This window comes from Impatiens glandulifera, chromosome 4, assembly GCF_907164915.1.
Source record: "Impatiens glandulifera chromosome 4, dImpGla2.1, whole genome shotgun sequence".
NCBI lineage: Eukaryota > Viridiplantae > Streptophyta > Magnoliopsida > Ericales > Balsaminaceae > Impatiens > Impatiens glandulifera.
Genome location: NC_061865.1, coordinates 2,514,802 through 2,586,890, shown reverse-complemented (window position 1 = coordinate 2,586,890; position 72,089 = coordinate 2,514,802). Strand labels below are relative to the sequence as shown.

The window sequence follows — 72,089 nt, the reverse complement described above, 5'->3', positions numbered from 1 at the left end:
ATTTTACTCAGTAATTACATAAAAATACTAACAAAAACAATTACAAAATACTAATAAACACAATTACTAAATTATTCTTTTCCATGAGTCGGTATAAAAGAAGACAAATTTATTCTACGAGATTCCATTTATTGAAAATATTGCAATATTGACTCATTTTCAATTGTTGAGAAAATATCTTTCTCAACATATACAACTAAACTATCATTCATCCATTCATCTCTAATTCGATTACGCAAATCAGTCTTCACGATTTTCATTGCAAAAAAAACTCTTTCAACGGATGCAGTTGCAACTGATAAAACTAAAGTAAACTCTATCAATCGATAAACCAATAGAAAGACTATATGTTTTTATATTGCAATCAATTTCTGAGCAAGAATTCTCAAGTCTTCAATTGAAGAAAATTGAGGATCATCCCGCAAATTAAATACGTAAGCTCGAAATTGTTGTTCCAAAAATAAATAATCATTGCTTGTGAAATCTTCGGGATAAAGTTTAGCAAGACGAATGAGTTTAAGAATATCAAATTGGGAGAATGATTTTCTGGGATGAAGACATGATATACAGCCAAGTAATTATGTATTAACTTCTGAAAAACGATTATTGATTTTTGCATAATTAAGTCAACAACTTAGCATTAAATAATAAATAATAACTATTAATAAATAAGAAATAATAACTATTAATAGATAAGAAATAATTTTTATTATACTTGACAAAAGATTTCCACACGATAATGATGAAGATTAGTGATGAGTTCCCCTTTTCCTCTCCGCCTATCATTGCTATCGATTATCATATGCTCATTCATATCAAGTATCGAGATCGAGTGTAATTGACAAAAACTGTTATCTTGGTCCAAAATATTATGCCATCCATCTTCTCTAAATTTTTGTAATTGATTTTTCGAACTCGCAATCAATGACATGGCTTGAACTATATTTTGATCTCCTCTTTGTAGGCAAAATGACAACTCACTTGTAATTCCCAATAAATTTTTCATCAAATACAACACAAAAACAAATTCATAAAACACTAACTATATAAAAAAATATATGAAAATCTAATTTAATAGATTTCAACTTAGTTTAATGAGAATATAAAATATATATATATATATATAAAATATATATATATATATATATATATAAATAAGAACAAAAATACAAAAACGTGATAAACACATATTATCAAGTGAATAAACACTCGAGATACCGAACCAAACCAATGTAACTATTTTAACTTGTTTATTAATGTTAATTTATATTTTCTTATACAATTTTGAAATAGTTTAAAATTAAGAAATATAAAATACTATTATTATTTTAATTTTTATATTTTACCCTTACAAGTAATTTGTATTATTAATTATATTGAAATAAATAAAAAATAATGTATAATTATTATATAATTTTAAAATAAATAATATTAATATATGATTTATATTATTTTATATATAATTTTTTTATACTTTATTTATATAAATAAATCTTATTTATATATTAATTAAAATTTATGTATTATTATAAATATTTGTATATTAGAAAATATTGCTAGTATAAAATAAAATATTAATAATAATTATTTTAATAAAATTATATTTAAAATTAAAATAATATAATTATTAATTAGTTTATAGATAAATTATATAGATATAAATTATATTAGTTTTTATTATATTTTAAAATATAATAAATAAAAATTGAAGGTGAGGCGTTAGGTTACCAAGCCAACTGGACTAAGAGTTACATATCAAATATATATATATAATGTTTTATTTTAAGGTTGGGGGAGGTCCAGACCCCGGGCGCCATTGTTTTTAGAGATAAAATTGCATGTTCTCCCAAAGTAGTTTTTGCTCATGAAAAGGTGGCGTTCACTACATGGGAAAGCATCAGTAACCAGGAGGTTATATTTCCTAAATCCGTCCATTAACCTTTTCAAATTACACCCATTATTTTTCATTAACTTCATCTATTTAATTAAAATAAAATATATTACACTTAACAATAAAACCCCAAAAGAGAAAAAAATGAATTTCAATAAACAAAGATAGACAGACCTAACTTTGTTGAAAATATCAAATGAGTTTCAAACAAGAAATTACAAAACTAATAGAACAACAAATAATTAAATTACAAACAAGTCATCAAACAAGAACTATTTGAACATTTATTTCCTTGTAATGATTTTATAGGAGATATTTCATTTTTGACTGAGCTTTCAATTGTCTTCATTAATCGGAATCCCCTCCATGTATGTTTGAGAGCGTTGCCATCAGAAAAAATATCATCCCAAACTTTTCCTTCTGTTCTCTTATTCGTGCTATTAATTCTTATATTTTTTTCTCTAAGTATTGTACACCAGGGCTCTAAAAAAGCATTTGAAAATATTTGCATAAAAAATATCACTCTTAGCCACTTATAATTGTTAAAATAATTTTATAATTTTATATATGTATATATATATTTTGTAAGTTACATTTTAAATAACTATATATATTATATAAATTTTTCATAATCCTACAAAACAAAATTTAATAAAAATAATTATATATTTATCATACTATTAAATAAAAATATTTCATTAATAACGATATATAACATTATATATAATAAAAATAAATTATCCTAATATTAAATAAAAATATTTCGTTAATAATGATATAGACCCAAATATCCAATTACTCTCACATATATATATTTAAATTAACCACAACTCTCGACCCGACAAATTTAAATTAAGTATTATTATTATTATTATTATTATTATTATTATTATTATTATTATATATATATATATATATATATATATATATATATTGTCGTGAATTTATCAAATTTTGTGTAGTATTTAAAATATAAAATCGTATTAGATTAGTTGGTTAAAGAATTTTACTTGTTTTTGTTAGGTTGAAAGTTTAAAACTTACCTATAACATTTATAATTTTATTTTTTAACCGTTTCGAGTTTATGGGCGGATCAACCCACAATCTGACCTAAGTATCCATTTACTCTCACATATATATCCAAATAAACCACAGTTCTTGGCTCGAAAAATTCAAATAGAACATTATATATATATATATTGTTATGAATGTTGCGCGTTCATCAAATTTTGTATAGAATTTAAAATATAAAGTCTTATTAGCTTAGTTGGTTAAAGGGTTTTACTTGTTTTTGTTAAGTTACAAGTTCTAAACATATATATAGCATTTTTATTTTATTTTTAACTGTTTCAAATTTATGGGTGGGTCAACCCACAATCCGAGTCAAGTATCTATTTTACTTTCACATATATATCCAAATTAATCACAGCTTTCGACCTGACAAATTCAAATTAAGCATTATATATATATAATATATGTAGATTAATAGTAGAATTTAAAATATAAAATCGTATTAAATTAATTGGTTAAAGGGTTTTACTTTGATCGATATATTATTTTGAGGAAGTGGAAGTTTATTTTGGGTGTCCTCAATTTTCAATAAATATCTGATTTTGATAAAGTAGACGATAAAAGTTCGTCTTGGATCTATTCGGTATTTTGATTTCAGTCGATTGTTGGACTTGAAAAATAAGACACTCGGTTTGTGGCAAACAAAGGTAATGATTATTTTGACATAATAAAGAATTGTTAATTCTAATTCCCGCATATGTCAACGGGTATGAACAAAGATTGAGAAAAGTTGTTGAATATCTCTCGTCGTTGAAATAACGTATTTACCCAAATTTATTTGATGTTATAAACTCTATGATTTTATCTTCTAAGGGCTTTTGAGCGGAAGTAGAGGTATAATGATTTATCTTGTTAATGGCTCGAGCAGTGAAGATTGATGTGTGTCTCATAATATTTTGATGGCATGATATACGTGATGGTGGATATTGTTATTCTTATAAGGGCTCTTGAGTGGAAATTGAGGTACGAAAAGTTATCTCATGAATGGCTTGAGCAAGGGTGAAGATTGAAGTGTAGACCCACTTATTTCTTGATGGCTTGACTTTTGTCAAGGTGGAGATTGATGGGTACGGCTCGTGTGTTTCCTAAGGGACGTGAAATTCGTCAAGGTGGAGATTCTTGAATTTGTAATTTATTCATTACATCTCAATAAGCGCGGTATTCACCCAAGGTGGAGATTGTTGGGTTTTTGACTCATTTTTAATTAGAGTTTATATATTATAATTGGGTCTTAAGCCTTTATTGGGCTTAGGAGCAATAGTTTAGTCTTTTGGCTTTTGATGTACTTATATAAATAGAGACATTGTAACATAGGGTTACTTGGACCATTATTCCATGGAATATCAATAGAATGGACGACTTTCCGAGGATGTAGACATTGTTGGTTGAACCTCGTTATATCTTGTGTTCTTTATTATTATTACCAATTTATCTTTATATCTTCTTTTATCGTGTGTTTAGATTAGATCTTTTCTCAACACACCTGTTGGTCTCCACTCATAAGTGATTCTCATGATAGTAGATTTTTCTTTCATGTCAACCATTATAATATTATTTGGCAATGTGCTACAATGATTCGCCTCTATGCTAATTCTAGCAAAGGATATATGCTCTTCTCTTTTTTATTGGGTCCATGTATAATAGTTTTCCAATAACCCTGCAAAATGACTAATGGTTTATTCTTTGTACACGTCTGTAGGGATATTCCAAAGCTTGAACCATATTTGTGTTGTCTCCTTAGGTTTACTTAACATGTTCAAATCTTCGAATCATATTTCCAACTTCATTCAGTTGGATCCAATATATATGTATGCCCATTTTTCAGAATTTCATCAAGATTCGACTCTTTCTTTAATTGCAAAAAGTAGAGATCATGAATATTTGCAGAGATTTTCTTCAGCCCATTTTCCTTCCACTGTGTCATTAAAACTTCTTTGATGATTGCGAATGATACTCGATTTTTCCCAATATAATTCTCTACCACCACATTTTCTCTTTCGTTTATGCAATTTTCTTCTACTCCATTGGGCAGTTTAAATTTAAAAGAAGAAATAAGTACATCCACTTTTGTTTTAACATCCCAAAAAAAGATTTTCCCTTTGTAGGCGTGGTCTTCAACTTTCTTTCTTGCATTTTTATTCCATACATAATTTACTTTCCAAGTAGAGTTGCTCCTGATAGTATATGTCTTCGATTTAGGGTCTCATTATAACCATTGATCAATTACTATCTCTACATATTCTTCTTTTTTAGTAAATTCCAGTACTGAAGATAATGAATATTGAGTTGAGTTTTTATATGCTGGACTTTCTTCTTATTAATAACAATTTCTCCTTTTTTAGAATGGATCAGAAGTTTGGTGATTTCGTTTTTTTTGAGGCCAAACAGTTTAACCATTTCATTGTAACCAACATTCCAGATTCCTTTCTTCTTTCATTGATTTCCTGCATTATTTTTTTAGAAACCTTCTTCGTCTACTTTCCTGCATTACTTTTTTCAGAATTTTTCACAATATTTGATTTTTCTTTAATTTTGTCCTATTTTTCTTGAATAACTTTTTCAACAATCATTTCGATATTTTTAGCAATAGCAATCTCCTTGAGACTTTCCATAACAAATTCCTTGACTTTCTTGGCTTTATTACATTTTTCTTTTTCTCCATTGTTGAAGAGCATATCACACTAATAAAACAGAGAAAATGCAGAAATATGGCAATTCAGAAACCCTGAAGATTCAGTGACTAAATCGCTTCGAAAGTCAACTTTCCAAAAACACCCAAGATTAGAGAACTAACAAATGCTCGCGACCAGGAAATTAGCATCCAGAAAAGACTAACGCAATTCTGAGAGATTTAAGGTTAGCGACACTTACTTTGCGAATCTTGTCGTTCGTGCCGATCATGTCGTTCTTGTCGTTCTTGTCGTTGATTGTGTTGTGTCGACCGTATCGATCGTGTTTGAATCGACGAATGAAATTTCTTGCTTTTAAATTTTGTTAATTTCTCTTCAAAACATTTTAAATGAATTAGTTAAAATTATATATTTAAATCAAATTTCACTCTTTAATTAATGTTTGAATTTATATAAAATTTATTTGATTTATTACCCACGTCCTAATTTCATTATAATTCAATAAACTTGTTAGTAAATTAATATTGATAAATTTGTGAGGATTTGATAAACAAATGAAAAAAAAAATCAAATGGGGGCTAAGGTTAAGATGTACGTTGGTAAGTTTTTTTGGTTTGGTTGACTTTTACCGTTGACCAGTCTGGTTCAACTCTAAACCGCGTTCACCCAACTAGTTAAGGGCTAAGGCATTGTTTGTAAGTGTATTTTGACATTTAATTATTTAAGCCATTTTTTATCTAATAAATTTTTAAAAATTAAAAAATAATAATAAGAATAAGAATAGAAAATGACTCAGAATAATTTTTTTATATTTCTGACCCGAATCGTTTATTAATTTTCCGTCCATATTTGTTACCTACGTTGTAGATAATTCAATTATATTTAAATGAAATTTTATCTACTGAAAGAGCGTATCACTTTCAAATCTTAGACTAGTCTAAGTAAAATCTTTTAAAGAAAAACGAGATTAAATTCTGAAATTTAAATTTAAAAAGAACTTTGTAATATGTCGTGATAAAATTAAAAAGGCCTAATTTGTTTCAAAATAGTGACCCTTCATTTGGTTGGACGAGTGGGACATAGCATCAAAACCTTTTTCCACGCCAAAAAAAAATGTAATTTTTTCCCTTAATTTCTCGATAATTAACTATGTAACGACTCTTAAAAAGAACCAAAAGTATGTCTAACATCTCGATTTCTCATTTCAACTTCAGATGAAAAGACTCTTGATAGAGTTATTTTCTCATTTTGTTTTACGAGATTCGAGAATATGGTAAACCACGGGACATAGCAAAATAATTGACGAAAACATTTTTTTACAAATACTCGAGTCGAGCCTACATTTAAAATCTCTCAAGTCTTATCGTAAAACGAGACAGAACAAAAGAATAAGACGTACAAGACTCAAATATAAATATGGTAAATGAAAACAAATTTGACCCAAATATTTTGTTAACATAAATGAATTTAACAAATAAGTGTACATTATTTTTATTAATAATAATAATAATATTATGCAGCATCCGCAAATCCAACTCTCGAATCAACTCTCGAATTGACATAGTCAAATACTGTGTGATAACGGCCCATGAATAGATGCCCCAAAACCCTTCATAGATCACATTAATCATAATAAGATTCATTAATACATAATTTGTCTAAACTAGTTTGACATATTATGAAAAAACTTATGATGTATATTTTCTAGCTTTTAAAACAAAAAATTATAATTTGATTATGAAATCAAATCTTTCAAATTCAATTTTTAACTTTTAAAAATAAAAATTAATCTTAAGACACTAATCTAATTTAAATTAAAAGAGTATTTGAATGAGTGATTAAAGATCTTATGATTAAGAATCCTTAAAAGTAGGAATGCCACTCCCTATAAGATTCATTCTACTTCATAAATTCATCAATAATTTTTTTTCATTTTTGCAAGTATAGAGAATATATAAAGATTATGTCAAACCAGAGAGGTCCGCGAGGAGAAAGAAGATCTCTGGCAATAAAGCCACTTGTGCAATTAGTCGCAGTCTTCAATATATACTGATTCATGACAAATTAAATATTTTATCAACCAAATCAATAAGAAAACAAAATATGTAACAATTAATGTAAAATAAGATAAGCAATTATTCACCTCTTTAGGCGAGAGGGTAAAATTTCTAGAACCAATTAAAAACGAAAATACAGGCATAGAGGAAATTCGCCGACAATCCACTCTTGATTCCAGATTTGGTGTTGGAAACGAATCACATAGCTGATATAAACATTATTTTTTATCATTTATTTGATTCATATGTTAATATTAATTATTTTAAGTGAGATAATAAATATTTACCTTATCAACATAATTTAAAATAGCATATTCTCTCTGATTCCTCTTATGTTGACTCTCCATCCACACAACTATCATTTCACACTTATTGCACGTATCGACATCATCGATAAAATTTGATGTTCTATTATTACTTCCATAAACTGGGCATAATTCAATTAGAGAACAAATTTTCTCAGGTGACTCCTATTAAAAGTTAGGACAACATTATAATTAGTGTATTTTAAGGAAAAATAGATTTCAACCAAAATAACAAACCTTTACTACTAGGAGCTTGTTGAGAATTTTGTGTCCATTCTGTCTAACGATTGACTTGCATCTATAGTTAACTACTCCTCTGATTCCAATTTCATGGTTTATCATGGCAATCCCAGCCTACACGTATAAAAATTATTCATTATTTATCGGCCATTATATGAACAATAAAATAAAACTCTTTTTCAGTTTCACATACAGTTGGACCCGTCAACAAAGAAGTTCCAGAATCCGCAATTGCAGAACAACCAGAAACACCTGTAAATACACTCTATAATCAATAAATGACACGCTCTCTCTTTTTATTATTCATTCCACCAACATGACCTCCAATTAAATGGTATCTCTTCTTTTATGAAGGACCTCTTCTTTTATGAACACGATGAAAGATCTTACCTATTGGTTGACCCTCGACGAAGACATCACCCATATCAAACTACAAGAGCAAACACATTATAAGGTTCTAAAAGAAACAACCATAAAAAATAAATATATATGTATAAATTTCCCAACCAGCCAAGAGCTCTTGTGGGTCACAGGGACATAAGTATGCTTCCCCTTGTAATGCCTTGTATCAGTCCCACCAAATACAAGTTCACCTCCTTCCTCTCCTGTTGTTTTTCTATTAAGCCAAAATGAGAACGATTGATTCCGAATCAGACCCTGGTTCATCATGTTGTACCTACAAATATGAGCGGATACTCCTTATCTTAAAGAAGAATATCACAACAAATTTTAATTTGACATTAGATAGTACATACCATACTGGAACAACACCTCCAGATGAGATCTCCCGTAATCCAAGGCCAAGAATGCCATCAAACTTGGTAAACTCAAACACAGAACCAGACAGTCTTCTTGCTTCAATGAAGCTCTGTAGTTGTAGTAAACTTAAGTATTGTATTAGTATGAAAGAAATGATGATTTGGTCTATGAAAGGATATGTTGTATATATATATATATAATAACCTGATTCTTAATTGTTAAACCACCAACTAAAACATTGTCTTGGCTAATGTGGCCAGCTATTGAACCTGGACCATAGTGTATCGCATCATATTTTCCTGTGAAAAACAACAACATTATGTTTCAAGTCAATTATCACCTTCCTGCTTAGTTGCTTACATAAAGTTATTTCTGTAAAAGTTGCAACAGACACCCTACCGTTCACTCTATATGTTCTTGATCGACGGGCATCATATTTGGAATGATAATAGCAAGCAGGCTGCAGCAGAAACAGAGGCAAATTCAACATAATATTATCTCCTAATAAAATATGTATGAATGAAGTATAAAAATGATCAAACTTACAGAATCGTAGTAGCACTCTGAGGAAGGTATCCACATATTAGAGCTTCCTGTATCAAAAACCACAGTGAATTTCTGTGGTGGTGTACCGATTGAAATTTCACCATAGTACTGCATGTTCCTGTAATTTTTTAGCCCTACAATGGCGTCAGCATTTTGAGAATTCAGTATTTGCGGGGTAAGTCGAGCAGCGATCATGTTGTTTTCATCTAACTTAAACTTTTTGAGTCCAATTCTAACGATTCCATCGTTGGATTCAGAAAACACCAGCTGAAGAAGGACTGATGAAAGAAAAAGAGTGATAACTGCTGCTCTAAACTGTGTTCCCATGCTTGATCACCTGCAATAGCGATTTGAAGAACTTGATTCAGAAAATGCAGAAATCAACTAATTTACACAAGATTACTCACCGTCGTCACCGACAGACACCGCCTTCGTACGTAGCAAAACGAATAAGAAGTAAAAGTGCAAGAAGAATGACGAATCGATAGTGATGGATGGCGACATTTATAGAGATGAAATTGTTCTCCCAAAGTAGTTTTTGCTGATGAAAAGGTTGCGTTCACTGCATGATCGTGTTCATGACGACGGGTAAAGCATCAGTAAAGCAAATGAACAAGAAGGTTTAGGGTTATATTTCCTGAATCCGACCATTTATACAGAATTTTTCAAATTATCCAACTTTTTACTCATTTGTTTTCATATTATTAACTTTGCTCTGTCTAAATAATTAAAATATTGATTAACTTAAATGATTGTTTGATTTTGGATGGAATCTAATAATGTTTAATTTTTAAAATTTTCAAATTAACTCCTATATTTTTATTAATATATTTATTTTAATTATTTTCATATTTATTAAATAGTTTATTATTATTATTATTTATTTTATTTTATATTTTTATTAATTATTTTATAATCTATAATTCTATATATTAATTATATTTATATTAATTATTTTTTAAATTATATAATTATATTATATATATAACAACATATTTAAAATAAATTATCAAAAATTTACCTAAAATATATATATACAAAACTAAAAATTAAAATCAACAATCACAAATGGTTTAATAGTTAAAGTATTCTCATTTCATATATGAGACCATTGGTTCAAAGAATTTGAATATGGGCATGATAATGGTGGAGTATATATGGGGATGAAGAAATTGAATGAAAAGATATGTCAATATAAGACTAAAATATAGATTATGATATGTTGGTATAAGACTAAATTGATAATAGTGGTTGTATATGTGGGTGAGAATTTGAGAAAATGTGTTATTGCTTAAAAAAATCATTAAACAAAAAATAATTTTGATAAAATTATCTTTATTTGGTCTTTCCTCTCTAGTTTGTTTATAAAGTAGCTCGAACTAGATAAAATTATTATTGTCTCGTGTGTCTAAAATTACATAATATAAAGATACGAGTTTTCTTTACTATTTAAGGTGTTGCACTGAATCGTAATTTGTAATGGAGTGAGAAAGATACGACAACAATGAAGAGATTTTTTTCAATGAACTCCTTCGATTCACATCTGTGAATCTTGACTATATTACTGAAATGATAAAATTTATGATCATTCGTTTTTTTTCTATTGATTTATCATTATTATCAAGTACGAAGATTGCAAAATATTAATAGATTGTCAATTTCATGTGTTTGATGACTTCATTGGACGTATTTCACGAGATTACCATTATTTGTTTTTTACTATAATATAAGTCTACATTTTCAATATTCGTTACCTTAGTTAGTGAAGAATCATACAAATATTTATGCCTTCTATATTTCTCCAATATTACTTATGATTCTCATATTATTTTTTTAGTATTTTAGTTTTTGAATATTTAAAAAACAAATTGAGGAACGGAGTAAATTTGGCGAGATTAAAAAACTAAAATGTTTTTTACAATCTTGCGGACCATATGGTAAAAGTTTATGTCGATTATTTTTTTTGATTACAGTTTTTTTTATATATCAAATTATAAAAAAGAATATAACGCTAGTTCGCTATATCTATGTCCAAGCGAGGAAGAACATGTAACAGATGTACTAAATAATTTGAGTGAATGCTTGATAATTACATTGACTTTATATATATATATATATATATATATATATATATATATATATATATATATATATATATAATTTTAAAAAATTTAATTAATATAATTATAAATTTTTTCTTATGATGATTTTTCAAAACGACCCATTATTATTGAGTTCTTATAAATGACCGATTTTCGTAAAGACAAATGAGTAAATGCGAGAAGATTATATATATATAACCGTTGTGACATTTGACTATTCTAACATTATGCATTAAAAAAATGTTTATAGTTAATAAATTTTATATTACTTTTTACTCTTAAAACAAATCAAAGATTTTCATTACTAATATCACAAAAGTTAATACAAATGTCTAACTACTTTCATGTCGAAACTCTCAGAAATCGAATTAAGGATAACATATACACTTTTTTCCATTATTATTTTTTAAATAATTTATACACATTCATTAAATCTTCATACATCGGTTAGTGAAGAACCATGCAAATATTTACACATTTTATGGTTACACGACGAATTACCATGTGAAGTAATTGTGAAGTTGAATTATTCAAACTAAAAGTTGAGTCATTTAAAAAAATATTATCATTTTAACTTATATATTAAATTATTCTTTATTTGTTTTAAAATTTGTTTGATATTATGCACTTATTTATTTTTAATATACTAAATTATAATATATTTTTGGTCAACAAGTTTAAACTCAATAAATAAATTATATATAAGTGATTTAATAATTATATATATATATATATATATAATATTTTAAGCTTGATCAGTTATGTTTAACCAAAAAGTTAAAAGAGGATCATTGGTGACCTTTTTAAAAGTTAAAGGACGATTTGTTTTAAAAATTAATTTGAGAGCTAAAAGTGAACGATCGAAGTAATTAGAGTACCGTCCAAATAATTTGTCATATATATAATAATGTTTAAAATTTAAGATCACCATAATCCTCCACTTCAATAAATATTTTATCTCTCCTCTCTTTTACTCTATAAAGCGGAAGTGTAGGTCAGCAAATAGAATAAAAATTTATTAAGTCAGTAATTAAACAAACTAGCATGTAGTTTGTGCATTTGAAAGACTAATGATATAAAAATTGAGAAAAAAAATTTACAGTTAAAATTTGATAGTGTATAGATTAGTTAGTTAAAAAATTAAACATATATTATTAAAACATCTTGCGTTCATCAAATTTGGTGTTGAATTTAAAATATAAAGTCTTGTTAGCCTAGTTGGTTAAATGGTTGTACTTGTTTTGTTAAGTTGCAAGTTCCAAACATACATATAGCATTTTTAATTTTATTTTTAACCGTTTGAAGTTTATGGGCGTGTCAACCCACAGTCCGACCCAAATATACATTTACTCTACATATATATCCAAATTAACTATAGCTTTCGACCCGGCACTCCGGACACTTTGAAAATTAAGCATCATTATATATATATATATATAGATTAGTTAGTTAAAAAATTGAACTTATATTGTTAAAACGTCCCGTGTTCATCAAATTTGATGTTGAATTTAAAATATAAAGTCTTATTAGCATAGTTGGTTAAATGGTTGTACTTGTTTTGTTAGGTTGCAAGTTTGAAACATACCTATAACATTTTTATTTTATTTTTAACCGTTTTAAGTTTAGGAGTCACAAGATTATGGTCAATGAGTGATTTTCCCAAGAGATAAAGAGACATATGAGGGGATATAGAGACATGAAAATGTGTGAGGTACAAGATCAGGGTCAGTTGAGGAATAGTAGTTGTGTTTTGAAAATGGATAAGAGGTGTATGATCAATTGAGATTGATTGTTGATTTGTTGAAGTGAGAATAAAAGAGAAGTTGACTAAGAATGGTGAGTAGTTTGTCGAGAAATTAATAGACATATGAAAAAGTGTGAGTCACAAAAATATGGTCAGTGGGTGGTTTGCCGAAGGGATAAAAAATACATGAAAAAATGTGAGTCAAAAAATGATGGTCAATTGGGGGGTTAGTGGTTGAGTTTGATGAGAGATAAAATGTGTGTAATCAATTGAAGTCGACTAAGATTGGTGCGTGGTTTGACGAGGAGATAAAAGAGGCATATGAAAAAGTATGAGTCACAATATAAGGGTCAATTGAAAGATTAAGTGAGTGTCAAGGGGATAAAATATATGTTAACATTAAACTAATTATAAATTAATTACTTAATTAGGTTTAAAGATGCATTTATAAAAAAAAAAGAAATTGTTTATATATATAAATAAATAGAATAAATATGTAATATTATATATAAATATAAAAATTATAAAGGTATTTGCATTTATAACAAAAATAAATGTTTATATAAATAAAATAAATATGTAGTATATGAAGTAGGTACATTTGACTAGGGGATAAAATATAAGTTAACATTAAACCAATTTTAAATTAATTACTTAATTAGATTGAAATAATGTTAATTTTATCTAAAATATTTGTAGATAAATAATATTTTGTATATACTTTTTCACGGAATAGTTATTTATAAATTCACCTAAAGTTAAACATAAAATAGAAATAAAATAAAAAATTATTTTCACACTTTCTTAATTAGTTTTTCTTAATATGTTATCGATTATTTTTTTTTTAAATTTTCATTAATTAAAACCAAATAATATTTTTATTGTATTTTATAAAATTTAAATTAAAATACAAAAATATTATTAATAATTAAACAAATTACAATTTTAAATAGCGTGTGTTACAACAAATACAACAAAAATACTAAATAATTAATTGATAACAATTTATATGCATTAATTAACATGAAAATAGTCATTTATAGTATCAAATCTTCAATAAACATCTTTTAGGAATATAAATGAAATAAAAATGACTATTTTTTTATATTTTTAGAATTTATATGACATAAAAGATAATAGCATATACCAAATTATAAATGATAAAGGTTTAAAAAAAAATTAAAAAGAGTTTATCTTAATATATATATATATAATTTTATAAAAATAATTTTATAAAAATAATTTAGATATAAATTTTGATTAAAACGATATATATTAATGTTATATTATTTAAAATTTACGTATATTATTTGTAAATGTGATTAAATTATTTACAATTATATGAAATAATCTTAAAAAATTAAAAACTTTAAATCTAATATACATATATAAATATATAAATAATGATGCTTAATTTTCAAAGTGTTCGGATTCCGGATCGAGAAATGTGGTTAATTTGGATATATAAGTGAGAGTAAATGAATACCTGGGTCGGATTGTGGGTTGACCCACCCATAAACTTCAAACGGTTAAAAATAAAATTAAAAATGTTATAGGTATGTTTCAAACTTGCAACCTAACCTAACAAAAACAAGTACAACCCTTTAACCAACTAGGCTAATAAGATTTTATATTTTAAATTCAACACCAAATTTGATGAACGCGGGACATTTTAACAATATAAATTCAACTTTTTAATTAACTAATATATATATATAATGCTTAATTTTCAAAGTGTCTGTATTGTCGGGTTGAGAGATGTGGTTAATTTGGATATATATATATATATAAGAGTAAATAGATACTTGACTCGGATTGTGGGTTGACCCGCCATAAACTTCAAACGGTTAAAAATAAAATTAAAAATGTTATATGTATGTTTCGAACTTGCAACCTAATAAAACAAGTACAAACATTTAAACAAGTGTGATTGACATGTGGTTTGTCGAGGGATAATAGACCGGTATCAATTAAAAGTGGTTAAAATATATGAATCAAATATTTGATTGACCAAAGTGTGAGGTCACGATGCTAAATGTTAAAAAATATAAGTCAAATATTTGATTTTTCAAAATGAAAGTATAAGGTTACGAGATGAGAGGTTCATTCGGAAAAAATATATGATGAGATATGTGAGAAAACATGTTTTTATCGAATGAATAAAATGTAGAATGAGAGTGTTCTTTTTTTTAAATATATTATTCGTGATTTATTAAGAATTTTAAACATTGAATACATATTATTATTATTATTTATTTTATTATATTTTTATCCGTGTGAATCGCCCGAGAATCTTTCTAATTTTATTAACAACACAAACACCCATCATTATCTCTCTTCTAATTAATCCAAAAATAAAATAACTTTCCAACCAAACAAATCTTTTCTGGAACGGAGAATGGAATTATGTGTCACAATATCGGAAAAATGATAAAGAGTGATGAGAGAAAGAAGAGAGAGAAATTTTGTTATTTTTTCGGCCAATCACAGTCACGTCATTTCCTCCCTCATTCTCTCTATCAAATTCTCTTTCAATCATTTCTCATTTATTTATTTATCTATTTATTTTTGAACTATTTTTAAAATACGTTCTGATTTTAAATAATTCAAAAATTGATCGACACAAATAAGCCATTCAAATTAAATTTTTTAATTTCCTGCAATGTTATGTTTACGAGTTTCATAGAATATATATTTTTGAAATATGTTCGGACTTTCTAAAAGTTATAAATTTGGAGGGTGTAAAACATAAGTGTCTATACCTGTGATTGATACCGAAAATTGTGAAAAAAAATACCGTGAGTTGGAGAGCACTCCTAAACTCTTGCTGAAATTTTCAGATAATTCAGAACCGAGTTTAAAATCTCTGTACAAGATTTCAAAAATAACTTAAAAAAGTTTGAAAATACTTGATTTTTAAGTCTTAAAGACTTGTTTGAATTAAATAAATATACAAATAAATAAAATAAATAAAGCAACATGCATGAATAAGATATAATAAAATAAAGTGTTACTATATAAATAAAGGATAATAATTGGAAATTATAATATTAAATCAAATAAATAATAATAATAATAATAAATATATATTGATTTGAGATTATGTCTTGTTTGATTCCTTGTAGAAATAAAAAAAAAATCAAGGAATTGCAAGAACATTGGGTTTTATTTGTTAGTAACATGGTGTGGTAGGAAATGTCGATCAATGCAACCTTACAAGGATTAATGCGAATTCGACTGAAAGTAAAGAAATCTTCTAAAAAACACTATGTTCTTGATTTGGTATATATCATTCAAGAACCTTATTAGTGCATTATTATTGATAAATTGTGAGAATTTGTGGATGATTTGATAAATCAAATGGGGGCTAAGTGTTGGTAAGATTTTTGGTTTTGGTTGACTTTTACAGTTGACCAGTTTGGTTCAACCCTTAGCCGTGTTCAAACTTAATTAGAACGACCGGTTTAGTTCAAGGCTAAGGCAATATTTGTAGTTTTATTTAGAAAAATTTAATTATTTTCGATCTAAAAGGTTCTAAATATTTATAAAAAAAATAAAAAATAGAAAACGACTTAGAATATATATATTTTTTTATATTTCTACACTAATTGTTTAATATTTTCTAGCTTTTAAAACAAAATTATATATTATTATTTGGCTAAGAAATCAAATATCTCAAATTCAATTTTTTAATTTTTTAATAATAAGAATTAATCTTAACTCACTAATATAGTTCAAATAAAAAGAGTATTTAAATAAGAGATTAAAGATCTCGTGATTAAGAATCCTTTAAAATGAGGATCTGGCCACTCACTATGAAATTCGTTCTGGCTTCTTAAATTTATTAATAATTTTTTTCTTCATTTTTGTAAGTATAGAGAAGATAAAGAGATTATTTCAAACTAGAAAGTCCGGCGAGTCATTGCAAGTAAAAGTCCGGCGAGGAGAAAGAAGATCATTGCAAGTAAAACCACTTATGCAATGAGTCGCATCAGCTTCTCCAGTCTTCAATCTATACTAATTCAAAACAAATTAATATTTTATCAACCAGATCAATAAGAACACAAAAATAGGTAACAATTAAGGTTGAATAAGATAGACAATTATTTACGTCCTTAGGCGAGAGGATAAAATTTCTAGAACCAATTAAAAACAAAAATAGGCATTGGGGACATTTCTAGAGATGAAATTGTTCTCCAAAGTAGTTTTTGCGTGATCGTGCAAGTGACTACGGGAAAGCAAATGAACAAAAGGGTTAGATTATATTTCCTAAATCCCTTTTAAATTATACACCTTACTTCATTTTAAAATTATTAACTTTATCTATTTTATTAAAAATAAATATTAATTTAAATATCACATAATATTTTATATAAATATTAATAAAAAATATATATATAATTATATAAATTATATAATAAATGCTTAATTTCAAAATATTCATCATTAATTTATATATATATATATATATATATATATATATATATATATATATATATATATATATATATATATATATATATATATATATATATGAAAATAATGAATATTTCGGTGAGTACTTGCAAGCAGTTTGTAACAATTGAATTTATATTCTAACAAAAATATTTAAATCGCTCACACTGTGCTACACGTAAATTCTTACAATCCAGAATATATATATATATATATTTTGATTATTTTATTAAAATATAAAATAACTTACAAAAATTATAATTATATATGGATGTTATATATATATAATTATGAGAATAAATAAATAAATTTTAAAAATATATATAAATTATAAAATTATATAAACGAATTTAAAATATTATAAAATATTCATAAATTTTTATATTAAATTTAAAATATAAAGTATTATTAGTCTCGTTGGTTAAAATTATGAATTTATATTCATAAGTGGAAAGTTTTAGACTTGTTATCACATTTTTAATTAGTTTTTTTAAATTTAACTATTTCAAGTTTATGGACGGATTAAACTGTCACCTTCCCAAATCAAATGTAACTGATTCAAGAAGAGCAAGAACAACTGCTCACTCGGTCATAGGGAAAAGAGTAAGTGATAGTCATCCATCGCCTTAAGATCTTTCTTTTGTCTCTACCAGACGATCGGAAAAGAAAGAAATTATTAATATATTCAAAATAATTACGTATTTACAAAATACCCTCTCAATTCATCGTATTTCATCAGATTCAGGATGTGCTATGGTTTCGAAGGATGAATCAAATATGGACAGTTCCATTAATATTTCTTGAACAAAAATCTGACAATCTAGACACAGTTAAACATTATATATATATATATATATATATATATATATATATATATATATATATATATATATATATATATATATATATATATATATATATATATATATATATATATATTATTTTAATAAATTTTGGTAAGTCTATTTTGTAATGTATAAAATATATTTTATTTTTGATTGAAATGTCAAATTGGGCTCTTTAGTGAGGTAAATAGAAACTTGAAATATCTTTTTTTAAATCTTAAAATTTGACATTTCTTATTTTTAAAGTTATACGATGTTTCTTACTTAATTACCGAATTTCTTCGAAGGGAGAGTTTTGACATTTTTTTTCAAAAAAAATCGCCATGTAGACTATCGATTTTCTAAAATTCGGTAATCAAAATTATGACTTCATTAAAATTCAATAGTCAAATTAGGGGAATTAATATTTTATTTAGTTATTATAAATGTTTTGGTTTTTATTTAATATATTTTATTTTAATGTTTGTGTTATATATATTTTAACAAATTTATAATAAATTTGACATATCCTAGTTCTTGATAATGAGAGACTATTCTAGTTTAAAATATAAGTTAAAAAGAAATAGAAGATATCAATAAAAGAGATTTAATGCATGCATGTTTAATGAACACTCAATATATATAAATATTGTGAATGGAATAAAATGACTCAAATATTATTGTAAACATAAATAAAGATAACAGATATGTGTTTATTATTATTATTATTTTGCAGCATCTGCAAATCCAATTTTAGATTTTCCATAGTCAAATACGGTGTGATAACGACCCATGAACATGTCCCCCAAAATCCTTTATAGAAAACATAATAACAAATTCATCAATATATTTTTTATTTTTTTTTTCATTTGAGCTAGAGAATGGAAAGAGATTGTGTCAAACCATGTAGAATAATAATCAACATTGGAAAAAAAGCCACTGATGCATTGTTCAGCATCACCTTCTCCTTCCTTCCATATATACTAATTCAAATGACAAATTAATATTTTATCAACAAGTTTAATAAAAACACAAAATATGTAAGAATTAAGGTAAAATAAGATAAACAGTTTTTACCTCCTTAGATGAGAGAGTAAAATTTCTATCGCCAATTAAAAACGAAATTATAGGCATTGAGGAAACTTGCGAACAATCCACAAAATATGATTCAAATGGTCTTGACAGTGAATTACAGAGCTGATGTAAACATTATCTTTATAATTTATTTGATTCTAAAGTTAATTAAATGATTTTAAGTGAGAATAATAAATATTTACCTTATTAACATAGTTTAAAATATTATTTTTTGTTTGTTTCTTCATTAGCCGACTCTCCATCCATACAACTACCATTTCACAAGTTTTGCACATACCCATAGAGTAAACATCTATTGTTCTTCTATCATCACTTTCCTCGATACTCTTAGTTCCATTAACTGGGCATAATCCAATTAGGGAACAAATTTTGTTAGCCTATTAAAAGTTAAGACAACATTAGAATTTGTGTATTTTAAGGAAAATCAAATTTCAGTAACATAAATAACAACCTCTCCTGGGAGCATTTTCAGAATGGTTTGTCCATACTCTTCAACAATTGACTGACATTCATGACTTACTAATCATGTTTCGCTGACTCCAAGTTCATGGTTTATCATGGTAATTGCAGTCTACACTTATTAAAATCATTTATTATTTATCGACCATTGTATAACAACAAAATAAAACACTTCTTCAGCTTCACATACCATTGGACCTGACAACAAAGAAGTTCCAGAATCCACAACTGTAGAACAATCAAATCTGCACACACCTTCAAAATGTACTCTATAATCAATAAATGACATGTTCTCTCTTTTTCTTTCTTTTTCATGCTACCAACATGACCTCCCATTACACATTATCTCTTATTTTAAGAAATGACCTCATCTTTTATGTAAGATTGATGAAAGAGCTCACCTATTGATTGACCATTGATTAAAACATTACTCGTAGCAAACTACAAGAGCAAGCACATTATAAGATTTTAAAAGAAACAACCATATAAATTAAAAATATGTATATAAGTTTCACAACCTGCCAATGACCCTTTCCGGTCACAGGGACATAAGTATGGTCCCCCTTGTGATGCTTTGGATCAATCCCACCAAACACAAGTTCACCTCCTTCCTCTTCTTTTTTGTTTCTATCAAGCCGAAATGAGAATACTTGATTCCGAATCAGACCCTGATTCATCATGTTGTACCTGCAAACAAATATGAGTGGTTACTCCTTATCTTAAGAGGAATATCAAAACAAATTTTAATTTAGCATATGATGGTGCATACCATACTGGAACAACACCTAAATCATTTAGCTCCTTAAATCCAAGGCCAAGAACGCCATCAAACTTACTAGACTGTAACGCAGAATCAGGCGGTATTGTTGCTTCAATAAAGCCCTGTAGTTGTAGTAAACTTAAAGTATAGTATTAGTATTAAAGAAATTATGATTTGGAAAATCTATGAAAGGCTAATGTTGTATATATAACCTGATTCTTGATTGTTAAACCACCAACTATAACATTGTCTTGGCTAACATTGCCAGATATTGAACCTGAATCATAGTGTATCTCAGCAGATGTTCCTGTGCAAAACAGCAACATTAATTATTATGTTTCAATTCAATATCACCTTCCTGCTTTGTTGCTTACATGAAGTTATTTCTATAAAAGTTGCAACAGACACCAACCGTTCTTTTTATACGTTCTTGAACGACAGGAATTGTATTTGTTCCTTTTAGATGTTTTTGAACGACGGGCAAAGAAACACCAACGCTGCAGCAAAAATATAGGCAAATTCAACACAATTTTCTCCCCTAATAAAATTTGTATGAATGATCACACTTACAGTTACAGATAAGCAGCACCTTGATGAAGGTATCCACATTTTAGAGCTTCCTGTATCAAAATGCACAGTGAAGTTCTGCGGTGGTGTACCGATTGAAATCTCACCGTAGTACTGCATGTTATCGTAATTCTTTAGCCTTACAGTGACGCCATCCTTTTGAGAATCCGGTAGTTGCGGGGTAAGTCGAGGAGCAGCGATCCTGTTGTTTTCATCTAACTTAAACTTTTTCAGTCCAACTCTCACTAATCCATCGTTGGATTCAGAAAACACCAGCTGATCAAGAAGGAGGGATGAAAGAAAAAGAGTGATAACTGATGCTCTAAACTTTGTTCCCATGCTTGATCACCTGCAAAGCAATTTGAAGAACTTCATTCAGAAAATGTATATAATAAGTGATTGATTACTCACCGACAGACAGACAGACGGCGCCGTGTACGTACGTAGCAAAAAGAATGAGAAGTAGAACGATGATTTGGAAATACTTGGATGTTGCCGGCATTTTATAGGGATGAAATTGCATGTATATATGATCGTGTTAGTGACGATGAAGAAAGCATCAGTAGTAAAGCATATGAACCAGGAGGATATATTTCCTAAATCCGTCCATTTTTACCGACCTTTTCAAATTACACACATTATTTTTCATTTTTTATATTATTTACTTTATCTGTTTAATTAAAATAAAATATATTAAAGTGAGATTTTATTATGAAAATAAAAGTAATAGTATTATAAAGCTTATTAAACAATAGAAATCAAATCAAATACATATTTTATTTTCTTAAATTTGTTCTAAATGGGGAGACCAAATTCCCCGTTTGTTTGGTTTCGCGATTTAGCCTTCTAGTTCAAGATCAAAACTGTGTATGACAGGAAGTTAATGACGAAGATAACCCGGTCAAAACTTATCGGGTCCTTTCGATAAATAAAACGTAAAATCCAACTTTCTAAGACCTAAATCATGAAGTAGACACCGTTTTTAACCAGCACTGATGTGCACAAGTTTTTTCCTATTGTAACCAAATTGCGAATCCAAATGAATTCTTATGTTTGTGAGGTAAATATTTTATTGATTTTTTTAAAAATTAAAGGACAACTCTTTTAAATCAAATTACTAGTTAATTAAAAAAAAAGTAAATTTACTCCTAAAAGATATTTCTAAGAGGACTTTTTTTAAAAAAAAATTATTCGACTAGCCTACTTTGTTACAACAAATTCTTACAGACCACCCAAAGGTTCAAAGTGTTAGAAATCTTGTCTTGAAATAACATAAATATATAAAAATACAATGTTACAAATAAATAAGAATGAAATAAGATATATGAAGAACAATATCACCGAATTTGATATTGATTCGAGACATGTGTTAAACACATTTATCTTAAAACAGTTCATGTGCTGAAGCTTATCGCAGATGACTGTCTCCCAAGGTATAACGATGTCTCCCAAGGTATAACGAATCCAATAGTGATTCTACACTGAAATCACTATGCATCGAACTTAACTGGGTTTCAACTAAAAATCAAGCAAGGAATTCGATTATTATTCACAAAATAAAGAGAGAACTCTTAAAATTCTAGAATGAGAAATAATAAGACGATGTTGTGTGCTGAAATGAATAAAGAATGAGTATATATTGCTGAGAATTAAACTTTCAAATAAAATCATTCAAAAGGTATATTGGTAATAAATATTTCTCATTCATTGCATATACATTTAATATTCAATGCTAGCTAATAAAAAGTCCATACGTTAGCTAATTCATAGACTAATTAAAGTTATGTTTATCGTAATATTAAATTTTAATTTTCTAATTATACATTAAATATTAATTAAATTATATTTTGGACTAAATTCACCGTTAATTCACGTTTAAATTTGTGTGAATTTTATTTGATATTATTTATTAACAATCTTATTTTCATTCATTAATAGAATTAGTTTAATTTCAACGATCCCCACATTAATGAAAATTGAAAGATTAACTTTGTGAAAGTTTCAACAGTTAAATTCTACATAGGATGGGTAGTTGTAACCCTTTGAACATTCCCTTATAAAAGTATATAACTTTTTTAGCCAATTAGTAGACTCGATGTCCTTGAACTATTCTACCATATGTGTAAACGATTACACACTTTCAAATCGAATTTCCCTGATACATGTCAAGCTATCATGGTTGTGTCCGTTTTGGCCATGGAACACGCGTCTGGTTTTATGGGAGGGTCTAGAATTGAGCCGTACAATTCTTTCGAAGCGACCCCACTTCTCCCTCACATAGGTGATCTCTTTTCTCACAAAGAATCATTAAAAGCGATACACTTATCCTCGTCAAAATATATATTGTTTCGTTATATGATTAATTCTCAATAATAATTTTCCAAGTCAGTACAATTAGGTTGTCATATTGAACCTAATTCTTGGGATCTCCAATCTACATAGGTTGAGTTTTCCTTCATACCAACTTATAGTAGGCTCATGTCTTAAAAGACTTTCAAACTAACTATCTATTCAATAATTTGGTTACTGGATCCACAATGTTACGTTATATTTGAACATAGTCAAATTTGATAACTCCATTAGAGAGTAGTCTTATGTCTAAGACGTTTATGTCTAGACTTGTCATTGACTATAAGCTTGTCCAATTTTAAATTACTTTTATAATAATTAGAAATTTATATTGGTACATTCTTAGTTAACCTTGAAACATCTTCTAATAAGAGCATAATCATTCATACATGCTTATCATTTAATTTTTTTAATTTTTTTTATGAAAATATTGTTTACTTGGCTAACTAGTAGACAAAATGTCTTTGAACTATTCTACCTTCTTTATTTTTCGACATAAGTCAAAAATAAATATTATAACGTTTAATCTATCCATCATATATTTCTTAAAAGATTTTCATACGTAAATTGCACTTCTAAATGTAAACATATTTATTTTTAGATGTAAAGTCTTTCATATAATAATATCAATATATCATTTGTTAACAACATGATATTTCGTGTAGTGCAATTCACATCCTTAATGGATTTAATCATTTTTATTGTATTTTTTAACAATAAAAATATCGTACAAAAGACACAATGAAATAATTTCCATTGTTTTTATGATATATATAATTGTCACATTCACTTTTAATCAAAGTATGATCAAATTTTCTTATCATTACTAAAAATTGTTATAAGTCATACAAAGACTTATAAACTTTCTTTTTCATCTATTTCATAAAATCATTTTGAAGACATTGGTTTTTCAATTTTTTTTATGAAAGTAATGTCAAAGAAATGACACTTTTCTTGATCTCAAAATTCTCAAATTTTAAATATCGATTTGAGCACCAACTCAGCAAATATAAACAAAACATTTTCTTGTTATTTTTTTTTTGTGAAATTGCGCAACTTTATCTTTTATAGACAACATATTTCTCTACCAATTTATCTTTTTACATAATATACACATTTTTTTTATTATCATCAATAAAAATATTTGTCCCCACATTTGTTTTGGTACCTTTTTTTAAATCACACACATTTATGATTTAAATCAATAATTTTCTAATCAAGAAATTATCACACAATTTTTTTATAAATTTCTTTTGTTATACTTATCATACAATGAATAAGATAACTATATTATAAATATTTAATTGAATAAAAAATAATTTTTATACAAGAGATTAGAATGTTTATTCATATATAAATTATTCTTCACATAATCTCTACATAAGAAATTATAATATTTAATCAATTAAAATATTTATTTCATCACATTATTTCTATAAAAGAAATTAGAATATTTAATCAAATTAATATTCACCATGTCACATTATTTCTACAAAAGAAATCATAATGTTTCAAGCATTTTTGACTGAAGCCGCTTAAACATTTATATTGATTGCACGTTTGTATCTCATAATATCGGCACATTTGCCACATTATTTCTCAAATCAAACACAACTTTTCTTGTAATTATTAGATTTCAAAAACATCAAATTAAACAAGTCTTTATGATGAACTATGTATATCAAATATATAATCAAATAACATAATCAAATGATATGTCATATATATTATAATTACTTCATATATCATTAAACAAATACCTTTCTAAAATACATCAATAATTGACAATTTATCTTTAATCAAATATAAAATAAATAATTATTATAAATAATTATTCATGTCATCAATTCGTCAATTTCTTAATTAATGATGACTTTTAACTTTCCATAGTAGTTATTGTATACCAAAAGACACAATAATTTTATGAAAAAAAATTAGAATTTTCTATTAAAATAAAATAGATATACAATAATTTTTATTCACGTATGTATATAAATAACAAGTTAATGTAACACAAGTTATCATATTATTAGCTAATATGCATGATATATATATATATATATATATATATATATATATATATATATATATATATATATATATATATATATATATATATATATATATATATATATATATATATAAGCAATCACTTAGCAACACAATATATAACAACAAATGTACCTCATGTCTTAATCGAAGTAATTACATTATCGTGTTTTGACCGATAATCCACGTGAAGCGACAACACTTAAAACAAATCTAGGTGGATCGTTCTCACCGAGATATTTCTTGCGAAAATATTTCGATTTACATAGTTATCTTTTTGAATGCTAATATAATGAGTTATAACACGAATGACATTCATTCTGTCATTACTAATCACATAATTTCTATAATGAAATTAAAATGTTTCAAAATATTAATGACAACATCATTTTGACAAATTAAATTTTTACATAAGAAATCATTAGATTCCTAATTCATTTCATAATTTCTTACATATGAAATTATAATGATGTCAACAATAATGATTAATGTCATTTTGATAAATCATATTTCTTATAAGAAATCGTCATCGATCCCATTAATCTCATAATTCACAAGAAATTTGAATGATTTTTACATCAATGACTCTCAAGTCATTTTAAGGAGTCTTATTTCTACCAAGAAAATCATTAACTATCCATTCATCTCATAATTTCTACACGAAATTAGAATGGTTTCAACATCAATGACTAAAGTCATTTTAATGAGTATGATTTCTATAAAGAAAGTATTGACTATCTCATTCATCTCATAATTTCTACTCAAGAAATTAAAATGAAGATTAAAAATTTTTAAAAAAAATGAATTTCATTTATTTTAATATTATTATTCTCGTAATAAATCGTTATAAGACAATTTTAAAGTGGGTATACTAACCATATATATTAAAATTATTCAAAGATAAATTAACAATATTATATTTTAATGCCTCACTAGTAAAGGAATTTTAAGTATATATATATTTTTTTAACTTTGTGAGCTATAACTTTTTTAATTTGTGAGCTATAATATTTTTTCTTGGCCCAACCCATTTTTATTAACAACACAAACACCCATCATTATCTCTCTTCTAATTAATCCAAAAATAAAATAGGCTTCCAACCAAACAAACCTAAAATTCTTTCCTTTTTTATTCTTAAAATTTTATCCTTTGGGCTTGGGCATTCTAAGAGGCTGGACCTGGTCCTTTAGATTGGACTTGACCTGTAAAAAAAAGTAAGTCTATAATAACTCAAAAGATCACGAGAAATAAAGCCACTTTTGCAATGGGCCGCGTCACCTTCTCCGGTCTTCAATATATAGTAATTCAAGACAAATTAAATATTTTATCAACCAAATCAATAAAAACACAAAAATATGTAACAATTAACGTAGAATAAGATAGACAATTATTTACCTCCTTAGGCGAGAGGGTAAAATTTCTAGAACCAATTAAAAATGAAACTGTAGGCATCGAGGAAATTTGCCAACAATCCACAACTAAATGAATATTTGGAATTGGCAGCGAATCACAGAGCTATGTAAACATTTTATTTTATCATTTATTTGATTCAAATATTAATATTAATTATTTTAAACGAGAATAATAAATAAGTACCTTATTAACATATTTTAAAATAACAGTTTTTTTTCTATTCCTCTTAAGCTGACTCTCCATATCCACACAACTATCATTTCACAAGTATTGCACATAAGTAAAACATCTGAAGTTCTTCTATTATTACTTCTATTAAATGAGCATAATCCAATTAGGGAACAAATTTTCTGAGATGGTGGCACCTGTTAAAAGTTAAGATAACATTAGAATTTGTGTATTTTAAGGTAAATCAGATTTAAAAAAAAAAAACAAAAAAATCTTTACTAGGAGCTTGTTCAGAATTGATTTTCCATGCACTCCAACGATTGTCTTGCATTTACGGTTAACAACTCCTCTAACTCCAATTTCATTGTTTATCATGGTAATCACAACCTACACTTATGAAAATCATTCATTATTTCTCGATCATCATTGTATGAATCACAAAAAAATAAAACCCTTTTTCAGTTTCACATACCGTTGGACCTGACAAAAAAAAAGTTCCAGAATCCACCCTGGCAGAACAACCAGAAAACCTGAAAAATGTACTCTATAATCAATGAATGACATGTTCTCTCATTTTCTTTTATTCATTACACCAACATGACCTCCCATTAAACAATATCTCTTAGTTTAAGAAATGACCTCTTCTTTTATGAATAACCGATAAAAGAACTTACCTATTGGTTGACCCCTGACGAAGACTTCACTCATATCAAACTACAAGAGGAATATAGTTATAAAAAAAACAACCATAAAAATTAAAAATATGTTTATAAATTTTCTCAACCTGCCAAAAACCCTTATGGGTCACAGGGACATAAGTATGATTCCCCTTGTAATGCCTTGGATCAATCACCCCAAACACAAGTTCACCTCCTTCCTCTTCTTTTGTGTTTCTATTTAGCCAAAATGAGAACACTGGATTCTGAATCAGACCCTGGTTCATCATGTTGTGCCTACAAGTATGAGTGAATACTCCTTATCTTAATGAGGAATATCACAACAAATTTGAATTTGACATAAGATAGTACATACCATACTGGAACAACACCTCCAGCTGAGATCTCCTGAAATCCAAGGCCATGAACACCATCAAACTTGGTAAACTTAAACACAAAACCGGACAGTCTTCTTGCTTCAATGAAGTCCTGTAGTTGTAGTAAACTTAAGTAATAGTATTAGTATTAAAGAAATAATGATTTGGAAAGTCTATGAAAGGATATGTTGTATATATATATATATATATATATATATATATAATAACCTGATTCTTAATTGTCAAACCACCAACTAAAACATCGTCTTGGCAAAAGTTGCCAGCAATTGAACCTGAACCATGGAATATCTCAGCAGATGTTCCTGTGCAAAACAACAACATTATGTTTCAAGTCAATGTCACCTTCATGATTACATGAAGTTATTTCTATAAAAGTTGCAACAGACACCTAACCGTTGACTTTATATGTTCTTGATTGACTGGCATTGTATTTGGAATGAAAATGAGACGCAGGCTGCAGCAGAAATAGAGGCGATACATTGTATGAAAAATTGTATGAATGATATATACATTGTATAAATATGATCTAACTTACATATAAGTAGCATTTTGAGGAAGGTATCCACAGATTAGAGCTTCCTGTATCAAACATTACAGTGAAGTTCTGTGGCGGTGTACCGATTGAAATCTCACCATAGTACTGCATGTTCATGTAATTCTTTAGCCCTACAATGCCGCGAGCAATTTTAGAATCCAGTATTTGCCTGGTAAGTCGAGCAGCGTTCCGATTGTTTTCATCTAACTTAAACTTTTTGAGTCTAATTCTAACGAATCCATCGTTGGATTCAGAAAACACCAGCTGAAGAAGGATGAATGAAAGAAAAAGGAGAATAACTGCTGCTCTAAACTTTGTTCCCATGCTTGACCAACTGCAAAAGCGATTTGAAGAACTTGATTAATTAACAAAACGAATGAGAAGTAGAAGTGCAAGAAGAACGAAGATTTGGAAATACTTGGATGATTATGTTTCTTCGCTTTAGCGAATCGATAGTGATGGATGGGGACATTTCTAGAGATGAAATTGTTCTCCCAAAGTAGTTTTTGCATGATCGTGTAAGTGACAACGGGGAAAGCAAATGAACAAGGAGGGTTAAGGTTATATTTCCTAAATCCCTTTTATTAAAAAATATTATTAACTTTATCTATTTTATTAAAAATTAATATTAATTAAATATCATATAATACTTTATATAAATATTAATATAAAACATATTGTAATAAAAATCTTATTGTATTATAAAAATAAAAATTATTATAAAACTTATTAAACAAGATAAGTCAAATAAATATGTATTTTATTTTAATAGTTTTGACTTCGAAAAGGAGAGGAAGCTCTCCATTTGTTTTGAATTCACAATCTGGATAAGACCTGTTATTTTATTTTTTTTAAGAAAACGACATCATTCTACTAAATAAACTTAAAAGGGAAATATGGAGTTTTGAAATGAAATGGACACACCACCGCGTAAGGAAAGAAAAATAATAAACTCAACAAAATATTCAATGAAAATAAGTCCACGAATCAACGTGGCATGACACGTGGGTAGGAGAGAGAAAATTTTCAAATGTCCCAAAACGGTAATTTCGGATCCTGAAACGGTAATTTCAAGTTTTGAAACGGCCATTTCGGAAGAAAAAAAAATCTTCCTGAAATGAGTGGTTTCGGGACCCGAAACGGCCATTTCGAAAAAATTTGTTTTTTTTTTCTTCTTCCCGAAATGAGTGGTTTTGGGACCCGAAATGAGCGCTTTTGGGACATGGAGACACCTGGCAGGCCACGTCGGATTTGTGGACCTGCTTTCGTTGAATCTTTCGTTCAGTTTATTAATCCTCTAAGGAAAAAAACAAAATTGAAATCAAACGGATATCAAACAAACGAAAAAAAGTTTATCGCGCCTTGAACGATGAGACCAATTCTTTACCGTGCCGCGTCCGTTCAACCAGCGTTCCAATTGACCTTGACCAAAGCCTAAGCCACTTTGACTTCAGCTCAAACCACGCCTAAAGACGACCCAACTCACGCACAAACCACGCCAAGAACAGGTGGTCTACCTCGCGTACGGTTAAACTCGTTCCTGGAGTCTTATTTTTTTAATTTCAAACATTTTTGATATTTAAAAGTTTTAAATAATTTTTTAAAAATTCGAAAAATAAAAAACTAATTTAAATTATTTATAAAATAATATCATAAAAAAATATTTTATTAAAGACTAGTTTAAATTTATTTTTAAATATAACTTCTTTAAACTAATATTTTCAAGTACTTTTCAATAAATCTTGACACCAATTACATGTATTGAAATTTAATTTAAAAAATAATCGGACAAATAAAACCTACAATCCAACTTCTTAAAGCCAAAATTTCTTGAAATAGACCTTATTCTTTAACGAGCGTTGTTAATTTATTGCGAAAACTCTTTACTTAAGTGTAACCAAATAGCGAATTCAAAAGAATTATCTAACTTACGTTTGTATACGTAAATATTTTATTGATATTCTTAAAAATCAAATATAAATTCTTTCAAATTAAGTTGCTAGCGGTTTGATATGACAAATTGTAAAAAAAAAAAATACTCATAGCCGAGATTCTAAAAAAAAAAAGTTAATTTAAAAATAATTTTTCCTAAAAGATATTTCTAAAAGGATTTTTTTTAAACTTAATTGAGCTATCCCATTTTGATAAAAACAAATTCTCACGGACCCAAACCCGAGGCATAAAATGCATCGAGAGAGCACTTCTCCTTGGCGACTCTACTGGGGTTTATCCTGTTTAACTCGAAAAACAAAATTTTGACTATAAAAATTTATGTTTTTACTGTTTTAAACTCTTGATAATAGACATATTAGGAAGGTATGCCACACAAAAGTTGTCTAGAGCTTTATCCTAATAATTACTAGACATGTTTAAATAAAAAAAGGTACATAATCCTCTTATGAAGAAGTATCACGAGATGATGAAAGTACTTCTATAATTAATTGCAAGGTCTGTCAATGTCAATGATGAATGAAAATATGTTACAAACCAAGGATCGATGTTGCAAGATATTTGAACTAGAATGCAAAGGATTGATCTTCTTTCCTATGATGAGATATCCTCTGGACATGCATTGTGGAGATGGAAAAGTTCTCAATTGAGTTTATGCTTCTCGATTTATGATAGTGTTACCCTTCCATTATTGGTGAGCAAATACTCTTTTATGATAGTGTTACCCCCTCCATTATGGAAAAGTTCTCAATTGTTTGGTATGTATTATGACTATTTGATCATGTTATTAACTCTTGTTTTCTAAAACTATTAATGATTTTTATTTATAGTGAGATAATCCGCGGGTTGACTTGCCTAACATGCAATCCACCTTGGGTTGGGTTGGGGATTTTCAACCCGTCGGGATGGAGGCCGACTTGCCATTGATCCGTCAAACAATGAGTTTTGGTGGGTAGGCCTGCCCTGCCGTGGGTTGGCCCGTCTGACCGCTCTAGTTGTGAATGAGTTTATATAAGAAATCTATAAGTCTCAGATTTCCAAAAGTCCTAATTATATATATATTTATCATAATCCTATCCAATATAGAATTAGGTCAGCCCATTAACGATGCCCAAATATTTAAGTCTACTCAATCGAAATACCGTCGTTATTGATGAATATATTGTGGCTATTGATCTTAGCCGCATTTAATATACCCAGTTAGTTAACTGTTGCTAGCTACATGATTAAGTAGCATCGCTAAAAAATGACTATAGTAATAAATAACCGTCGTTATAAATATAACTACAGGAATAATTTACTGTCGTCGTCGTCGCTAATAATGTGTTATGGGAAATTAAAACTCGCCCAATGTTTTTATAATTATTTATACTAAATAAGCAATTTTTTAAATTATAAAAATTAAAAAAATAAGAAACTAGAACATTCATTAGCAAAAACAAAGAAACATATTAATATTTCTATTAAATATAATTATTGTTTTTCAATGATATAAAGTGAATATAAAATACATCAATTATAAAATTAAAGATATAAATTTGAATCCTCACATCACATCAGAAAACTCTTTTTTATTATTATTACATAGTCTTCAATATCTGTCCATGATAAAAACAATGAATGAGATGATAATTCTACAAATAAAATTTATAATTGATTAAGAGGGAGTAATATTAATATCTGTAGTTAAACCGATCTTCATCCTAGATAAAATAAAATTTGAAAAGAAATTTTGCATGTTAGTTATGTAATATGTCAAAACCATAATATAAAAAGAAATTTTAAAGGTACTATTTAGTCAATTACCATGTTTATATGACAACATAAATCATAGATTTAAATGAATTGAGTTATATTATCAGATAAAAAAAATCAAAGTATAATTCATTTATCCAGGATTTTAAAGGTACTATTCATTTATCCAGGTGGAATATTGGGAAATATAATAGAGAATTCATCAGATCTAAGACAACATTAATAATGTCTAAAGCAAATAATCTGGAAATATATTATCTGAATTCCAAATATCAACCTTTCCTCTTCTTATGTTTTGATTGATTCCCTACAAACAAAACCATAAATTTTAATAAATAAACTAGATTTTTAACAAAGATTAACTTACATTATCTTTTCTGTTAAAATTTTAACCTTATATAACCATTCATCTTTCTGCACAACTATTTCTAGTCCACTACATAATATCAAATGTTACCAAAAAAGTTGATAATAATACAACAAATAATGTTCTAAACTCACAAATTTTTAAGTCTATCAGACTATCAACATTAAATTGCCCCAAAATCTACAAAAGTTTGTTTATCCAAATACATTTCATACATAATATATTTTTGACAGATTGACTACCATCAAATGCTTCTTGCCAATTCCTTTCTTGTGCAGAACTCTCAAGAGCTTTTGACTTGTCCAATCTTTAAATTATAAAGAGTATGTAAATGATGCCTAAATGTTCATCATGGTTAATACGATATTAAATAAATTGTAAATTAATAAAAAAATAATTTTAACCTTAAAAAAAGACATTATCACAAAGTAAATTTTTTTACTTATATTGACATCAGCTTGAGTTCGTAGTCTTCTTAATCCCTTAGAAAAACATGATTAATGTCAGCATCGGCAATATCGCAATCCGACGTAATGACAATAATTTTCTTTAGAATTTAGATTGCAGCTTGAAGATAATTAATATATTTGAGAATTTAATCAAATGAAAATGATTATCATTCTTCTTCTTCACATTCACGTTTTTGTCAAGTCAAATTAGACATTTTATAAATATGACTAAAGTTGTAAAGCCATACTTATAAAAATCATTTTTCTTTGCTCCAAGTAATTTCACTAACTTGATTTCAACATATTTCACTAGATATTCAAGCTCAATCTTATATTCTAAAACAAAAATAAGATAATAGTAAAAATTCAACTCATGACCTCTAAGTATTATTGCCACAAACAAGGAATAACTTAAGTAAGTTACAATGATATTATTATGTCTTAATCATCAAATTCAACTAGTTTGCAGGTTTATTTAGATTAATAAAAAAAAATTATCAATATTGTTTCACTTAATACTCAAAACAACATGTTAGTTTCTCATACTCATAACTAACGTACAGATATTTTGGACAGACAATTATTTGTATGAAAGAAAATAAACACATATATTTCACAATCTCAAAATAGAGTAATTTCATCAAAGATGAATCTTGATCATTGAAAGTCAAATGCTACCTGCTACCTCGAGTATACTCAAAAATATTCTAATTAGCAAGGATATCTATACAATATGTTACTCCTGGTTCAGGGCTAAGGCATTGTTTTTAGTTTTATTTTGGGAAATTTAATTATCTAAGTCATTTTTAATCTAGGAAGGTTCTAAACATTTTTTAAAATTTTAAAAAATAGAAAATTACTTAGAATAATTTTTTTACATTTCTGACCCTAATCGTTTATCAATTTTCGGTCCAAATTTACCATTTACACCGCAGGTAATTCGGTTAAACTTAGATGAAATTTTCTGTACTGAAATGTCTTAATATAGATAAAATTTAGGTGAAAATAGTATCTCTTTTATATCTAGAACTAGGGCATAATTAAAATCTTTTAAAGAGAAACGAGATTAAGTTCAGGATTTAAATTTTATAAATAATTGTGTAACATGTCATGTCATAATAAAATAAAATAAAATCAAATTTGTTTCGGAATAGTGATTGTTCATTTTGATGGACGTGTGTGACACCACAACGAGGCCATTTCCCATACATAACTAAGCGCTGAGCCAAAAAAAATTCTAAAAAAAATTCATTCTTAATTTCTCGATAAGTAACTAGGTGATGACTCTTAAAAAGCACAAAAGTATGTCTAACTATTGCTAAGTAATATTGCAGTTCCTCATCACAATTTAAGATGAGACGACTCTTGATAGAGTCATTTTCCCGTTTTGTTTTACGAGATTCAAGAGGAAAATAAACCACAGGACTTAAGAAAATAATTGACTAAATCATTTTTCTAAAAACACTCGGGTCGAGCCTACATTTAAAATTCCTCGTTTCTTACGGCGGGTGCAGTCAAGTAGAAAATAAGGCATGAGACTCAAACCAATTGCGAGCTATGAATTATCTTAAAACGTGTTTAAAATATTTTAAAGATCGAAAAATGAGTCATAGAAAAAAAATAAAACATACAAGACTCAATATAAATGTTGTAAATGGAAACAAATTTGATTCAAATATTCTTATGAACATAAATAATTTAACAAATATGTGTCAATTATTTTTATTATTAATATTATGCTGTATCGACAAATCCAACTTTCAATCCGCCATAGTCAAATACTGTGGAGGTAACGACCCATGAATATGTCCCCCAAAACCCTTCATAGATAAAACAAAGATAATCATGATTAGTGAATTAATACATAATTGTCTTAGGGTGTGTTTGACGAGGTGGAATTGGAATTGAAATTCTAATTTCATGAGAATTGGCATTGAATTACAATTCAATTCCTATGCTTGAAAAAAATATAGAATTGTAATTCAATTCCAATTCCTATGTTTGGAAAAATGATAGAATTGTAATTCAATTCTAATTCTTATGTTTGTAAAATAAAATATCGGTTCAAAATATTAATTTTTTAAATATGTTTTCACGTTTTTGGCACGTTTAATACGATTTTGACATGTTTAACACGTTTTTGACATGTTTAACACATTTTCACACGTTTAACATGTTTTTCACGTTTTTGATATGCTTAACACGTTTTTGACATTTTTAATACGTTTAACATGTTTTCACACTTCTTAACAAGTTTAACACGTTTTTTCACGTATTTGAACTTTTTTAACATGTTTAATACGTTTTTCACACGTTTAACATGTTTTCACATTTTTACACGTTTTACACATTTTTGACACGTTTAACACGTTTTTTTTATGTTTTGACACATTTAACACATTTTTCACACGTTTAACACATTTAACACATTTTCACACGTTTTTCACATTTAACACGTTTTTCACATGTTTAACATGTTTTTCACGTTTTTGGCACGTTAAACATATTTTTGGCATGTCTAACACGTTTTACACATTTTGACACGTTTAACATGTTTTTCATACTTTGACAAGATTAACACGTTTTAACACGTTTTTCACACGTTTTAACACGCTTTCACGTTTCTCACACGTTTTAACACGTTTTCACATTTTTTACACTTAATCTCGTTTTTAACACGTTTCCACGTTTTCGGCACATTTAACACGTTTTTGACAATTTTAATACGTTTAACATGTTTTTCATACATTTTAATAGGTTTAAAACGTGTTAGATATGTCAAAAACGTAGTGTCGTGTTAAACGTATCAAAAATGTGTTAAACGTGCCAAATAAGTGAAAAACTTGTTAAACGTGCCAAAACGTGAAAAAGTGTTAAATGTGTTAAAAACGTGTTAAATGTATTAAAAATGTGTCAAACGTTTCATAAACGTAAAAAACATGTGAAACGTGTCAACAACGTGTTAAACGTGTTTAATGTGTTAAAAACGTTTTAAATGTGTTAAAAACATTTTAAACGTGTTAAAAACATGAAAACGTGTCAAAAATGTGTTAAACGTTCCAAACATTTAAAAAACTTGTTAAACGTGCCAAAACGTGAAAAACATGTTAAACGTGTCAAAAATGAGATAAATGTGTTAAATGTGTCAAAAACGTGAAAACGTGATAAATGTGTCAAAAACGTAAAAAAAACGTGTTAAATAGTCCAAAGCGTGAAAACATGTTAAACGTGTCAAAATGAGGTAAATGTGTCAAAATTGTAAAGAAATGTGTTAAATATGTCAAAACGTAAAAAAAACGTGTTAAATGTGTCAAAATTGTGTAAACGTGATAAACGTGTCAAAAACGTGTAAAAAATGTGAAAAACTTGTTAAACGTGCCGAGATGTAAAAAACGTGTTAAACGTGTCAAAAACATATTAAACGTGTTAAAAACGTGAAAATCATGTTAAACGTGTCAAAAACGCATTGAACGTGTCAAGGACATGTTAAACGTGTCAATGACATGAAAATGTGTTAAATGTGTCAAAACGTGTTAAACATGCCAAAAACGTGTTAAACGTGTCAAAAATGTGTTAAAAACGTGAAAATCATGTTAAACGTGTCAAAAATGTGTTAAACATGTCAAGGACGTGTTAAACGTGTCAAGAACGTGAAAAATGTGTTAAATGTGTCAAAAACGAGTCAAGGACGTAAAAAACGTTTTAATGTGTCAAAATGTGTTAAATGTGTCATAAACGTGTTAAAGGTGCTAAAAATGTGTTCAACGTGTCAAAACGTGTTAAAAACGTGTTAAAATGTGAAAACATGTTAAACATGTCTAAAACGTGTTAAGGACGTGTTAAACGTGTCAAGGACGTGTTAAACGTGTCAAGGACGTGAAAAACGTGTTAAATGTGTCAAAAATGTGTTAGACGTGTCAAGGACGTGTAAAACGTGTTAAATGTGTCAAAACGTGTTAAAAGTGTCAAAAACGTGTTAAACGTGTTAAAAATGTGAAAATCATGTTAAACGTGTTAAACGTGTCAAGGACGTGTTAAACATGTCAAGGACGTGAAAAACGTGTTAAACGTGCCAAGGAAGTGAAAAACGTGTTAAATGTGTCAAAATGTGTTAAACGTGTTAAACGTGCCCAAGACGTGTCAAAATGTGTTAAACCTGTTTAAAATGTGAAAATCATGTTAAACGTGTCAAAAACGTGTTAAACGTGTCAAGAACGTGTTAAACGTGTCAATGACGTGAAAAACGTGTTTAATGTGTCAAAAACATATTAAACGTGTCAAGGACGTGAAAAACGTGTTAAATGTGTCAAAACGTGATAAATGTATCAAAATGTGTTAAACGTGCCAAAAACATGTTAAACGTGTCAAGGACGTGAAAAACGTGTTAAATGTGTCAAAAACGTGTTAAACGTGTCAAGGATGTGAAAAACGTGTTAAATGTGTCAAAACGTGTTAAACGTGTCAAAATTGTGTTAAACGTGTCAAAAACGTGTTAAACGTGTTAAAAACGTAAAAATCATGTTAAACGTGTCAAAAACGTGTTAAACGTGTCAATGACGTAAAAAACGTGTTAAATGTGTCAAAAATGTGTTAAATGTGTCAAAAACGTGTTAAACGTGTGAAAAACGTGTTAAACGTGTTAAAAATATGTTAAACGTGTTTAATGTTTGAAAAACGTGTTAAACATGTCAAAAATGAGAAACGTGTTAATTTGGAATTACAATTCCGACCTAAAAAAATTGAAATTGAGAACTATCAAATTACACTATATTGAATTCCATTGGAATTCTATTTCCAATTCCAATTCTTAATATTAAAGTGTCTAACGAACATAAGAATTGGAATTGGACCCTCCAATTTCAATGCCAATTCCAGGGTTATCAAACACACCCTCAACCTCTTTACCTCTTTGACATATTATGAAAAAAATTATGATGTATATTTTCTAGATTTTAAAAAAAATTATCATTTAGTTAATAAATCAATATCTCAAATTCAACTTTTTAACTTATAAAAATAAGAATTAATCTTAACTCACTAATATAATTCAAATAAAAAGAATATTTGAATAAGAGATTAAAGATCTCATGATCCTCAATTTTTTTAAATTGAGGATAGCCACACTTTGAGACACCTTCTTAAACTCATCAATAAAATTTTCAAATTGTTTTCATTATTGCAAGTATTTAGAAAGAAATAGATTTTGTCAAACCAGATATGTCCGCGAGTAGAAAGATCTCTAGAAATAAAGCCACTTGTGCAATTAGTCTTATCTCCTTCTCCGGTCTTCATTATATACTAATTCAAGACAAATTAAATATTTTATATCAGTTCAATTAAAATACAAAATATGTAACTATTAAAGTAAAATAAGATAGACAATTATTTACCTCCTTAGGTGAGAGGGTAAAATTTTTAGAACCAATTAAAAATGAAACTATAGGCATTGAAAAAATCAGCTAACAATCCACATCTGATTGCATATTTGGTATTGACAACTAATCACATAGCTGATGTAAACATTAGTTTTTTTTTATCATTTATTTGATTCAACTGTTAATATTAATTATTTTCAACTGTTAATATTAATTATTTTAAATGAGAATAATAAATATTTACCTTGTTAGCATAGTTTTAAATAACAGTTTTACTTTGATTCTTCTTATGCTCACTCTCCATCCACAGAACATTTCACAAGTATTGCACTTAACGATAGAGAAAATATCTAATGTTCTATTATTACTTCCATAAACTGGGCATAATCCAATTATGGAACAAATTTTCTGATATGGTGACGCATATTATAAGTTAAGACAGCATTATAATTTGTGTATTTGAAGGAAAATCATATTTCAACAAAAATAACAAACCTTTACTAAGAGAATTTTCAGAATGGTTTGTCCATACACTTCAACAATTGACTTTCATTCATGGTTAACTACTTTGGTGACCCCATTTCATGATTTATCATGATAATCACAGCCTACACTTATGAAAATCATTTAATATTTATTGGCCATTGTATGAATGACAAAAAATAAAACCCCTTTTCATTTTCACATAACGTTGGATCTGACAATAAAGAAGTTCCAGAATCCACCATTGCAGAACAACGAAAAATACCTGAAAATGTACTCTATAATCAATAAATGACATTTTTTTCTCTTTTTCTCTTATTCATTTCACCAACATGACCTCCCCCATTAAACAATATCTCTTAGTTTAAGAAATGACCGATGAAAAAACTTACCCATTGGTTGACCCTTGACGAACCCATATCAAACTACAAGAGCAAGCACAATATATGATTATAAAAGAAATAAACATAAAAATTAAAAATATGTATATAAATTTCCCAACTTGCCAATAACTCTTGTGGGTAAGAGGTACATAAGTATGGTTCCCTTGATAATGCCTTGAATCAATCCTACCAAACACAAGTTCACCTCCTTTCTCATCTTTTGTATTTCTATTAAGCCAAAATGAGAACACTTGATTTTGAATCAGACCCTGGTTCATCATGTTGTACCTGCAAATATGAGCGGATACTCCTTATCTTAAAGAGGAATATCACAACAAATTCTAATTTGACATAAGATAGTACTTACCATACTGGAGCAACACCTCCATGTGAGATCTCCTGAAATCCAAGGCCAAGAACGCCATCAAACTTGGTAAACTGAAACACAAAACCGGACAGTGTTGTTGCTTCAATGAAGTCCTGTAGTTGTAGTAAACTTAAGTAGTATTAGTATTAATGAAATGAAAGGATATAATCTGATTCTTAATTGTTAAACCACCAACTAAAACATTGTCTTTGCTAAACTTGCCAGATATTGAATTTGAACCATAGTGTATCTTAGCAGATGTTCCTATGCAAAACCACATAATTATGTGTTTCAAGTCAATATCACCTTCCTGCTTAGTTGCTTACATGAAGTTATTTTTTTAAAAGTTGCAACAGACACCAACCGTTCTTTTTATAAGTTCTTGAACGACGGGCATAGTATTTGGAATGATAATAACACGCACACTGCAGCAGAAATAGAGGCAAATTCAACATAATTTTCTCCCCTCATAGTATAATCTTGTGTATAAATATGATCAAACTTACTGAGAAATAGCTCTTTGAGGAAGGTAGCCACATATTAGAGCTTCCTGTATCAAAAAGCACAGTGAATTTCTGTGGTGGTGTACCGATTGAAATTTCACCATAGTACTGCATGTTCCTGTAATTTTTTAGCCCTACAATGGCGTCAGCATTTTGAGGATCCAGTATTTTCCTGGTAAGTCGATCAGCGTTCCTGTTGTTTTCATCTAACTTAAACTTTTTGAGTCGAATTCTAACGAATCCATCGTTGGATTCAGAAAACACCAGCTGAAGAAGGACGGATGAAAGTAAAAGAGTGATGACGGCTGCTCTAAACATTGTTCCCATGCTTGATCACCTGCAAAGCGAATTTGAATAATTTGATTCGATCAGAAATGCAGAGAAATATATACTTGGATGTTTGTGATTTTTCGTCTTGACAATAGTGATGGATGACGACATTTCTAGAGATGAAATTGTTCTCCCAAAGTAGCTTTTGCTGATGAAAAGGTGGCGTTAAATGCATGATCGTCTTCATGACGACGGAAAAGAATGTTTAGGGTCATATTCCCTGAATCTCCATCAATTTATTATTGAAATGTTCAAATTACCATCTTTTTCATCAAATTATTATCTTTTTTATATCTAAATAATTAAAATAAAGATTAATTTAAATAATATATATGAAAATAAAATATATAATATACAAGACATTCAAATAAAATTATATTATAGGAAAAAAGTTCACTTAGAGTATATACTTGTAAAACTATCACGTAGACGTATGTACTAATAAAAGGTCATTTAAACATATGTACTATCAAAAATTGGCTCATTTAGCCTATTTTCATAACCATGATTAATTTTTATTTTTAAATTTATATATTTATTAATTAAATATTAATATATTTTCTCTCTCCTTCTTTTTCATTAATTAAACTAGGTAATTTATTTTATTCTTAAATTTTTTATTATTTTAATATTAATTTTTTTTTTATATTTCATCTTTTTTTTTATTAGTTTTTATTTCTCATATTTCTTAAATTGTCATTTTTTTTTAAAAATTAACAATTTATTTATGAATTTTATGTTTTACTGTAATATTTTTTTGAAGGATTTTTTCTTATTTAATTTAATATAATAAAAATGAAAAAGGTTTTTTTTTCTTATTTAGTTTAATATAAATAAAAATAAAAATAATAATTTTTTATTTAATTTTTATTCACGACTTATATTAGTAGTAAATGAATTGTTTTGTCTAATATTTGATTATTACTCTTTTAGTGTTTGATGAATGAGTTTTTATTATTATTCAATTCTTAATTAATTTATTTTTGTGTTGAAGGATTTTTATTTTTGAAAGAATTTTCATTGTCATATTCAATTATTGAGATCAAATAATTTTAAAATAATTAATAATTAATGTGAATATAAAAAAAATATATAAAAAAAGAAATATAGAGTTAAAATAATTAATGATGAATGCGTGTATATATATATATATATATATTAAAATTAAAATAATCAACTATAAATACTCATATAAATAATAAAAAATTATAAATAGAGAGAGAAAATAGAGGGTTCATTTATTAGTAATAAATGAAATAAAAATTAAAAAGAAAGAGAGAGAGAAAATATATTAATATTTAATTAATAAATATATAAATTTAAAAATAAAAGTTAATCATAGTTACTAAAGAGGCTAAATGAGCCAATTTTTGATAGTACGTTTAAATGATATTTTATTAGTACATACGTTTAAGTGAGCTAGTTCTACAAATACATGTCTAAGTGAACTTTTTTCCTATATTATAATATAAGTCAATATATACCCATAATCGAAATATTTTATTTTTAGTCCCCAATCGAACTATTATGCATCACAGTCAATTCATTATATTATAGCGAGATTCAAATCTTTATTATGAATTATGAACACGTAACCATTATATCATTTAATTGTTAATTTATTTTATAATTTTATACATTAATATAAATACATATATATAATTATATAACTAACAATTAAAAATAAATCATTCAATTTATATTAAAATAAAATAAAATTATTCTCAATACTCAATCTTCCTCACTATCACTATTTATTGTTTGAATACAAAAGAGAAACAAATTAATACATTTTTATACAAATATATTATGAATTAATTTTTAAATAAATTGTTATATATAAAAATATTTAATATATAATTATATAGATATAAAATGAATTATTTTTTAAATAAAATTTTGTATATATATATTTAATATATAATTATATAGATATAAAATAATTAATAAAAATAAAATTATTTATCTATATATAAAATTATTTATTTTAAAAATATAAAGTAAAATTAAAAAGATAATACTTTTGACATTCTTAATTAATACACATTCATTCTTTTTTTAAATATATATATATATATATATATTTTATTAGAATAAAGAAAATAATTTAAAAATAAAATTTTACCATTAAGAATTAATATATATATATATATATATAACTCAATATAGTCTAATCGTAAGAGTCGGCTTAAGTGACCAAATTATCACGGATTCGATTACATTGGTAAACGTTTTAATCAAGGAAACTCTCCTTGATTAAAAATTATATTAAATAATTTATAGAAATTTATAATTATATATGAGAAGTGATAGACGAAAGGAAATTGATAAAGGTGATGAGAGAAGGAATGCAATGATTATTGGTTAAAAAAAATGTGAAGAGATAAATTATTTTATTTTGAATCAAATTGCGTACTATAACTTTCTTCTCCTTTCTCATTATACATATATAATTTTGAGAAAAAAAAATGATAGAATATATATATATATATATATATATATATATATATATATATAAATTTAAAATATTATACTTAGTTGTTAAAATATTAAAGTTATATTGTTAGAAATATTTAAGTTCAATAATTTTTAGGTTAAATTTAAAATCTAAAATTAAAATGTTAAATTTATATGGTTAAGTTGCAAGCTTGAGACTTTTGTATCACATTTTTTATTTATTTTTTTAAATTTAATCATTTCAAGTTTATGGACATGCCATCAACTCATCATTTACTCTACGTACATATCTAAATTAATCATAGACTCTCGACTTGATACTTTGAAATTAAGCATTATTATATATATATATTTATTTTATTTTAATAAAATTTATTTTATAATGTACTTTATTTTAATGTTTATAAAATATATTTTATGTTTGACTGAATTGTCAAATTAAGGATTGGGGTCAATAAAAATTTCATAACTATTATTTTAAACCTCACAATAGAGGACTTATTATTGTTAAAGTTATGTATAACTGAGTTTTATTTTAATGATTTTAAATGTCGTTAATTTATTATTTATAAATAAAAAATAAAAAAATTATTTAACTAATTTAACAACCGAATTTCATTAAAATTCGTTAATCAAAATTATCAATAGTTAAATTAGTGATATTATTTTTTTTATTTAGTTATTTATAAATATTTTTATTTTTATTTAATATATTTTATTTTAATATTTGTGTAATATATTTATTTTAATAAATTTATAATAAATTTGACCTACAATTCTCCATCATAGTTTTTGATAACGAGGAACTATTCTTAAAAAGAAATAAAAGAGATTTAATGCATATTTAATCCTAAAGAATATTTTAATTGATAATACACTCAATTTAAATATTGTAAAATGGAATAAATTTGACACAAATATTCTGATAAACATAAATGAAGTTAACAAATATTTGTTTATTAATATTATTATTATTAATATTAAGCTGCATTAAATATGTCCCCAAAACCCTTCATAAATACATTAACCATAAATTCATAATAAAACTTTAATTTGTTTTTTCTTTTTAGCAAAGAAAGATAAAGAAGTTATGTTAAACCAGAAGGGTCCGTAAGGAGGAAAAACATCTATGGAAATAAAGTCACTTTTGCATTTTTCCGCATCACCTTCTCCCTTCTTCATCAATGGTTAGAGTCATTTTAAGGAGTCTGATTTTTATAAAGAAATCATTGACTACCCATTAATATCAACATCAATTGCTAGAATCATTTTAAGGAGTCTAATTTCTATAAAAAAAAATCACTGACTACTCCCATTTATCTCATAATTTATACACAAGAAATTAGAATTGTTTCAATATAAATGACTAAAGTCTTTTTATCACGTTAGATTTTTACAAAAGAAATCATATAATTATTTATCTATAGATATAAAATAATTATATAGATATAAAATAATTAATAAAAGTAAAATTATTTATCTATATATATAATTGTTTTAAAAAATATAAAATAAAATTAGAAAAAAAATAATTTTGACATTCTTAATTAATATACATTCATTTATATATATATATATATATATATATATATATATATATATATATATATATATATATATATATATATATATATATATATATATTAACGTAGAAAAAATAATTTTTAAAAAAACTTTTGGTATAACTTATACTCATACCTATTAACTTAGGGTTGAATTTATATCTAAATAAATCAACTCGATTAATTTTGTTTAACAAAAATATTCAAATTACTCACCATACGCGACCAAAAAATCCTTACTATCAAGAATTAAACGTTATATATATAATTTATGATCAAGGTAGTCCAGTTGTAAGAGTCCACTTAATTAATGACCAAAATATTACAGATTTATAGTTCTCCTTAATTCAAAAAATAAAATAAAAATATAAAATAATCTACAAAATTTTATAATTATATATAAGAAGTAATAGAGGGAGGTAAATTGAGAAAGGTGACGAAGGAGGGTTATTGGTTGAAAAAAATAGTGTGAAGAAAATTTTTATTTTTTCAGTTGCGTGGCATCATCAAATTTCCCATTCCTTCTCTATCCTTTCTCATTAATTATATATATATATATATATATATATATATATATATATATATATATATATATTATATATAAATTTAAAATTATATAATTAAATTTAAAATATTATGTTTAGTTCAATTAATTAAAATATAAAGTATTATTATTAGTCTATTTGATTAAAATGTTAAACTTATATGGTTAAGTTGCGTTTGAGACTTAAGTATCACATTTTTAATTTAATTTTTTAAATTTAATCATTTTAAGTATATAGACGGGTCAACTAATGACCCGACCCGACCCGACCAGTGGCGGACCGAGAAATATTTTCTCGGAGGGGCCAAATACATAGTAACTTAGCATTTTTTGGCTATCAAATAAATGCATTTTTTAATTAAAATTCTACTCGATAATTACATAAAAATACAACAAGCACACAATTACTAAATTATTCTTGTCCATGAGTCGGTACAAAAGAAGACAAAATATTTTCATTACGTTGACTATACCAATCAATCAATTCAAGAAAATTAACTTTATTTGATGAACTACTTGACTCATATGTCCTCGAAAAGGTAATCATTGCCTCAATAGAAAGCGTGTTACATCAAACATTGTCGTTAAACGGGTGCGATAATTTATTTCTATATCACGACCATGTGTACGTAAAACGTTTTTCACGTTATGTCTTTGATCTTAAAATGATTCAAATTGAACTCTAGCTTCATTATGACAACTATTTGAAGTTCTCATATGACGATTGAATCTTTCTAATGCCCTTTTCCAATTTTTGTACCCATCTCCTATAAATGTATCATCTACGTTTGCTCTATTTAAAGACTTGAAAAGATAACACCAAAAACAAAATGATGCATATTTTGATATGCTATATTCTAACCATGTATATTTGATCAGTAACATTAGACTCGTTAGTAGGCTCATTAATTGATTGAGAAGACTCATGCTGATCATGTGATGTAGAAGTACAAATTCGTTTATAGAACATCTCCATTATTCTATATCCTACATAAAATAAATAATTAAAAATAAATACGTGTCACAACCCTAGGCCCCTAAATAAAATCTAACAAATATATTTATTTGTTGAAATAATTTAAAACTAATTTAAAATTAAGAAATATAAAATAATATTTTACCCTTATATTTATATAAATTGTTATTTTACCCTTATATTTATAAGTAATTTGTATTATTAATTATATTAAAATTAATAATATATATATATATAAATAAATTATAATATAAACGTAGTTTTAAAATAAATAATAATATTATATGATTTTCATTATTTTATATATAATTCTTTATATTTTAACTTATATAAATAAATTTTATTTATATATTAACTAAAATTTATGTATTATTATAAATATCGTTTCTTAGAAAATATTTTTTTTTATAAAATAAAATATTAATAATAATTACTTTAATAAAATTATAATTGAAATTAGAATAATATAATTGTGAATTATTTTTTTTATTATTTTTTATAAAAGAAAGTGTTAGTTTATTATAAATATTAGAAAATAGTGTTTGTATAAAATAAAAATTTTATAAAAAGAAGTGTGAAGTTATTATAAAAGAAATGTGAGAGACAGGGTGATCAATCTGACCTCTATTATATATTTCTGCTCCAAAACCAGTAGGACAAAGCCTAACTTGGTAAACATATATATAAAATATCGTAAAAGTTTTATCCTGGTTGGGGGAGGCCCGGCCCCCCCAAGGCCCCCTTGTAGGTCCGCCACTGGACCCAACCCAAGTATCCATTACTCTACATACATATCCAAATTAATCACAAACTCTCGACTCAACAATCCAAACACTTTAAATTAAACATTATATATATATATATATTTATTTTATTTTAATAATATATGTTAAGTTTATTTTGTAATGTGTTTTATTTTAATGTTTGTAAAATATATTTTATTTTTGATTGAATTGTCAAAGACTCTTTATTGGAGTCAATAAAAATTTCAAAACTATTCTTTTAAACCTTACCATCTTGGGCTTACTATTATTAAAGTTATATAGAATGAAGTTTTGTTTCGAACGATTTCAAACGCCGTTAATTTTTTATTATTTTGATATTTATAAATAAAAAGTAAATAAAAAATTATTTAACTAATTTAACTTCGAATTTAATTGAATTAAAAGTTTTGACTAACCATTCTCTAAAATTGGTTAATCAAAATTATCACTTTGTTAAAATTTGATAGTCACATTAGTGATATTATTATTTTATTTAGTTATTTATAAATATTTTAATTTTTATTTAATATATTTTATTTTAATATTGGTGTATTATATTTTATCATAATAAATTTATAATAGATTTGACCTACAATACTCCATCATAGATTTTGATAACAAGAGATTATTCTAATTTAAAATATACTAACGATCTTAAAAAGAAATAAAAGAAATTAATAAAAGAGATTTAATGCATATTTAATCCTAAAGAATATTTTAATTAATAATACACTCAATATAAATACTGTAAAATGAAATAAATTTGACCCAAATATTCCTGTAAATGAAGTTAACAAATATGTGTTTATTATTATTATTAAGCAGCATCTGCAAATCCAACTATGGAAGATCCATAGTCAAACACAGTGTGGTAACGACCCATGAATATGTCCCCCAAAACCCTTCATAAAACACGTTAATCATAAATTCATCCAAAAAAATTACATTTTGGCAAATAAAAGAAAAAGAGTTTGTGTCAAACCAGAAAGGTCCATAAGGAGGAGAAACATCTCTTGAGATAAAACCACTTGTGCATTCTTGCGCATCACCTTCTCCAAACTTTATTATATACTAATTTAGGACAAATTAAATATTTTATTAACAAGAAAACAAAATATGTAACAATTAAAGTAAAATAAGATAGACATTTATTTACCTCTTTAGATGAGAGAATAAAATTTCTATCACCAATTAAAAACGAAACCTTAGGCATTGAGGAAATTTGCGAACAATCCACAAATGATGATATTTGAGATGGTCTTGGCAGTGAAACACAGCTGATGTAGACATTATTTTTATAATTTATTTGATTATAATATTAATTTAAATTATTTTAAGTGAGAATAATAAATATTACCTTATTAACATAGTTTAAAATATCAATTTTTGTTTGATTCCTCGCTAGCTGACTCTCCATCCACACAACTATCATTTCACAAGTACTGCACATACCTATAGCGAAAACGTCTGATTTTCTTCCATTATTATTTTTCTCAATATGCTTAGTTCCATTTACTGGACATAATCTAATTAGGGAACAAATTTTCTTAACCTATTAAAAGTTAAGATAACATTAGAGTTGGTGTATTTTAAGGAAATTCAGATTTCAACAACAAAAATAACCTCTCTTAGGAGCATTTTCAGAATGGTTTGTCCATACTCTTCAATGATTGACTTGCATTCATGACTTACTACTGTTCCGGTGATTCCAATTTCATGGTTTATCATGGTAATCACAGCCTACACTTATTAAAATCATTTATTATTTATCAGCCATTATAACAATAAAATAAAATTATTTTTCAGTTTCACATACTGTTGGACCTAATAACAAAGAACTTCCAGAATCCACAACTGCAGAACAACCAGATCTGCAAACACCTTAAAAATGTACCCTATTATCAATAAATGTCATGTTCTCTTTTTTTTCATGCCACCAACATGACCTCCCATTAAACATTATCTCTTAGTTTAATAAATGACCTCTTCTTTTATGAATGATCGATGAAAGAGCTTACCTATTGATTGACCATTGATTGAAACATTACTCATGTCAAACTACAAGAGCAAACACATTATAATAAAAGAAACAAACATACAAATTAAAAATATTTATATAAATTTCTCAACCTGCCAATAACCCTCGTGGGTCACAGGGACATAAGTATGGTTCCCCTTGTGATGCTTTGGATCAATCCCACCAAACATAAGTTCACCTCCTTCCTCTTCTTTTGCGTTTCTATTAAGCCAAAATGAGAACACTGGATTCCGAATCAGTCCCTGGTTCATCATGTTATACCTGCAAATATGAGAGGTTACTCCTTATCTTCTTAAGAGGAATATCACAACAATTTTTATTTTGACATAAGATAGTGCATACCATACTGGAACAGCATCTTCTTCTGCTAGCTCCGGAAATCCAAGGCCAAGAACGCCGTCAAACTTGGAAAATACAAAACCGGACAGTCTCGTTGCTTCAATAAAGTCCTGTAGTTGTAGTAAACTTAAGTATAGTATTAGTATTAAAGAAATTGATGATTTGGAAAATCTATGAAGGCCTAGTGTTGTATATATAACCTGATTCTTGATTGTTAATCCACCAACTAAAACATTGTCTTGGCTAAATTTACCAGCTATTGAACCTGAACCATAGCGTATTTTAGCAGATGTTCCTGTGCAAAACAACAACATCATGTTTCAAGTCAATATCACCTTCATGCTTTACATGAAGTTATTTCTATAAAAGTTGCCCACCGTTCTTTTTATACGTTGTTGAACGACGAGCATCATATATGTTCTTTTTAGATGTTCTAGAACGACGGGGATAGAAACACCAACGCTGCAGCAGAAACAGAGGCAAATTCAACACAATTTTCTCCCCTAATAAAATTTGTATGAATGATATATGATCAAACTTACAGATAAGTAGCACCTTCTTGAGGAAGGTATCCACAGATTAGAGCTTCCTGTATCAAAAAGCACAGTGAATTTCTGTGGTGGTGTACCGATTGAAATCTCACCATAGTACTGCACGTTAATGAAATTCTTTAACTTTACAATGCCGCCAGCATTTTGAGAATCCAGTAGTTGCGGGTTAAGTCGAGCAGGGATCATGTTGTTTTTATCTAATTTAAACTTTTTCAGTCCAATTCTAACGAATCCATTGTTGGATTCAGAAAACACCAGTTGAAGAAGGATGGATGAAAGAAAAAGGAAAATAACTGCTGCTCTAAACTTTGTTCCCATGCTTGATCACTTGCAAAGCGATTTGAAGAACTTGATTCAGAAATGCAGAGAAATACTTGAAGTGATGGATGGCGACATTTCTAGAGATGAAATTGTTCTCCCAAAGTAGTTTTTGCTGGTGGAAAAGGTGGCGTTCACTACATGATCGTGTTCATGAAGATGGGAAAAGCATGACTAAAGCAAATGAGTTTAGTTAGTGTAATATTCCATGAATCTGACTATTTATACCGAATTTCTAGAGCTGAAATTGTTCCCCCAAAGTAGTTTTTTCTGATGAAAAAAGGTGGCGTTCACTGCATGATCGTGTTATTCACGACGGGAAAGCGAATGAACAATGAGGTTTAAGGTTATATTTCCTAAATCCCTTTTAAAATTATATACCTTATCTTTTTTTTTTATTTTAAATTATTAACTTTATCTATTTTATTAAAAATAAATATTAATTTAAATATCATATAATACTTTATATAAATATTAATATAAAACATATTACAATAAAAATCCTATTTTATTATAAAAATAAAAATCATTATAAATGTTATTAAACAAGAGAAGTTAAATAATATATATATTTTATTTTAATAAATTTGACTCCGAAACCTAGCCCGGAGGGAAACTCTCCATTTGTTAGGATTCCTCCTAAATCAAACCCCTAATAGAAAAAAAAAAATGTCTTTAAACTATTATACATTCGTGTGGCCTACATAATTTTTTTTTAGAGAAATATATATTTTTTTCGTCGCATGTTAAAATTTATTAACATATTTATTTATAGACGTCAAATTTTTTTTATATTTTTAATAACACCGATATATATTTTGATAACAACCAGATATATCGTGAAGTGCAACTAAGATTTTTAGTAAATTTAATCATCTTTTCATCGCATTTTAACGAAAAAATATATTATATACAAAAGAAACGTAATGAAATAACTTCCTTCATTGTGTTTAAGATATACACAACTAAAGATCAAATCTGATCTTCTTAAAATTATGTTCCACTTTGTACCACCTTCATAAAATAAGTAAATTTTCCATTCTCTCTTTTTATTACTTTTGACTTATTATGTAAAATAATTAATTTTTGTGAATATGATACATAGTGGAACATGTTATTTGAACCCACACAACTGTCACATTCATTGATTTAAATTCACTTATAATTATAGTAGGACTAATATATCATACAATTATTATAAAACCTGTTATAGAAAGATTTTACAAGCCAATTTTCTTTTTCATATATTTTATAAAATTTTTATGAAGATATTTCTTTAAATTTGTATAAAAATAATGTCAAAGAAAAACCATATCTTTGATTTCAAACCCTTAAATTTGAAAAATCAAATACAAGACAATTTTTTTTTGTTATTTACTTATATTTGTTAAGTTGTACAACTTTATCTTTTTGTAAAAAACATATTTCTCAAACAATAGATTCATCTATTCTATTTATTTATCATATTATGCACAATAATATTTTGTGTTATTATCAATAAAAATAATTGTCATCACATTCAGGTTGGTTTAAAAATAGTTGTCACCACATTCATGTTGGTACCTTTTAAATCACACATATATGTGAATTAAATTAATGATTTTTAATCAAAAGATTGCTACGCCATTCATTAACAAATTTTCTTTTGTTATACTTATTGTTCAATAAATAAGATAACTATTATGGTGAATATTTAAATGAATAAATCATTCCTACATAATTTTTATACAAGATATTATAATGTTTATTTATATATAATTTTTTATTTATGTAATCTTTACATAAAAAATTATAATATTTAATTAATTAAAATATTTATTTCAACACATATTTTCTACAAAAGAAATCATAATATTTCAAGGATTGGACGAAACCACTTGTGCATTTATTTACCGTTGTACTTTTGCATCCTATAATATCGACACAATCATCACATTATTTCTCAAATCAAATCAGACTTTTCTTATAGTTTTTTTATTATTTTAGAAATATCAAATTAAACTAGATGGAATTGAACAATATATATATATATATATATATATATATATATATATATATATATATAATATTATTATTTTTTTACTTTTAGCCATCAAAACCATCAACTATAATCTCAATTATTTATTTATTCATAAAATATTTAACTTAATTATCTCCACCAACAAATATTTTCATATATATAATCAACCACATAGAAACATAATCGAATAAATAATATATCATATATTATTAAACAAATATATATATATAATTTTATATATTATTAAAAATACCTTTATAAAATATATAATAATTAATTAGAATATTAATTATTACAATTAATTAGAATATTGATCATTTATCTATAATCAATTATAAAACTAACTAATTATTATAAATAATTATTTATGTCATCAATTATCCGTTAATTTCTTAATTAATAAGATAACTTTTAACCTTCTATAAAAAAAAATCTTTGTCAACAATCAAAAGACACACAATTTTGTGACAATGTTCAAAATTATCTATTAAAAACAAGATATATAATAGATCTTTATTCATATAGGTATACAATTCGCTAGATAATCATACTTACTTATTATGAATGAACATGAATCATATTATTAGCCAATATACATTATATATATAAATAATCACTTACCAACATAATCAAATAAAATATAACTACAAATGTATTTCTTGTCTTAATCGAAACATTTACATTTCCACGTTTTGAACAATAATCGACGTGAAACAACTATGCATGCTCAAAATAAATCAACTCAAAATCAGTAACAAATATTGGCAAACTATGTAAAGACCTGGTTTAACCAACTCAAAATCAGCAACAACAAATATTGCACGACACAACACGATGCGACACGAATTCAAATCTACAACAACAACCCAAATACAACAGCACAAATATGGCACGAAACGACACGATGCGACACGACGCAACACAAATACAAATACCAAAACGACAATACAAATACAATAACACGAATATGGCACGACGCGACACAATGCGGCACGTCCTGGCACAAATACAAATTTCCAAACAAAATCAGCTAGAGCGAAAGGAAGTGAAAATGAAAAAAAATACCATTGACGATTGCAGTCTCAAACACCAAATTCAAATCGAAAGATGTAGATTGAATGATTTAGGTTGAACGAAGAGAATCCTTTAATGAAGGCTCTGATACACGATAAAATAAAGAGAGAAATGCTAGGGTTTCTTATTAGCAAATTTAAATAAACTAAATGTAATGAAAGAGTTTATATAGTTAATGATTACACCAAACTGAAATATCCTTAAGTGCTAATAGACTAAAATACCATTGAATGCTAATAAAAATAATAAAACAATATATCTAACCGTTTTTACATGATCGTGTAAGTGACTACGGGAAAGAAAATCAAGAGGTTTAAGGTTATATTTCTTAAATTCCTTATTTTATTTTTTAAATTATTAACTTTATCTATTTAATTAAAATAAATATTAATTTGAATATTATATTTTAAAATAAAAAACATTATACAAATATTAATATAAAATATATTACAATAAAAATTGTATTGTATTATAAAAATAAAAGTCATTATAAACATTAATAAACCAGAGAAGTTAAATAAAATATAAAAGTTTTATTTTAATAAATTTGACTCCGAAACATAGCCATAGTCATAGCCAGGAGAGGAAGCTCTCCATTTGTTTGGATTCACAATCACATTGAGTAAGGAAACATATATATAATTAATAATGATATAAGATTATATATAATAAAAATTATTAAATTTATTATTCTAATTTTTCTAAATATATTAACAAAAATAATTTTATTTTATTTTTTTTCCTCTTATAAATATATATATAGTATTCTAATTAAAAATATTTCTCACTTAATTTATTTTTTAATATATAATAATTATATAATGATTATTTATATCATTTTTTCTTAACCAATTTTAAAAAAAAAATATATATATATATATATTAAATAAGGAGAGACCTACTCTTACTGGATCTAATAAGGAGTATCTATCAAGCTAGTCTTTTATTAATCTTTATATAGTTTAATAGTCTTTTTTGTTTGTTAAGGAGTATCTATCTATCTATCTATTATCTATACGAATATGATCTAGCTAATTGCATGTTGAGAAATATGTAATGAGGAGTATCAATCAATCATTTGTTAATCTTTGTTTCTGTTTGTAGCGAGGTGTGCAAGAAAGACGTGCACATTGCTTTGATTGCGATGCACAACTGTGCAGATTTAGCTAAGCTTTACAAATCACTCGGTATGTTCTCTCGCACTCTCTACTTCTTCCTTGTGTGTTGTAATGCTTGAAAACGGATATTTCATAGTTGTGTTTTGTAACAGAGGTGGCTGATTCAGAAATATGGTTTGTGGGTCTGAAGGAAAACCAGAAGAATCATTTTTGACCCTTGATAGATTTGATTCATGTATATTGTGAGCTTCAAGGAAGAAGAAGAAGAAGACTGCATGGGAGTTCTTGCTTCAGTTGTAAGTTCTTTTAATCTCACTCATACAATGATGAATGAGTGATTTATTTTGGCAAGAAATTATTTACATATGTGAATTGATTGAAATTGATACAAATTGCAATGAAATCATCCTATTTGATGTATGATCTGCTTTCTAACTGTTGTTTATTAGGAATGTTCTCGAGTTCATGATATGAATGTTGGAATTTTTAAACTAATTCTATAAATTCTATTAATGAATGGAAATTAGAATATGGGTAATAAAATTAAATCAATTTCATGTGAAATTCAAATGTGAATTATAGGGTGAAATTTGATCCAAATGTTTGAATTAATTAATTTAAATTAATTAATCAAAAATGCCTTGATGACCAATTAACAAAATGTTGTTAATTTGTAGTGTGACTTACATGAGTTTGTTATTATTATTAATTGTTATGATAATTTAATATTATTATTATTAACAGATTAAAAAACCATGTAACGTGAGTATTGCAAAATAAATGTCTTCATTAATTTTGGCAAACAATTATCCTTCATTAAGAAGAAATATTAAGGCAAATGAAGAGGCAAGCAATGCCAACCGTTGGATCAATTGATGATTTAATTAACAGTTTATTATTTCAACAATCTAAATAGGCATTCTATCTCACACCATTCGATGGACAAAAAAACCACATCACTTAATCCTTCATCTTTCTCACTCTAGAATTCCAAAAGGCCTTCTTCTTGTCTTGTGAGTGTTTCTTCGAGTTCTTCGCTCGATATTTTCTGTTGAAACCCGGTGATAGTTCAGGTACTTTGTCAAGCTCGTTGTGTAGTGATTCCGGTGCTGAATCACTACTAGATTCGTTGTACCCTGGGAGACAGCCATCTGTGACAAGCTCTAGCACACGGAGAGACGGTGGAACTGTTTTAAGGGAAATGTGCTAAGCACATGCCTCGAATCAACAATTTATTCGGTGATATTGTTTTTCATATATTTTATTTATTTCATCTATTTGTAACATAATTTATATATATATTTCTGTTATTTTTCAAGACAAGATTTCTAACAATCTTAAAACACTTCCGTGTGCTAAGTTATTTAGTAGCTTTTGCCGTCGAAAATCTTTGTCTTTGATGTTTCAGAAATACGAGTCGCGGTGTTGCGAAAGAGATGATGTTCATTTCGGAAAAAAATGAAAAAGATTCATCTTAAGGAATCAACAAATAAAGATAAGTCTTTATTGCATATAAATATGTTTGATTATTAACACATATGTCTTATGCTGTTAAAACTTAGCTTTATAAGCTAATATATTTTGATATGAAAATTTTCTAAGAAACATTAATTTGTATATTCATTATACAAATGTTATATAGAAAATAAATTAGAACGCAATAATTTAATTTGTTCTAATCTTATTTAAAGATTTGTTTGGTTATTAAAATTATTAATAATAATGAATGAAAATAAGAAAGTAACTAATATGTTAGCTTTCAATTTTTATAAAATTTATGGTGTTAAAATTAATTATAATTGAAACATATGGTTTCAGTTTTAAAATAATTAATTATAATATATACCTTCTTTTTAATTAAGCAATATGATTAATAAGAATGTGATATGTTGATTATTAACGAAATATAGTCTATTTATATATGTACATATAAATTATCTTATATATTTACCATTTGATTATGATACTAAGTTATCAATTTTGTTTGACAGAGTTTAAGTCAAAATAAGAGAAAAATAAGTTTCTATAAAGAGAAGACAAAAGGTCGTAAACAGTAATACAACAAGAAAAGGGTGCATTGGCATAGTGGTTCAAAGTTCAGACGACTCAAAGGTGTGAGGAGGCGAAAGGTCCCTAGTTCGAATCCCATTTAGCCAATGATTTCTTTGATGGAACCATTCATTAGATGAATGGAGCCAATGATTTCTTTCATAAGAAATTTGATTTGTTATAAATGACACTAGTCATTCATGTTGAAACCATTCCAATTTCTTGTGTAGAAATTATGAGATGAATGGATAGTCAATAATTTCTTGATAGAAATTAGACTAGTTAAAATGACTTTAGTCATTGATGTTCAAACCATTCGAATTTCTTGTGTAGAAATTATGAGATGAATGGGTAGTCAATGATTTCTTGGTAGAAATCAGACTTGTTAAAGTCATTGATGTTGAAATCATTCTAATTTCTTGTGTAGAGATGAATGAGTAGTCAATGATTTCTTGGTAGAAATCAGACCTGAGGTCTTGATGTGGAAATCATTATAATTTTCTTGTGTAAAAATTATGAGATTAATGTGTTCATAATGACTTTTATAATATATATATAAATATATAATATGATTTGTCTAAATGACATTAATCATGAAGGTTGAAATCATAACAATTTCTTATGTAGAAATTATGAAATGAAATGGGTATCCTAATGATTTTTTTTATAGAAATTATGTGATTCATAATGACAAAATGAAGGTCATATGTATAATGAGATTAAATAAGTTATTTGTTTTAAAACTTATTCTAATCATTCATTTAAAGAGACACGACTATGAAAATTAGTCTCCGTGAGAATAATCTACTCAGATTTATTTTGAGCATGCATAGTCGTTTCACGTCGATTATTGTTCAAAACATGACAATGTAAGTGCTTCGATTAAGATATGAAATATATTTGTAGTTATATTTAATTTGATTATGTGCTAATTGATTATTAATATAAATCATGCATATTAGCTAATAATATGATGGTTCATGTTATTCATAATAAGTATGATTATCTAGAAATTTATATATATATATATATAAATTAAGATTTATTTTCTATCTATTTTTATTTTAATAGATAATTTTGAAATTCGTCACAAATCATGTGTTCTTTGATTGACAAAGATTGGTTATAGAATGTTAAAGGTCATCTAATTAATTAAGAAACGAATAATTGATGACATGAATATTTATTCATATAATTAGTTAGTTTTATATTTGATTAAAAATAAATGATCAACATTCTAATTAATTATCATATATTTTTTAAACGATATTTTTAATGATAAATGAAGTTGTATATATATTTGTTTAATAATATATATGAAATGTTATTTATCTGATTACGTTTCTATGTTATTGACTATATATATTATAGTTGTTTCGTCATCGTGGTGACTAAAATAAAAGAAGCAATAATATATAATATCATATATATATATATATATATTAACTTTGGTTTAATATAAGATACTTGATATACATTGTCCAATTGCATCATTAAGACTTACTTAATTTGATAATTTTGAAATCAAATAATTACAAGTAAAGTCTTCTTTGATTTGAGAATATTGTGGCAAACGTGCCGATATTACGGGATGCAAACGTGCAACCGGAAATAAATGTTTAAGCGACTTCGGTCAAAGGTGCTTGAAACATTATGATTTCTTTTGTAGAAATCATGTGATATGGTGAATATTTATTTGATTAAATATTCTAATTTCTTTTATAGAAATTAAGTGTTGAAATAAATATTTTAATTGATTAAATATTTTTAATTTCTTATGTAGAGATTATGTGAAGAATGATTTATAAATGAATAAACATTCTAATCTCTTGTATAGAAATTATGATTTATTTAATTAAATATTTATAATATAGTTATCTTATTCAATGTATGATAAGTATAACAAAAGAAATTTGTAAAAGAATTGTGTGACAATTTCTTGATTAGAAAATCTTGATTTAAATTATACAAATGTGTGTGATTTAAAAAGGATACCAACACGAATGTGGGGGCAAATATTTTTATTGATTATAACACAAAAATGATTGTGTATATTATGATAAATGTTAAAATAATTTGTTGTTAGAGAAACATGTTCTCTATAAAAGATAAAGTTGCGCAACTTTATAAAAAGAAATAAAATAACAAGAAATGTCTTGTTTATATTTGCTAAGTTGGTGTTCAAATCGATATTTTAGATTTGAGGATTTTGAAATCAAGAAACGTGTCATATTTTGACATTATTTTCATAAAATTTTGAAGAACCAATGTCTTCAAAAGAATTTTATGAAATAAATGAAAAAGAAAGTTTATAAAGTCTTGATATGACTTATAACAAATTTTATAATAATGATATGAAAATTTGATCATACTTTTATTAAAAAGTGAATGTGACAATTATATATATCATGAAGACAATGAAAATTATTTCATTACGTGTCTTTTGTACGATATTTTTATCGTTGAAAATTACGATAAAAATTGTTAAATCCATAAAGGATATGAATTGCACTAAACAAAATATCATGTTGTTATCAAATGATATATTGATATTATTAAATGAAAGACTTTACGTCTTAAAGTGAATATGTTTACACTTAGAAGTGCAATCTACGCATGGAAATCTTCTAATAAACTTATGATGGATAGATTAAACGTTATAATCTATATTTTTGACTTATGTCGAAAAATAAAATATTTTTATGTAAAATATATAATCGTTTACACGAAGGCAGAATAGTTCAAAGACATTTTGTCTACTAGTTAGCCAAGTAAACAATATTTTCATAAAAAATAAAATGTTTAAATGGTAAGCATGTACGAATGACTATACTTCTTATTAGAAGATATTCCAAGATTATCAGAAATTTCTAACTATTGTAATAATAATTTGAAATTAGATAAACTTAGAGTCAATGACAAGTCTAGACATACACGTCTTAGACATAATGTCATTAGACTATACTCTCTAATGGAGTTATCAAATTTGACTATGTAAGTCAAAGATAACATTGTGGATCCACTAATCAAATTATTGAATAGAGAGATAGTTTGAAGTCTTTTGAGACATGAGCCTACTATAAGTTGGTATGAAGGAAAACCCAACCTATGCAGACTGGAGATCCCAAGAACTAGGTTCAATGGGACAACCTAATTGTACTGACTTGGAAAGTTATTGTTGAGGATTAATCCTATAATAAAACAATATATATTTTGACGAGGATAAGCATATCGCTTTTAATGATTCTTTGTGAGCAAAGAGATCACCTATGTGAGGGAGAAGTGGGGCCGCTTCGAAGGAATTGCACGGCTCAATTCTAGACCCTCTCACAGAACCAGGCGCGTGTTCCATGGCCAAAATGGACACAACCATGAGAGTTTGACATGTATCAGGGAGAATTCTATGTGAAAGTGTGTAATCGTTTACACAAAAGGCAGAATAGTTCAAGGACATCGAGTCTACTAATCAGCTAGTAAAGTTATATGCTTTCACAAGGGAAGGTTCAAAGGGTTACACCTACCTATCCTATGTAGAATTCAACTGTTGAACCTTCACCGGGTTAATCTTTCAATTTCCATTAATGTGGGGGATTGTTGGAATTTTTAAACTAATTCTATAAATTCTATTAATGAATGGAAATTAGAATATGGGTAATAAAATTAAATCAATTTCATGTGAAATTCAAATGTGAATTATAGGGTGAAATTTGATCCAAATGTTTGAATTAATTAATTTAAATTAATTAATCAAAAATGCCTTGATGACCAATTAACAAAATGTTGTTAATTTGTAGTGTGACTTACATGAGTTTGTTATTATTATTAATTGTTATGATAATTTAATATTATTATTATTAACAGATTAAAAAACCATGTAACGTGAGTATTGCAAAATAAATGTCTTCATTAATTTTGGCAAACAATTATCCTTCATTAAGAAGAAATATTAAGGCAAATGAAGAGGCAAGCAATGCCAACCGTTGGATCAATTGATGATTTAATTAACAGTTTATTATTTCAACAATCTAAATAGGCATTCTATCTCACACCATTCGATGGACAAAAAAACCACATCACTTAATCCTTCATCTTTCTCACTCTAGAATTCCAAAAGGCCTTCTTCTTGTCTTGTGAGTGTTTCTTCGAGTTCTTCGCTCGATATTTTCTGTTGAAACCCGATGATAGTTCAGGTACTTTGTCAAGCTCGTTGTGTAGTGATTCCGGTGCTGAATCACTACTAGATTCGTTGTACCCTGGGAGACAGCCATCTGTGACAAGCTCTAGCACACGGAGAGACGGTGGAACTGTTTTAAGGGAAATGTGCTAAGCACATGCCTCGAATCAACAATTTATTCGGTGATATTGTTTTTCATATATTTTATTTATTTCATCTATTTGTAACATAATTTATATATATATTTCTGTTATTTTTCAAGACAAGATTTCTAACAATGAATTGACAGGAAGTCTTGGTGTTAGTTTGAATTGATATGATTTAATGTGTTTGATTCTTTAGTTTCAAACTTTCACAAACTTAGAATAACAAGAAGTCTGTATTTTGATGAACATGATCGATTATGTTGTTGAGATTTTGATGAACAAGTGACATGGTAATTAGTTTGATTATGTTATTTGTTGACTTAATCTTGTTGGGTATAGGTTATTTTGAAGCATCTTGATGTTTTGGAGCAGCGTAGTACTGCAAGTTGATGCAATTCGTTAGCCTTACAATGACACCATCATTTTGAGGATCCGGTATTTGCGTTGTAAGTGGAGCAGCGATCATGTTGTTTTCATCTAACTTAAACTTTTTGAGTCCAATTCTAACGAATCCATCGTTGGATTCAGAAAACACCAGCTGATCAAAAGGAGGGATGAAAGAAAAAGAGTGATAACTGCTGTTCTAAACTTTATTCCCATGCTTGATCACCTGCAAAACGAATGAGAAGTAGAACGATCGATGATTTGGATGTTGGCGGCCGGCATTTTATAGAGATGAAAGTAGTTTTTGCTAATGAAAAGGTTGCTTTCATGTTCTCCCAAAGTATGATCGTGTTAGTGACGATGGGGAAAGCATCAGTAGTAAAGCAAATGAACCAGGAGGTTATATTTCCTAAATTCGTCCATTTATACAGACCTTTCCAAATTACACATATTATTTTTCATTTTTTTAATTATTTAAATTATCTGTTTAATTAAAATAAAATATATTACAGTGAGATTATATTATAAAAATAAAAGTAATAATATTATAAAGCTTATTAAACAAGAGAAATCAAATCAAATATATATTTTATTTTCTTAAATTTGACTTGAGACATAGCAAACTTGTTCTAAATGGGGAGACTAAGTCCCCATTTGTTTGGATTCAATTGAACCTTAACCTTCTAGTTGAAACCTACAGTTTTTGTTCGATAGAAAGTTAAAGACGAAAATAACTCGGCCAAAACTTGACCAATTAGACCGAGTTTTGATTGTTTCGCGTCCGTTTAAACCATGTTCCACTCGCCCCGCTTTGACTTCGGCCAATACTGCGCCCATAAACGACCCCAAGAGTTGGGAGTCAATGCAATTCAAATTTTGTAACTCTACAAAAAAAAAAATTAAAATAAATATAATAATTATATATTTTATTAACCCTTTAATTACTTCAATCGCTTACTTTTAGTCCTCAAATTAATTTTTAAAACAAATTATCTCTTCAACTTTTAGAAAGGTCACGACCCTTCCGTCAACTTTTAAGCTTAAAATATTATTTTTATATATTATCTTTAATCAATTTTTTATAATTATTAAATCATTTATATATAATATTATGTATATATATTATTATTAATTTTTATATTTATATAATTAATAAATCTTTTATATAATATATATATATATATATATATATATATATATTATTTATTTTTATCTATATATATCTATATCTATATAAAATAAAGTTTAAAATATTATATAATATATATATATATAATTTATATATATTATCTTTAATAATTTATTTATATAATATATATTTAAAAAAATAATTTAAGGATTAAAAATAATTAAGTAATTAAAAAGTCATCATTACTTTTAACCCTTAATTTTTAATATATTATATATATATATATATATATATATTAAAAATTAATGATTAAAGACAATATATATATTATTTTTAAACTTTGTTTTATATATATATATATATATTATCTATATATAAAAGAGAATTAATAGTTATATAAACATAAAAATTAATGATAATATATATATATATATATAAACTTTTTAATAATTATATATAACAATAAGATTAAAGATAATATATATATAAAAATAATTTAAGCTGAAACCGTTAGGTTAAACAAAAAGTTGACGAAATGGGGTTATTGGTAACATTTCTAAAAGTTGAGGATTGATTTATTTTAGAAATTAATTTTAGGGTTAAAAGTGAACGATCTGAATAATTAGAGAACCAGATAACCGCTCAAAAAATTTGCCTTATTAAATATATAACAATATTAATTAACTAATACATAAAATATTTCAAAATATATAACAATCTTTGTAAACTTAATATGATTTTTAATTTCTATTAAATTTATTATAAAAAAATTTAAAATATTATAGATATAAATGACATATTTATAATATAATTAGAATTAGTGATAGTAATATAAAGAGGGAATGATGTGATGGCCAAAGTCTGAGGCACTATTTAAAAGTAGTGTATTTTAAAAACTTTGTAAGGTCCACAAAATCTCTTATCTACATCTTTTTTATACTTTTGAAAGTTGTCTATCTAAAGGGGACAACATATGCTTGTCCTATAAAAATGTTACCTAATATAAGATAAAAATATGCTATTAAAAAATAATAAAACGCTTACAAATTGCAATAGAAAGAGAGAAAATTAGTATATTATTAAAACCATTTTTCTATTTACCAACTCCTATTCACTTTTTTTCACACTATATTCAAATTTTAATTGACTTTCCTAAAATACATACATTCTCTTAATAAATTCATTAGTTAATCCACTAATTACATATTTTTCTCCATAAAACTTAATAATTATTTAATTTTATAAACATAATCTATATAATTAAAATTAATAATACTATTAAATAATTTAAACAAAATTTAAATAATATATATTAAAATAAAATACATTATATAAATATTTAATTAAAATATATTAAATAAATATTAACATACTTTTATCTTTATTTAATTTTATAAATATAATATGTATAATTAAAATTAAACATATTAAATTAAATAGCTCAAATAAATATTATAAATTAAAATAAAATATAAAATAAAATAAAACTTTATTTTATCTTTTTACATTTTATTTTATTCTTATAACTTTATTTTATCTTTATACATTTTATATAATATATTTATATTTATCATTGCTCAATTTTATAAATATATAATATTTAATTTTATTATAAGACATTAATTTTTTTTTTTGTGGTTAGGACATAATTCAATTTTATTATATAACTTAATTTATCTTTATGTATTTTATTTTAATATTTATTTTTATTTAATTTTACAAGTATAAAATATATAATTAAAATTAAACATATAGTTAGTAAAATTTTAAACTAATAAATTAAGAATTATAAATTTACTTTAAATTAAATAATTTAAATAAATATTATAAACTAGTCTCGTAACAATAAATCAATAAATGAGAAAATAGCAGCTCTAAAAAGCTAAGTTTCATTTATGTCTTTTTTTTTTTTTTTTGTAATCTAAGTGTAATAAGTATAATTTGATCTTTCTTATTTTTGTTAGAAGATGAATGAGTTATTAGAATAAAATCTGGTTTTTAACTCAAAATTCAATTATTATATTATATTTAATCAATTTATTTATTTTTTAAAATACCAAAATTATTATTTATTTTTTTAATATAAATTAATTATTAAATAAAAATCTAAAGAGATAAAAAATAATTTGATCAAAATTAAATAAAAACAAGGTTTTTCTTACTATAAATAAGGATTTAAAAAATGAGAATCTATTTTCTTTTAGTTACACATAAATTATTTACGTGATATTTACAAATAAATAAAAACAAGATCCAAATAAAATTTATTTTTTTGGACAGAACACATATTTATATTCGTGACATTTAATTTTTTTTAATTAGTATATATATATATATATATATATATATATATATATATATATATATATATATATATATATATATATATATATATATATATATTAAAAAAAGTAACTTGTCATTAAATTAGTGACATAAATATTTTTTAATGTATTTATATATAACACGTAAATAATAAATTAATGATATTTGAAACGTTAAAATAAAATCTCGTTTTTGTATAATTTTAAGTTTGAAAGGATATAACGTAGATCCATTTTTTTACAATTCAATACATAATGATATTGTTTGTTTAATTTTCTTGTAATGTATTACTATATCATGTCACTTTTTATTATATTATATTTAGTTAAAATTATATCACATTATTATTTACATCATAATTTTTTTAAATATAAAAAAATATACTTAAAGTATATCATAATTTAATAAAATAAAATGAGATAAAACACCAAAATACATTGCAGGTTTTCATCTTTGTTGACAAAATGATGGACACCATAACAAAATAATTTCAAAATGCCCATCATAACCAGGTCAATAACATTCGCTTTGCTTATATTCTAAACACAATATTACATCACTAATTCAAGTTTTTCTTCGAACGCGTAATTGTGTCAGAGATTCAATGATCGGCTTGCCTGACAATATCGTTAACAAGGTTAGAATTGAAAGGAAAACTGGTGTCAACATATATAGTGTCATTTTCTTTTAAAGATGCAATCCCTTCTTTGACTTGGATATTCCTATTCATCCTCCCATCCCAGCCTGCATTAATTCAATTCAAATAAAGAGAAACCGAATAACATAAATCAACAGGAAGGAACAAAAGTGGCTGGTATGCTGTTTTTGTATAGGTTTTTGTCAAATTAATTATAATACAGCAAAACATACATTTGGCATACAATTCTAACACCAATCACTTTGATTTTGAAATCATTGTTGTTAACTTGTTATGAAAATCCGATGAATCTATCAAATCCACATAGTTATGGTTCCAAATAAATTGTCTTGATTAGGTTGACCTACTTTGCTTCCAACCTTAATAACTCTTTAAGCATAAAAACTTCAGGGTATAAATTAGTGAAAGGTTGTTTTTTTAGAAGGCTGGATTCTGCTTAATAAATTTGACTCCGAAACATAGCTAGGAGGGGAAGCTCTCCATTTGTTTGGATTCACAATCAGAGCCCTAAACCAAACCCCTGACTAACTATTAATAGACCCAAAAAAAATATCTTTAAACTATTATATATTCATATATTATTGTAGATGACTACATACTTTTTACAACACATGTTAAAATTTATTAACATATTCATGTGTAGAGGTAAAATCTTTTATATTTGTAATAACACTGATATATATTTTGAGAACAACAAGATATATCGTGAGGGGCAACTAGGGGTGTAAATGAATCAAGTCGCTCGTGAGTGGCTCGATCAAAGTTCGATTCAAGTTCGGTCAAAATCGAAATCGAGTCGAGCTCGAACCAACTCCTTTAAGACTTATGTAAGACTCGTTTGATGGCTCGTCGAGCTTTTTCGAGCCTAATCAAATAATTGTTTTTATTATATATTACTTTTTAATCAAAATTTAAAACATACCCATAAGACTATCTATATACTTATTTTTTATGGGCCTCCCCAAAATATGTATAAATTAATAAAATATATGTTATATAATACTTATAAGGAAATAAATAAATTTGATATTAAGTTAATTATAAAAACATAATTTTTGAAAATCAAATCAAAATATAATTTTACTGTAATATTATTTAATACATGTAATCGCAATATATTATATTTTATAAGATATAAAACTATTTTATTTCACTGTAAAGTATTTATCAAGATATACTAAAATAATATTTATAAATTAAAAAATAAATATTTTATAATATTTATAAGTTATAAGGAAATAAATAAATTTGACATTAATTTAATTATAAAAATATAATTTTTAAAAATTAAATCAAAATATAATTATACTGTAATATTATTTAATATATGCAATCTCAATGTATTATATTTTATAAGATATAATTTTTTTATTTCACTATAAAGTGTTTTAATTTTAAAAATAAATATAAAAGAGTTAAATATGTTTTGAAGTCCATCTCAAATACAATACATGACTTAGTATTATTCTTAAACTTGTTTGAACATGAATAACTTCCTTAGGTATTTTACGTGTATTCTTACGCGAATTAATACATCCATTCTTACGTGAACCAAGTCAAGACCGAGGAAGAGTTACGGGGCGTAAAATAAAAAAATAAGCAGAGATTTGTATAGTCCGATGAATGGACTCTCTACGTCCATTATGTTTTTTTAATATAAGAAATTAATATATAAATATATTTAAATTCGAGTTTTTCGAGCCTTTTGAGCCGAACTTGAGTCTATGATTATATGATCGAGTCGAGTTCGAGCTTAATATTAAAAGCTCGAGCTCGAGCCGAGCTAATAAAAAACGAGTCGAGCCGAACTCGAGCTAGGGCTAGTTCGAGCTTGGCTCGTTTACACCCCTTGGTGCAACTAACATTTATAGTGAATTTAATCATTTTTATCGCATTTTAACGAAAATAAATATTATATACAAAAAAACACATAATGAAATAACTCCATTCATTGTATGTACGATATACACAACTAGAGATCAAATCTGTTGTTCCAAAATTTATGTTTAATTTTGTACCACCTTCACAAAATAGGTGGACTTTTCATTCTCTCTCTTCATTACTTTTGACTTATTAAATAAAATTATTAATTTTTATGAAGGTGATACATAGTGGAATATGTTATTTGGAACATCCGATTTGAACCCACATAACTGTCACATTCATTCATTTAAATTAACTTAAAATCATAGTAGGACTAATATTTCATATAATTATTATAAAACTTGTTATAAGTCATAAAAAGATTTTACAAGCTAATTTTCTTTTTCATCTATTTTATAAAATTCTCATGAAGAGCCATCAATTATTTATTTATACATAAAATATTTAACTTAATTATCTCCACCAACAAATATTTTCATATATATAGTCAATGACTTTGAAACGTAATCCAATAAATAATAAATCATATATTATTAAACAAATATATATAATTTTATATATCATTAAAAACACCTTTATAAAATATATAATAATTAATTAGAATATTAATTATTACAATTAATTACAATATTGATCATTTATCTATAATCAAATATAAAACTAACTAATTATTATAAATAATTATTTATATCATCAATTATCCATTCCTTAATTATTAATATAACTTTTAACATTCTATAAAAAAAAATCTCTATCAATCAAAAGACACACAATTTTGTGACAATTTTCAAAATTATCTATTAAATAAAAGATATATAATAGATCTTTATTCATATATGTATACAATTTGTTCGATAATCATACTTATTATGAATGAACATGAATCATATTATTAGTCAATATACATCACTTAGCAACATAATCAAATAAAATATAACTACAAATGTATTTCATGTCTTAATCGAAACACTTACATTGTCACGTTTTGAACAATAATCGACGTGAAGCAACTATGCATGCTCAAAATAAATCTAGGTAGATTGTTCTCACCGAGACACAAATTTTTCTTTTGACTAAAATCGCCATGTCTCTTTAAATGAATGATTAGAATGAGTTCTAACACAGACAACTTTTTTAATCTCTTTATAACCTTCTCTGTCATCTAACTAGAATATTAATTATTACAATTAATTCGAATATTGATTATTTATTTTTAATCAAATATAAAACTATTTAATTACTATAAATAATTATTTATGTCATTAATTATTTGTGTCTTAATTAATTAGATTACATTTAACTTTCTATAAAAAAAATATTTGTCGAACAAAAGACACATAATTTTGTGACAATTTTCTAAATTATATATTAAAACAAAATAGATAAACAATAGATCTTTATTCATATATACAAATTGCTAGATAATCATACTTATTATGAATGAATATGAATCATATCATTAGCCAATATGTATGATATATATTAAAAATCACTTAGCAACATAATAAAATAAAATATAACTACAAATGTATTTCTTGTCTTAATCGAAACACTTATATTGTCATATTTTGAATAATAATAATCGACATGAAGCGACTATGCATGCTCAAAAAACAAATTTGGGTAGATTGTTCTCATCGAAATAATTTTTGCAACTAACATAGTTAGTGTCTCTTGCCACACACTATTGCATCCAAACTTCGAACCACAATTAGATTTGTTCTCATCGAATAATTTTTGCTGTTTATGGTCTTCTGTCTTGTTTTTAGAGAAAATTTATTATTCATATTTTCTTCTCTAACTCAACTTTTTTCTTGAAACATTAAAGACAAGAATATTCGATGGCACAAGCTACTAAAAAGCAAAGTACACGAACTTATTTTATGATGGTCAGTAATCTTATCTTGAAATGACATAAAATATAAAAGTATTATATTACAAAAAAATAAAATAAATAATAATATATTACGGGTAATAAGTGAGCATATTATAGCATTTTAATCGAATTTATATACGAATGCCCTACTAAAATAAAATAAATATACATGATATAAAAAATGATGGGAATACTAGATTTAAATAAAAAAAATTTATATTTAAAATTTTATATATCTTGTATTATTGAAAATGTAAAAATAAGACAATTTTTTTTTATAAAATTTAACAAACTTTTACATATTATTTTAGTTGCAACATTCTATTCTTTGAAGACTAAAATTCATCTAATATAGATTTCGAATCAACATCTTCAACAAACTCTCACTCAATATAAACTATCATAGTATCCACTAACCAAGAGACTATCATAGTATCCACTAATCAAGAGATTCAAGAGAGGGGCAGATAGTGGATGGTAGTTAAAGAAAAATTAAATAAGAAAAACGTAAAAATTTAAATTATTTAGATTTTAAATAAGTGAAGACTAACTATATAAATAAAGAAAAATATAAAAATTTAAGTAAATATATAACCCACCTCAACCCGCCATCAGAGATGATGTTTGTACTTCTATAATTACTTGCAAGGAATGACATGTTACAAATCAAGCAATGTGTTAAGCTTTAAACTATAACGGAGCCTTTCAAGTTCTTTAATTCAAGAAACGGGTTCTTGATGATCGGGACCGATGGTGGGATTCAATACTCAAGCGCAGCGGACATAGAATGAGAAGAGAATTCGAGGTTAAGGAGAGACGAGCCAAAGGGGAGAAGAGAAATATCACTAGATTACACCTAGTAGTCCAAGAAGGGGGATGATGGCCGAGAGATAACTTAGAGCACCAAGTTCCAAAATATTCAATTCATAGCCCCATAAAGTGGGATGGGCATCACCATTTAAAGAGGCTGGTTTACCAAAAAGTATTCGGTTACAACTACTTCTAACATAACATAATTCGGTTTCAAGAGAAATAAAAGAGAGAGTAGACAAAACAGAATTATTCCATAAAAAAACATAAACTGGCCCATATGCACACTTGGGCCGAGAGACGGGTGCATAAAATATTTTAGGACCGAGGTTTTTGATGAGCAGACCGTAACATAATCTCCCCCTTCGAGGTTCGTCACCCTCGACGAAAAAACCGTGGACTGGTCAGCCTCTAATACACATCTTCAACTTCAAAACTATTGCTTCGGTCGGGCTTCGACACATTCAGCAATGGTCGCAGCATAAGACCGTATTTTCTCAAAAAACTTTCGGTAGAATCGCTTCAGTAGTGGAACTGGCCGGGTCCTTGCGGTCTTTTGCGTTGCCGGGTCGCTTGCCACTCCCGCCCATGTGAGGAATTTCTGTGCACCTAAGGTCGATTTTTTCAGTGTTTAGAGCTGGCCTTGGTTGTTGCAATGTCCCCAGCGCCTGGTGCAAAAATAATTTCTTCCAACTTCGATTAAACTCCATACTTGGCTCAAAAATCCAGGCCAAGTCTTTTTTCCAAACCAGCATAACAGTAGCATCAAAGGAGCCATAACTTCTAATTAGATCGTTAGGGATATCTTCCAAGGTCATTGCCGCGAGTGAAACAGTTTGGCCTTCGGGCTTACTCTTTATTTGCATTTTGGAAACAACACTATATTCATCTAAGGTCTTTTCCAGCTGGTTTCCATGCATCAAACTGGCCTGCGACCGAGGAATCCCTTTTAGGACCGTGGTTCTGTCTTGCTTCTCATAGGATAGGGTCAGCTTTTCAAAGTCCCAAGAAGACGGGCCTAGAGTAATCAACCATTCAATTCCCAACACAATATCATATCCGTCCATGGAAATTACTTTCATTTCTGTTTGGTATTCATTGCCTTCCATCGTCCACTTCAAGTCCTTGCAAACACTAGAACATAACACATTAGACCCATCGACCACTCTAACCGATTGCACCTGGATTGCTATGCTTTTGTGGTCTATTTTATCCAAAATACTGCTATTGATAAAATTGTGGGTGTTGCCTGTATCGATCAAGATCACCACTGGAAGGTTCCCAATTTTGCCAAGAATCTGGAGCGTTTAAAAAGCTTTAGACCCGGTCAAGGCATGTAAGGATATGGTTGGTTCATCCCTTGGGCCGAGCAATGAAGGTAGATCATCCAAAACAGGTTCTTGGTCGGGTTCTTAATCTTCTTGATCGGTCGAGACCATAAATAAATTTGATTTACACCTATGGTTTGGTTGCCATTTTTCATTGCAAGAGTAGCATAGGCCCTTCTTTCGCTTTTCATCCATTGAGGCTGGGTCTAATTGCTTAACATGGCCCTGGTTTGCATTTGAAGAGGACCCATATAATGAATTCTTGAAGTCGGTATTGGTGCTCGGCCCGGCTGTGTTGATATTGTATGGCGTGGGCAGCAACGGTGCTTCATCGCTGTACAAGTTACCACTTCTCATTAAGGACCGATATGTTGCTTCTTGAACTTTAGCCATGGCCATGGCTTCGTTTAAAGAATCCGGGAATCGCAACCTAATGCAGTTTGCAATTTCCTCCCTTAGACTGGACAAGTAGCAATCTATGACGTAGTCCCTTGGCATATGTAATAACTTTTGAGAGATCGACATGTAC

General features: G+C 26.6%; 5 protein-coding genes across 5 annotated transcripts; all 5 read right to left on the bottom strand.

Moving 5' to 3' along the window:
• Positions 1-7,104: 7,104 nt before the first annotated feature.
• On the bottom strand, positions 7,105-9,856 carry LOC124936307 (aspartic proteinase A1-like). The gene is made up of 12 exons (XM_047476796.1): positions 9,500-9,856; positions 9,353-9,413; positions 9,158-9,252; positions 8,950-9,062; positions 8,702-8,870; positions 8,585-8,624; positions 8,388-8,446; positions 8,192-8,308; positions 7,937-8,119; positions 7,736-7,855; positions 7,565-7,641; positions 7,105-7,201 (listed from the first exon to the last, which is right to left on the bottom strand). Exons 1-12 carry the CDS (start codon positions 9,824-9,826, stop codon positions 7,105-7,107), a joined length of 1,458 nt encoding a protein of 485 aa, XP_047332752.1. The 5' UTR covers positions 9,827-9,856.
• Positions 9,857-19,349: 9,493 nt separating this feature from the next.
• LOC124933813 (aspartic proteinase-like) lies at positions 19,350-21,844 on the bottom strand. Its single transcript, XM_047474254.1, has 8 exons — positions 21,515-21,844; positions 21,351-21,435; positions 21,151-21,245; positions 20,948-21,060; positions 20,697-20,865; positions 20,580-20,619; positions 20,369-20,423; positions 19,350-19,437 (listed from the first exon to the last, which is right to left on the bottom strand). Exons 1-8 carry the CDS (start codon positions 21,842-21,844, stop codon positions 19,350-19,352), a joined length of 975 nt encoding a protein of 324 aa, XP_047330210.1.
• Positions 21,845-27,046: 5,202 nt separating this feature from the next.
• Positions 27,047-29,400, bottom strand: LOC124933811 (aspartic proteinase A1-like). Its single transcript, XM_047474253.1, has 10 exons — positions 29,075-29,400; positions 28,933-28,993; positions 28,747-28,841; positions 28,518-28,630; positions 28,270-28,438; positions 28,160-28,199; positions 27,958-27,965; positions 27,765-27,872; positions 27,554-27,682; positions 27,047-27,106 (listed from the first exon to the last, which is right to left on the bottom strand). The coding sequence occupies exons 1-10, from the start codon at positions 29,396-29,398 to the stop codon at positions 27,047-27,049; spliced, it is 1,107 nt and encodes a 368-aa protein (XP_047330209.1). The 5' UTR covers positions 29,399-29,400.
• A 5,955-nt stretch (positions 29,401-35,355) lies between these two features.
• On the bottom strand, positions 35,356-41,033 carry LOC124933810 (aspartic proteinase A1-like). The gene is made up of 7 exons (XM_047474252.1): positions 40,710-41,033; positions 40,568-40,628; positions 40,378-40,467; positions 40,204-40,321; positions 39,956-40,124; positions 39,846-39,878; positions 35,356-35,415 (listed from the first exon to the last, which is right to left on the bottom strand). The coding sequence occupies exons 1-7, from the start codon at positions 41,031-41,033 to the stop codon at positions 35,356-35,358; spliced, it is 855 nt and encodes a 284-aa protein (XP_047330208.1).
• A 7,123-nt stretch (positions 41,034-48,156) lies between these two features.
• On the bottom strand, positions 48,157-50,585 carry LOC124936074 (aspartic proteinase A1-like). The gene is made up of 12 exons (XM_047476530.1): positions 50,228-50,585; positions 50,094-50,123; positions 49,917-50,011; positions 49,720-49,826; positions 49,470-49,638; positions 49,358-49,397; positions 49,156-49,220; positions 48,963-49,079; positions 48,695-48,891; positions 48,496-48,616; positions 48,322-48,410; positions 48,157-48,241 (listed from the first exon to the last, which is right to left on the bottom strand). Exons 1-12 carry the CDS (start codon positions 50,583-50,585, stop codon positions 48,157-48,159), a joined length of 1,473 nt encoding a protein of 490 aa, XP_047332486.1.
• Between the last annotated feature and the right edge of the window lie 21,504 nt (positions 50,586-72,089).

Coding starts and splice junctions, on each gene's coding strand:
- LOC124936074 (XM_047476530.1), bottom strand. CDS start 50,585: ATGGGAACAAAGTTTAGAGCAGCAGTTATTTTCCTTTTTCTTTCATCC. Junction 49,639..49,719: donor GAAGATGCTGTTCCAGTATG/GTATGCACTATC, acceptor TCATATTTGCAG/GTATAACATGATGAACCAGG. Junction 49,080..49,155: donor CTTTGTTATTAGGTCCAACA/GTATGTGAAACT, acceptor TAATAAGTGTAG/GCTGTGATTACCATGATAAA.
- LOC124933811 (XM_047474253.1), bottom strand. CDS start 29,398: ATGGGAACAAAGTTTAGAGCAGCAGTTATTCTCCTTTTTCTTTCATTC. Junction 28,842..28,932: donor AAGAACATATAAAGTCAACG/GTTAGGTGTCTG, acceptor TGTTTTGCACAG/GAACATCTGCTGAGATATTC. Junction 28,631..28,746: donor GTTTGACAATTAAGAATCAG/GTTATTATATAT, acceptor CTACAACTACAG/GACTTCATTGAAGCAAGAAG.
- LOC124936307 (XM_047476796.1), bottom strand. CDS start 9,826: ATGGGAACACAGTTTAGAGCAGCAGTTATCACTCTTTTTCTTTCATCA. Junction 8,871..8,949: donor GGAGGTGTTGTTCCAGTATG/GTATGTACTATC, acceptor TCATATTTGTAG/GTACAACATGATGAACCAGG. Junction 7,642..7,735: donor TTACCCTCTCGCCTAAAGAG/GTGAATAATTGC, acceptor GTCATGAATCAG/TATATATTGAAGACTGCGAC.
- LOC124933813 (XM_047474254.1), bottom strand. CDS start 21,844: ATGGGAACAAAGTTTAGAGCATCAGTTATCACTCTTTTTCTTTCATCC. Junction 21,246..21,350: donor AAGAACGTATAAAAAGAACG/GTTGGTGTCTGT, acceptor TGTTTTGCACAG/GAACATCTGCTGAGATACAC. Junction 21,061..21,150: donor GTTTAACAATCAAGAATCAG/GTTATATATACA, acceptor CTACAACTACAG/GGCTTTATTGAAGCAACAAT.
- LOC124933810 (XM_047474252.1), bottom strand. CDS start 41,033: ATGGGAACAATGTTTAGAGCAGCCGTCATCACTCTTTTACTTTCATCC. Junction 40,468..40,567: donor AAGAACTTATAAAAAGAACG/GTTGGTGTCTGT, acceptor GGTTTTGCATAG/GAACATCTGCTAAGATACAC. Junction 39,879..39,955: donor CCCACAAGAGTTATTGGCAA/GTTGGGAAATTT, acceptor TTGCTCTTGTAG/TTTGATATGGGTTCGTCAAG.